This window comes from Zalophus californianus, chromosome 3 (assembly GCF_009762305.2).
Source record: "Zalophus californianus isolate mZalCal1 chromosome 3, mZalCal1.pri.v2, whole genome shotgun sequence".
Lineage (NCBI taxonomy): Eukaryota > Metazoa > Chordata > Mammalia > Carnivora > Otariidae > Zalophus > Zalophus californianus.
The window spans coordinates 167649697-167721785 of NC_045597.1; the positions used below are offsets into that span (position 1 = coordinate 167649697).

Sequence of the window (72089 nt, forward strand, 5' to 3'; positions counted from 1 at the left end):
CACATACAACATGTACCTTATGTATTTATTATGTTTTACTTTGCAATGCACACACGCACACTCATCAGGAGTGTACTTGTATACTATTGTGCAGTCAGTGATCATTCAGAAGAGAATATTTGGAGAATAATTTTTCTTTGGACGGTCCTTCAGCCCACATTTTCAATGTACTTCAAATCAAAGACCAATTTCAAGGGTTTATAAAGAAGAAATTTAGTTGTTCCTTAGCTTGTTCAAGGGTGGAGGGAATACTAAATCAAGTCAATAACCAGTTGTTTGATGGGTGAAATGTTCTTTTCATTCAAAAGTAATATGTGGCTAAATCTGAATCATTTTCTTTTGCAAATATGTTTACTTTGTGAAAAAAAAAAATCTCTTCAAGAAATGAACACAAAACCCAAGAGGAAATCAATAGAGTCTGATTAGGAATTATTTCCTAATGTGTAAGCATGTATACATCCTTTCTGGGGAAGGGGGGGAAGACTTGCCTATTTTTCTGACATCATTATTAAAATATATTACTAATAAGAAAATACTGTTTGAAAACCACTGAAAATTATTCCAGCTCATGAAAAAAGATCATATTGGAATTTCATATTCCTATAGGGTCTAACTATTTTCCTAAAACTGATCTTCCCATGCTCTTTGTAGAAATAAACCCCAAATAATAAGTTAATTTTAATTTACTCATTTGACTAGTACAAAACTATTTTAGGAAGACTCTTGAAGGCAATCTTTATGAGTGATCTGAAGAGTTCTCTTAAAATTCTTTGTATCACAAAATAAAAATTGATATTTTAAGTTTTTTTTTTTTTAAAGATTTTATTTATTTATTTGACAGAGAGAGACACAGCGAGAGAGGGAACACAAGCAGGGGGAGTGGGAGAGGGAGAAGCAGGCTTCCCCCTGAGCAGGGAGCCTGATGTGGGGCTCAATCCCAGGACCCTGGGATCACGACCCGAGCCGAAGGCAGACACTTAACAACTGAGCCACCCAGGTGCCCCATTTTAATAGTTTTCTTATTTGTTAACCATGAAATATAAGTTACAGCCTTGCTGATGTTCTACAAATTTAATTAATGGAATTAAGGGAGGTAACAAAAATTAATATAATAAAATTACAAAATAAGAAGAGGTTAATTGGAAAGTCATGACAGAACATAATTAAGAAGGAGGAAGGAAGCTGGGGTTGAGATTAAAAGTTAAGTCTCCAATTTGGTGGTAAGCTTTCCAGAAGCCAGTGAAATGGAGAAATTGAATTCTAATATTGATGTGAGCAGGCTGGGTCCCAAGGACCCAGACACAGCGGTCCCATAGGACCAGCCAAGAGAGTCCTTGGCTTCGTGCAGGGTAGAAATCAAACAGGAACCAGAGGAGGTGAAAGCAGAGTTTATTGAATGGGGTGAGTGACAGAGAATAACAGATGGAGTGTCTGTGAGACTTGGAAAGGAAAAGAGAATAAGTTTCGTTGTTGCTTGGAGTTAGGGGTTTATATTGGAAGGGGATCTAGAGTACATGTTCCTAATCCAAGGTAGGGGTCCGATCAAAGGTGAGTGTCAGGTGAACCATTGGTGTTATTTCATAAATCTGCAAAGGTAGGGGTTATAGATGCCAGCATCAGCTGAGGTTTGTTTGAAGTTAACATCCTGGAACATGTTTGGAATCTGGCTCTTCTTAAATGTTATCAGGTGTTTGGGGCCTAGGACAAAACTCAGAGAATGAGTACCTTTTTTGCTTTCCCCTTGAAGTAAGAACATAGCTTCTTTGGCTTATTCAGAAATGAGATCTAGCAGAAAAACTGCAAAGATGGAATCTTTCCAAAATGGAGTCCCTTCAGCTTCCCTATATTAACATGTACACAGAGAAAATCTTCACCCTCTAGATCCTTATAGAGAGCCACAGTATGATTCATCCATTCATTCATTTCAAAAATGTTTTTAAGTGACAACTATCTGTCATGCACTGTTTTTAGATGTTGGGGTTATGACAGAGAACAAAAGCAGGAAATTCCTGCTCTCATGAAGTTCATATTCACATTCTCTTGCAAGGCAAAAGATGATAAATAAGTTTTTTAAGGCATATATATCTTATGGTGAGAAGTGCTATGAAGAAAAAATGAAGGCAGATACATGGGAGAGGAGAGAATGGGTGGATGGGAAATTAGTGGTCAGTGAAGACTTCTGTGATGATGCAACAGGTTTTGAAGCCATAGTTGAAAACATGAGGGACTGAGCCATGTGGTTATTTGGACAAATGCTTTCCAGGCCAAAGGGGAAGCAAATACAAAGGCCATGAGGTGGGAGCATGCTTGATGGGTTCTATGAATAGCAAAAAGTCCAGTGCAGTTGGAAGGAAGGAGAGTGAAAGATTTTATTCTTAGTGAGATGGAAAGCAATTTGGAAGGTTTAGGTAAGTAAATGACATTATTTAACTTACGTTTTAAAAGGATTACCTTTTTCCATCCACATCAATGTAAATGGTAAGTATTCATCCTTTCTGATGGCTGAGTAATATTCCATTGTATAATATATACCACATCTTCTTTATGGAACTGGAGGGTATTATGCTGAGTGAAATAAGTTAATCAGAGAAAGACAATTACCATATGGTTTCACTCATATGTGGAATATAACAAAAGGCAGAGGACCATTGGGGAAGGGAGGGAAAACAGAATGGGAAGTCATCGGATAGGAAGAAAAACCATGAGAGACTCTTAATTATAGGAAACAAATTGAGGGTTGCTGGAGGGGAGGTAGGTGGGGAGATTGGGTAATTGGACGATGGGAATTAAGGAGGGCATGTGATGTGATGAGCCCTGGGTGTTATACAAAACTGATAAATTGAACACTATGTCTGAAACTAATGATGTACTATAAGTTGGCTAATTGAATAAAATTTAAAAAGTACAAAAGAAAATAAAAGGATTACCTTGGCTACGGTGTTAAGATTAGACTGTAGAAAATGCATGGAAGCACGGAGATCAATTAGGTTTTATCAAGATAATTCTGACCAGAAGGGATGGTGGTGTAGATTAAGGAGGTAGTAGCAGTAAATGTTGAGAAGAGTGGTTGGATTCTGAATATACTTTGAAAAGAGAGGCAATTAGTGGCAATTGTGGAGTACTAGAGAAAGGGAAGCATCCAGGAGGGATTTTGGTTTGGGATGATAAGTATGAAATGCTGATTAGACATGTGAGTGGACATACAAAGGAGATATATGACTATCCAAGTTTGAAGGTTGGGAGAGAGATCAAAGTAAGAGATATAAATTTGGGAATCATCAATATGTGCATTCTACTTAAGGTATGGGACCAAATGATTAAGTGGTATGAATAATGAGAAGGAAGAGTCCTAAGATTGAGGGCCTATGGCAATTTAACATTTGGAGGAAGTGATCAATTGTTGAACAAGTTGAGAACTAAGAACCGAAGAACCGATCGTTGTATTTGTTAAGTAGAGGTCCTAGTCATTGGTGACATTGACGAGAACACTTGCATTGGAATTGTGTGGATACAGTCCTGATTGGGGTGAGTTCAAGACAGAACAGAGGGAGAGGAAATAGGGATGGCAAGTAGAGAAAATTTGCTTAAGGATTTTTGCTTCAAAAAGAGTGGAGAAATAAGGCAGTGTTTGGCAAGAGGGGGTGGACAAAAGAGAGTTTTCTTTTGAGACAAGAGATGTTACAGCATGTTGTATACTGAAAGGAATAATCCAGTAGAAGGAAAAAAATAATGGAAGAGCCAAAGAGAAGGTCAGACAATGCTCAGAAGAGCTTGCACTGGTGTGCTGCATGAACCTAAGTGGAGGGGAGGTTGGCTTGATTCTCCATGAATGTGCCTGTTCTCTACAGTACCCACAGAAGTGAGCAGAACTGATGGGTGAAACCTTCCTTTTCTGGAGAATGGAAAAGGAGCCTCCTTCCCTCCCTGGTGCTTCAGAGAGGTCTGGCAGCCTGCCAGCTGGCCTACAACTGACCCACAACACTCACAGTCAAGCCTTATTCTCTATCTTTTCCATATTCTGCATCATAAAAGCTGAAGCCAGAGGAGAACATAGGATTGTCCTTATAGGATGAGGCATTGTAAGAAATGGAACAAAGGCAAAATTCTCACAGTCGTCACTGCTTCGCACAGATAATTGCCCTTGTCTCTGTCAAGCGTAATGTAGAACCTTACCTTAGAATAAGCATTATACATCAGTGTCAAGAATGAAATAGTAACTCCACAGTGTGGCTCTGGTGAAAGGGAAGTTTGAGGAGTCTTTTTCCCTGGCATCTCACAGAGATTTTAGACCTCAGGCTATTATTAGTCTGGTAGGAAGAGCACTTGGCAGCTCCTAATAATATGAATGAGTAAGCAGCACTGCCCAAAGAGGCCTTTGCTCTTCAACAAAAGAACACTGAAGTGCTTTCAAGTCTTGTTTACTAGGTTCTGAGTCTTTTGTTGGCTCCTCTCTTGGCAGTGCCCTGGAGTGCCTTGTAAAATCCCATGTGGCGGCAGAGAGCTCCAGGCATGCAGACAACTGTCCCCAGGTGCATTATGATTCACACCTTAATTGGATCCTACTTGCTAGATAAATGCTATAATCAAAAGCTAAATGGAATAAATTAGCTATAAACTCTTGGTGCCTTCTGATTTCTGGGCTACCCCCTGTAGTTTTATGATCACAGGGAGTTTTGTATTTATCCCAAAGTACTAATTTTCCACACCCATGATTTCAGGTTGTAAAGATCAGACTTGATTGTGGCATTATTTCTCCCTTGTTCCTCAAATTCTTTTCCTTTTAGCAATGCAACTCTTTTCAAAAGAAAGATTACTAATATAAAACTAATATAAAACAGGTAAGAGCAAATGAACACGACTTCACAGTTTAATTAATCCTAATTTGGATGGAAATGTATCACTGTTTAAAGAACTTTAGGAGAGAAGAAGCATATCCTGAAACCTCTGTTCTTCATATATGTATGCATGTCTATAATATTTTTATGATTTGAATTCTCTTTTCTACATATTTTTGCACAGTTCTTACATTTGTGCAACAAATAAGAAAGACACACAAGGATTTTCATTTTGAGTCATAGTAGATATGTAGTCAAAAGACCTGGGGTCAAAGTCCCAGGTCTGCCACTTATGGGTTTTGTGACTTTGGTGATTCACCTGATGACTCGAGACCAGGCTCTCTTTAACCACCACCCTAGAAGGTGATGACTTTTGCTCTTGCCCCACTTCTTGATTTTTTTTCTCATGGAGAGAAAAGAGAAGAGATAAAAGAAGTAAGAAAGATAGTAAATGATGATTAAAAGAGAACTAAGTTACACTGTTTGAAAAAAAATATGCAGTGGGAGTGTCGCCTCTCATCTTTCTTCTTCTTCTTCTTCTTTTTTTTTTTTAGAGGGGGAGAGAGTGAGGGGGGGAGGGGCAGAGAGAGACAGAGAGAATCTTAAGCAGGCTCCATGCCCATTCGGAGCCTGACATGGGCCAATGAAGGGCTTCATCTCACCACCCTGAGATCATGACCTGAGCCAAAATCAAGAGTCAGATTCTTAACCGGGTCACTCAGACGTCCTATCATCTTTCTTATTTTTAGGCAGCAGTTCCTCTTTCTTTCCCCGAACCACTCCCTCATCATAGAATAGAAATAAAGTTCTTCGAAGTCATATGTACTGCTGTCAAGTGAATACAAATCTAAAAAGGAAAAAAATGGAGTTTTTAAAGAGGCTTCCCCCCTTACTTTTTCTTAGAGCTTATTTGCCTTAGAAAACTTTTATTTTTGCATTCCTTCTTTGTTCTTTTGATATGCATGTAAATCTTTCTAAAAGCTGAAAAGCCTTTTGCCAGTTTTTCCATCCAAGAATGTCTTTTTCAAGAACCTGGGCACCATCTCTTTGAATGTAAATCTCAAGGAAGAGAAAACCTCAATTTCCCATCTTTATGTGTATTTAACATAGAAGGCTGGCTCTAAATTCTAACTGCCTATCATAGAGATATGAGAACTTTTATTACTCTTTTGGATAAAGGAAATTAGTGACCACTCCAATTAGCATGTGAATTTAAGATGAGTTATGTGTAACAGGGGCTGCTGTCAAGGAAAACTTTAAACTTCAAAGAAAAGTGAGATTGAAAATAAAAAACACTTTACTATTCTGTGTTGCATATGTGTAATAATATGTGTGTGTATTGGTTAATACCAGTAATTCTTCAGTTACAATGCTTTTGTGACTTTCTTGTTTATAGAATGAAGTGTTTTAAAATAATATGAAAGCATTTCTAGAAAATGCTCCTTGATAAGAACTTGATATGCTTATATACATCACAGCACAAATCAATCCCTCTCAATCCAGACCTGGTCATTGAATATTCTCTGTCTCTGAAACCATTAAGTTTTCTGGTGGGGGAATGAGTTGTTATAAATTTAACCTTTGACTTCGAGAGTTTAAAGAAACCACACAAACATCACTGAAACAAATAGAAGCCAATTGGATTGTGCTGACCACACATTACTCAGAACTTAATTAATTAGAGCTAGAGATTGGGAGGATCCCAGGAATCTAACAGGATTCATGGGAAGCTCTCACTGTTTTGGTCAATTTACCTGCTGTTCCTTATCTTCTTGCTCTTTCCGCATTTCTATCACCACAGTGAAAGGAAATAGATTTCCATTTCCATCCTATCAGAGACACATCATCCTTGTATACCTGTTTTCCTTTACATTGCCTCCTCACTGCCTCACCTCCAATTAGAAATATTCTATTCTATTTTTTTTTTTTTTAAGTAGGCTCCACACTGTTTTTTTTTTTTTTAAGTAGGCTCCACACCACACTGGGTGTGGAGCTTGACATGGGGCTTAAACTCACAACCCTGAGATCAAGACCCGAGCTCAAATCAAGAGTTGGTTGCTTAACTGACTGAGATACCCAGGCACCCAGAAATACTCTATTTTAAATAATTAAAGCTTTAACTGCAAATGATACACAGGGCACATGTTTAAAGGAAGCTCATCACTGTTTGGTCAGTTTATCTGCTGTTCCTTATCTTCTCGCTCTTTCCACATTTCCATCACCACAGTGAAAGGAAATAGATTTCCATTTCCGTCCTAAGTATCAGAGACCCATCATCCTATTATACACGTTTTCCTTTACGTCATGGGCATTGCCTCTCTGAGAGGCAGCTGTGAGTCATTGCTGGGCTATTCTGCTTATGACAAATGCTTCCAAGCCTGTGAACATAGGGTAAAAGCAGATACTCCTCCTTTTGGATAGAATTTTAATGTACTCACTCCACATCATTTTTGCTTATGATAATGTGTTGTTTGGAGACTGAATTGTAGCATAATGCTTGAGTTGGCATAGTAAAACTCAGCTAATTTTCTAACCTTGTGCCTCATCCTTGACCGCTGCTTTCTACCAGTTGAGATACGTCACTATAGTTTTCAGTGGGCCAATGACCCATTATGAAAAATAACCTTTTCTCTAGTTATTCTGGATGTAGACAAGCTTAGTTCTGCTATTTTTGAAATTTTTTATTTTTAAAATTCAGTCTACTTAATCATTACTGCAGACTTTTATGTAATTTGCAAAAAAAAAATTAAAACTATTCAGAACACAGATTCTTGTTTTATTTCCAAAGTGAAAATTAGGACAGCAACATCTAGAGAAAAAATTCAAAAATTTTACCTTTTGAACTATGCATCTTAAAAAAAAATCCTTTTCTTTTTCTGAAACTTATCAATTTCTTTATTGTCTCATTAGCAGTGATTGAGACTAGTTTTTTACTCACATTGAATCTTCATGAAACTACATTTCTCCAGATAATATTTTGTAAATATTATTTATGAATCTTATAAGTGAACTATTTATATTGTCTGTGTAAATATTGCATTGCAAGATGTAAATATATGCAGTCTAGCCATAAAAACTTTTAATTTTTAACACTTTTTTTCTAGACTTGTATTCTCAACAGTCATAAGTAAAAGCAGCTTTTGTTGTTGGATACATTATCTTTATTAGGAAATATAAATACAACCTCTTTCCGAATTTTAGAAGACTGATATGTTTTACATACATAAACTCTAGTCATTAATTATATTCCTCTTGAGGAAGAGGAGCACCTCCACCTTCAACATGCCAGAAACTGTGTGACCTCCCACTGCCCAGCTGCAACTCCCTGAAGGAGCAGGAACTTCTCATCTGAGTCAGGCCGCTCCTTACTCTTGGTTTACAGCAAGCTGGGTCACTGTGTTTCTCTGGACCTTCCTGCTTGTCACGTTCCTAGGCAGTCCTGATTCCTCAGGGAAGCATGCCCATTCTGTTGTGCTATGTCTTCCACTTATTACAGCAGAATCGTCTACACAAATCAGCCCCAAATATCTTGGAGGCTGGGATATCTTTCTCTGTCTGCATGAGAACTCCTCCATGGGAATACCATGTGCACTTCAGAATTTTCCACTCCCATAATTTATAGTTTGAGACAAACAGGGGGATTTAAAAGTGTAAATTATAACCTATTTGGCCCTGCTTCAGGAGATTGACTTCTACAAATGATGTCACTCGGGCTTCTGGTCGGATTCAGCCAATGGGAGGCACTGATAGGAGATTGGGAGGGTGGGAGCCAAGAGAGTTTGAGGTAACTTTCCCTCTTCCCCCACCTTGGAGAAAGTTGGTGCATTGGTACATTTCTGCCGATGGTAGCCCCTGTTAGCTTTGTTTCTAAGGTTCTAATTCTCACTGGGTTCTGGTTTTTCCCCTTGACCTGTCAGGCCTGGAATGGTAAAAGATTCCTGCTGTTGCTAGTCCCTGGATACCTCATCTTCCCTTGTTTCCTTAATCCTGTCCATCCTTCTCTAAATAGTCTCTTCATCAGATTCTCTTTTGTTCAACCCTTTGCGTGTATACTGGTTTCCTGCCAGAACCATGGCTGATAATGCATAAGTTGATTTTATTACTTTGAGTATAAGCTCAGGTATTCCAATGTAATTTTAACTGAGAGTTCATCTCCGTAGCACTTGTACTTATGTTAGTAATTGATACTTCGATTTCCCAGGAAAAGAGGGTTGATTGGCAGGGCTGGATTCTGGCATTCCTGGGTCCCTGGCCAAAGTCACATCCTAGTACTGACCAAACATCACCCTTGACTTCCTATGTTTGTTGTTTCTGAACTTTGCACATTTCCTGGTAGGTACCAGTCATTGAGTAAATGTTAAGTAAATTAATGTTTGCATATAGTTTTACATTGTCATGTTCATATTGCATTTGTATTTTTTCATTTGGCATTAGAGCACAATAATATCTTGTTATTAAAGAAAATTTGATAAATATTTAATAGAAATATAACAGTTCCATATACATATTCAGATGGCACAATAGATCAGCCCTCTACATTCTTTTGCCAAAGGGATAAACGCTTGTCTTATCACTCTTGAGGGAAAGAAACTTCCAATTTTCTTTGATAGTTGATTAATTCAGAGACCGAATGGTTCATATACAAATCATGCCATTTCAATTCTATTTTCCAAAATCGATATGCCAGCCTTCCCCATTAAATAGCCAATGCAGGAAGCCACATTGCTAGTATCAAACAAAAAACAAAATAGCCAGTTATTTTAATAGCAAAAAAAATGAGTTTATTTAGGAATAGTAGAGGATTGCAATTCAGGACACGCAAGCAATGGCGAAACCCTAGGCAAGTATGAAGAGACAAAGGGAAGGTGAGCTTTTATTAGGTTTTAGGAGGAAAGTGGGAAGGGTTGTTTTGAACAGAAATTCATTAGAGGAGAAAAAGAGTTCAGGGTTGTGGTGGTTTCTCATTGGTTGCAAGTGGTACTTAGTATGCTGTTGCTGGGGAGAGATCTTCCTTCTTTTTCATGGAATGTGGAAGTTCAGAGTCAGTTTGATAGGAGAGGGAAGGAAGTCAGAGGAAGGATCTAGTCTTGAAGTGGGAAGAGGCCTAATGAAGTGGTGAAGAGTAGGCTTTCAAGGAAGCAAATGCCTCAGTTTATTTTATTTACTTCACAGAGAAAGCAGCCGAAAGAGAAGTACTTGACTTTTATAGTGAATTTAAAATTGTCCTTTTCTTGGCAAGAAATGAAAAATGAGATAGGGAGGGTCAATAGGTCCCAGAAGGGAAGATGTTAATTGACACGTGTGTATCCATCTAGCATCCAGCACTGTGACGTCCATCCTTCCAAGGGAGGGAGGTTTGTGTGTCACCCCATCCTTTCCAGGCTCTCCAGACCCAGCCCAGCCAAGTTGTCTCAAAGCTGCTTTTCCTCCCCAAGCTGTTTCTGAAATGCCATGAGGTCTTGGGAGTGCAGGAACCCATTCCTCAATGCTGTAGGGCCTACATCAATGCAAAATATTATGTGAACAGAGATCACTGTAGTAAGATTTATAGAAAACCCACTCCTTTTTCTGCCTTGGGTGGTAGAGTGTGCCCTTCTTATAAGGTATATATCTATCTCATAATAAGAGTGCCATATTATTAACAAATATAATAGTAATAATTACAATTTTCATAATCATCATTACTATAATCAGGGGTGGCTGATAGCCTCCTGAGATCTATTGAGCACTGCTTCTCAGTCATTAATGCTCACAAAAGTTACCTGGATCTAGTTACAGTGCAGATTCTAATTTAGTACATCTGGATTGTGATCCAAATTGGTGCCAATAATGTTGAGTCCCTGGATCACATTGTAACAAAGATATGAAGAATGAGAACTACGCCACGTTCTTTTCCCAGTAGAAAAAAATAGAGTGTCAATCTCATTAGTTCTTACAACTACCAAGAACCTATTATTTCTGTTCATCAGTTTCTCCGGCAAAAGAAATTTATAGTGAGTATTATGGGATGTGCAGGCTAATTTGTACCAATTTTGCATGGCAACTAAAGAATAAATGGACACGTCAAGCCTGTTTTAGATTCAAAATCAGAAATCACTCATGATTAGTGGTGGAATAATTAAGCTTCTACCATAAATTATGAAAGCTTAAGTTCTAAAGACAACTTTTATCCTGTAGAACTCTTGCAGAAGCAGTCTTCTCTTCAGAGCAGTGGAACAGTAATGAAAAGGTCATTGCAGCCCGTGTGTACTGGAAAGCATCAAGACCATGATACTTTCTAAATGTTTGGGAAATTAGGTCAGTACTTTCAATTTAATTCAACAAGCCCTGCCCTACCAGAGGTCCTGATTGCCAATTAAGATCTAATGCTGATGCTTACTAGCTACTGAGAGTTAGTGATGAAGCTGAAGGTGCACGTAGTGTCATGATATAGATGAAGGACTTCTAAAAACTGAGTGGTTAACACTGTTCTTGCATGCTGATGGGATAGTATCCAATTGCCTTTTAGCGGCTGTGACAAATTTTTCTCCTTCTGATTTTACCTAAGACTTCATTTATGATGCAAATCAGATGATTGTAGAGTTACACAAATAGAATAAATATCAATTAATTTCCTTTTTACTGTTTCATACTTAACTCATGATTACAATACATATATTTGCTGGACAGATGAGTAAATATTGACCTTATTTTAAAGTATCACGGATGACTTCTGCTATAGACTAAATGAATTGTGCCCAGGAAAAACTTCTGCATTATGGAAACAAAAAATAGAGCTGGGATTGGGGGGACAAGGCAGTATTTTTCTGGGTGGCGTGGCCTTGCCCTGGGGATGAACATGTACCGTAAAAGCACCGTTTAGATTATGAATCTTAGGCCAAGTATTAGTGAAACTGAGCTGGTATTAAAAGTAGAGATAGTAAGCTTGGAATGTAGGGGGTAAGGTGTGTATAAAAGTGGTCCCGATGTCTACCAGCAGAATCAAACCTTCTTGGAGGAAAGTTTTTGTAACCCATGTGAAGTAATTAAACAAAAATAAATGATCATTAAGCAAGGAAGAAGGTAACCCATCAAGTGTGGGTGTCAGTAGAAACAACAGACTACAAGACCTATTTATCTACCTATTTATTATGTTATTTATTTATAATAAACTAATAGATAATAAAAGCACATTGTGAATAGTTTTGTGCTAATAAATTTAAACTTAGACAAAACAGATAAACAACTACACAAGTATTTGCAGTTAGCTAACTCAACTGACTCAGAAGTAAAGAGTGAGACAGTATCTTAGAACATTTTCAAAACTCCAAGAGTGAAAAATTTTCCTACAATGAGTTTCCAGCCCCAGCTGGTTTTTAGAGGCCTATTCTAACACACTTTTAAGAAATAGATCTGTAATCTTAAACAAATCCTTCCAGAGAATTGACAAAGAATTCACTAGTTCATTCTGTTATTTGTATCACATTGGTTCCAAAGTAGAAAAGCACAGAACAAAAGAAATTTAAAAAGAAAACAAGCCAATCTTAATCCAGTGAGGTATGAGGAAGATAATATTTCACAGTCAATTTGTATTTATTCTAGAAACGCAAGGGTACTTTAATGTTAACAAAATCTATAAATATTATTCAACACATAAACTAGTTAAAGGAGAAAAATACAATCATCACTTTAGAGCATAAAGGTATATGATAAAAATCAAACACAATTATAATAAAATGATAATAATAACAAACTAGGAATAGTAAAAAATATCCTCAAACTGATAAATGATATTTACCACCAATGAATGAAAGAGCATCATTCTTAAAGGGAAAACACTGAAAGCTTTACTATAGAATCAAAAATACAAGGATGCCTCTACTTACTGCTTCTATTATCATTAAACTGGATGTTTTAGACAGTGTCATATAACATAAAAAGGAACTTAAAATATAAGGATTGAAAAGAAAGAAAATGTATTTTAAAGAGAAGATTATCTACTAAAGAAATCCCCAAATAATCTAAGACATTGTTGGAAATAAGAGAGTATATTATAAAAGAATATACCAAGAATATGCATATAGTAAGATGGCAAGCCTTAAGATCAATACAAACTTTATAAAGAGTACTGTCTAATAATGACAATTTCAGTCATATGGATGGTCCATAGGACATAGCTTCATTTTTTAGGGAGAGCAGTCTCCCTAAGCCAGTTGGAAAGATCATCTTTAAAATCCCAGATTTCTGTAATTTTTTTCCTTCTAACCTCTCATCTTCAGACCAGTGGTGAGGTTCTGGATACCAATGTTTCTTTTGGTTTTCTAGTCTTTACCCACTAATGGGTTCCATCTTTTTTTCCACCTATTGGAACACTTAGAAGAGGGCTCTCTCTTCTAACAAGAGTTGATTTTCATGATGTTATTTTCATAGGAGGCATGTTTTCCCTTCTCAAAATCCCCTTCTTGTGACTGGGAGATCAGTGTTTCCCAACTTTGTGAATTTGTTTCAAAGAAAGTTCACAGATCAGTGACACCTCAGCAGAATATGAGGGCGAACATGTTGAACTGGAAGTCAGGACCAGGGCTAAGTGTGTCACCACTCTTCATCCAATGTGCTAGGGCTCAAAAGACCTGAGTTCTAGATTTGTGGAAAGTCAATTCATCCCATTAATCCTCTGTTTCTTCACCTGTAGAAAAGGTTTGCTTGTCTCATGGAGGTTAGACACAAATAAATTATGTTATAAATGTGATTAAATTTTGTGTACTAAAATTCTGAATGAAATGGAAGTTTTATGGCTTTATGCATGTGCTGTTTGTTGAGTTATTCCTTTAAACTCTTTTCTGTGCAGTGCCATCCACTAGTGAGATAGACATAATCATAGAGAATAAATGTAGCCTGCCTTCACCTACCATGTGATGGAATTAAAAGACTAATTGTCTATAATCCTGAGACACAGATATGCATCATTAAACTCACTTAGAATCTTTTATTTATTAATTTTATTTAAATTCAATTAATTAACATATAGTTTCAGAGGTAGAGTTCAGTGATTCATCAGTCTTATATAACACCCAGTGCTCATTACATCACGTGCCCTCCTTAATGTCAATTACCCAGCTACTCCATCCCCCTGCCCCCTCCCCTCCAGCATCCCTTAGTTTGTTTCCTATAATTAAGAGTCTCTTATGGTTTGTCTCCCTCTCTGAGTTCATCTTCTTTTATTTTTCCCTCCCTTCCCCTATGATCCTCTGTTTTGTTTCTTAAATTCTACATATGAGTGAGATCATGTGACAATTGTCTTTCTCTGATTGACTTATTTCACTTAGCATAATACTCTCTAGTTCCATTCATATTGTTGCAAATAACAAGATTTCATTTTTTTGATGGCCGAGTAGTATTCCGTTTTGTGTGTGTGTGTGTGTGTGTGTGTGCGTGTGTGTGTGTGTGTATGTATACATATATACCACATCTTCTTTATCCATTCATCTGTCAATGAACATCTGGGCTCTTCCATAGTTTGACTTTTGTGGGCATTGCTGCTATAAACATTGGGGTGCAGGTGTCCCTTTGGATCACGACATTTGTATCTTTGGGGTAAATACCTAGTAGTGCAATTGCTGGATTGTAGGGTAGCTCTATTCAACTTTTTGAGGAAACTGCATGCTGTTTTCCAGAGTGGTTGCACCAGCTTGCATTCCCACCAACAGCATAAGAGGGTTCCCTTTTCTCCACATCCTAGTCAACATTTGTCATTTCCTGACTTGTGAATTTTAGCCATTCTGACCAGTGTAAACTCAGAATCTTAATCTCAACTTTGCATCTCAAGGAAATTGTGTTAAGGTTGCCAATAAAATGCTTCTCCCTATTTTACAGATGTGGAAAAGAGTAAAATAATTTGCCTAGAGTTTTGGATATTGACTGTGTAGGAGATGTGTAATCCTGTTTTGGCAAAATTCCTCTTGAGCCTATTTTCTTCAGAGATAAATTGCCTCATTCCCAACTCGTTTTTAAAGCACAATTACTCCCAATAACTGCTTTGACTGCTCTAAAGGTGATCAAGCTAAATTATTCAGTGTTGTGTTTCACCAACAAAAAAAGCAACCAACCAAATAAACAGACAAAAATGCTTGGTTCTCTCTGTATAATGATGAATTTCTACCAGTTTCCATGGAAGGCTTAAAAATACTTTATCACTAACATAGCTATAACTGTCAGTTATTTGACTCTTTTCTTCTTGTGAAGCAGAAAATTTAAATTGCTGAGCAGAACTCTAGCTTTCCAATGTAGACTTTGTTGAACAATTCCTGTTCTCTGGGGAATATATGTAGATGTTTCATATCATTCAGAGTCCATTCCTTATTTGAATGTGAGACACTATGTTACCTTCATTATTAGCTTATGTTCTTATACTTTACTTCAGCTTATAAATTAGATACCATTTAAATATCTGAAATTGAAGAAAGACAATCTTACAAGAATGTCAACATGAACAACTGACTCCGGTTTGTTACAATTGTTTTTTCTTGTTTCTTAACTGAATATTTTTGGTTCATTGTGGTAGTGAAACTGACTGAACTCATGAACAGTGTTTCTCAAAATACCTGGGAGTTTGGAAAGAAGAGTGTCAGTTTTACACAAGACAGAATAAAAGAAAATACTTATAAAATAAAATTATACTTTTATCTTTTAAGATTTTACAAGAGTGTAATTTTATTTTTATACTTATTTTGTAATTATAAAATTGTATTTAAATTTTTTAAATTGTATCATTGTAAGTTTTAAATGATAAAATTATACCTTTACTTTTATAATTATTACTCTTAAAATTATAATTTAAATGTTTAGTTAGTGGCAAAACCATACAGAGTAATTATTTCAAGTCACTTCAAGCATGCAATTTAATTGTTCATCTCAGTAATGTATATCCCAGGGACAAAAAATCCTATAAAGATACCATAAACTGTTTTCTATAATTATAATGTTTAGGATAGTTTTAGTTTTGTTATTTTGAGTCTATTGCATGTAGATTACAGGATAAACCAAATGAATAATTATGAGAACCAGAATTTTCAGTGTGGGTGAAAGGCTGCACAGTGGATGGCTCAGTCGGTTGAGCTTCTCATTCTTGATTGCAGCTCAGGTCATGATCTCAGGGTCCTGTCATCAAGCCCCACATCAGGCTCTGCACTCAGCAGGCAGTCTGCTTGAGATTTGTTCTTGCTCTCTGCCCCTTCCCACTGTGTGCACTCTCTCTAAAATAAATAAATAAATCTTAAAAAAAAATGAAACCAAACAAAAACTTAAAAAAAAAAAAACCCAAACCCTTTTTATTTCTATCCAATGAAAAGCTTTGAAAACAATGGCCAACACAGTAGCAATGATCATCCCCACTGCATGAGTTGTGGTATCTAAATACCGTCACTCATTAAAGAAATTAGGAGTCCTTTGGAGAAAGGACTGGACCCAAGTTTGGAGAAAAAATATAAAAGATGAGCTTTGAATGTCTTGTCAAACCAGAAAGTGAGAAATCCATCAAAGGACCCAGAAGCCATCATTAAGAGACTTCCATTGGCAAAATCTGGAACACTTTGAACACCACTGAGACAAATACCATGAATTCATTATTATAGTAAAAATCACTGGTTACATTTGGAGGATTTAGGGAGTAAATCACTATTCTGAAAAATAATAATTAAAGAGAAAGAATTGAATATTTATCTTGCTTTTTCTTTATGGATTGATACACCAGGGAGAAAGGTTCTCTGTATAGAGGTTTCCAGTTAACAAGTGAAAAAGGAACAATAAATTCAGAGAATTAGCATTTTGGAAAACTTAATGAAATAATGACTGCTATCAAGAATTTTCAATAGCTGCTAATATACAAAACAAGAGATGACTAGGTATTTTCTGCCTTCTGATGGATGTACCCAACACAACTTAGGAAGTATTCTTGCCAAAATTCAACTCTGAATCTGATCATTCATCCAGATCTAACTACTAATTTATGGGAAGCACAGGAGATAAACATTAAACAATGTGGGTGAAATCACTAAAATCCACACTCTGGGAAATTGTAGGAAAAACAACTCAGTTTTGTTTTTTTTAAACAAATTAATTGTAAGTGAAAAAAAAGGAAAGGTAAATTATGGATTAAAAGAGATTTATGAAAAAAGTCAGCTGGATTTGAAATGTGTATCTTCTCTGGATCCTGATTTACAAACAAACTGTAACCTATTTGCCTGTGTGTTGTTTTACTGGGAAACCTTAGCAGATAGTCCTTCCTAACTCACATTTGTATAAGAGGGGAGTATTATTTATGTCATTTGTTGTTATAAATGACTCATTCTATATCATCTGATAGATGGTCATTTTCACCATGAAGGTGAACTTTTTTGGGTCCAGATTCCTGCACATGACTCAAGGTTCTCCAAGGGAATATAATCACAGTCTGGTGCCAGCTACTGGTGTCAGGCTGAAGCTTTTAGTGATCAAATTCACTGTCTGTGGCAACACAGATATAGAAACCCTCCTACAGGTTCATGATTAGGGACCAGGCCAGTTTTCGTCTGGATCCCTCAGTATGTTAAGACAGATAACACACTGAAATGCAGTAATTGAGGAGGTTTTATAGACTGTGAAAAAAGTTATGGTCAGGGTTTAGAAAAACCAACAAGGGATAGTGTTGGATGTGGAAGCAAGGAATAGTGAGGAAGTTGCCATAATTCACTCTGGCCTTACTGACGGCCTCCAGTAGAAGGCAAAGGATAAATCCATCAGTAATCACTATAAGATGATTTCTTTCAATGTGGAGAAGTAGAACCACTCAGAAAGAGTTCCTGGGAAGGAAAATTACTTCTCAGTCATTAAGAATGTTGTATGAGATACTTTTCCTGTACCCTCCGAGTTGACTCTCTGGCTTTCTTTTGTCTCATTCCAGAGATGTCCAACCAAGATGTAAAGTGGCTACTCTGACAATTATTGCACATTTTGCAAATTAGAGCATGATTTTGAAATATTTGATTTGAAAAACTCTGGATTTTAAGTCCATTTTTGTGATCACAATAATTCTCAACATTACAGTTGTCAATGGATGAAAAGAACAATTGCATTTAAGTCCAATTGTAACTGTTAATATTGAATTGCAGTTTAAAATGGTGTTATTTTTTGGTCACTGTCTTAGAAAACAACATTTTTTATTTATAGAGGGTATCCAGAAGATGAAGAGAATATAATGAACAAAGACTGTGTAAAGCCACTTCAAACCTCAAACATGTATTTGCAGAATCAAACTCAAAGCTTTTAAGGTTTTTAAAATATTTATTTGGAAGTTTTATACACATTTAATATCAAGCATCTTCCCTAATAGTCTTTCTTCTTATAATTGTATAATATAAAGAAATAGAAAGTGAACACTTAAGATTTACTCCCTGCAAATTTCAAGTACTCAGTATTATTAACTATAATCAACATGCTGCACATGAGATCCCCAGAACTTATTCTTCTTATAACAGAAAATGTCTACTGTCTAACCAACATCTTCTCATTTCCCCCACCCCCAGCTCCTGGCAACCACCATTCTATTCTTTGGTAACTATGTGAGGTGATGAATATGTTAATTAACTTGAGATAATCATTTCACAATGTGTATGTATATCAAATCATCATGTTATACACCTTAAAACATCACATTGTATGACCTAAATATATATAATTTTTGTCAATTATACCTCAATAAGGCCAAAAAAACCCCCTGGTTTTTGGGGGCAGAGGGGTGGAGGGAGAAAGAGAGAGAGAATCTTAAGCAGGCTCCACACCCAGCATGGAGCCTGATGTGGGGCTTGATCTCATGACCCTGAGATCATGACCTGAGCTGAAACCAAGAGTCAGACGCTTAACCGACTGACTTAATCCAACATGACTGATGTCTTTTTTAAAAAATTATTTATTTATTTAATTTAAATTTTAGGTAGTTAATGTACAGTGCAATATTGGTTTCTAGAGTAGAATTCAGTGATTCATCACTTACATACAACACCCAGTGCTCATCACAAGTGCCTCTTTAATACTCATCACCCATCTAGCCCATCCACCACCCCCATCCCTCTATCTACCCTCAGTTTGTTCTCTACTGTTAAGAGTCTCATATGGCTTGTCCTTTTTCTTTCCCCCTTCCCGTATGTACATCTGTTTTCTTTTTTAAATTCTACATCTGAGTGAGATCATATGGTATTTGTCTTTCTCTGATTGACTTATTTCACTTAGCATAATACACTCTAGCTCGATCTATGTTGTTGCGAATGGCAAGATTTCATTCTTTTTGATGGCTGGGTAATAGTCCATTGTGTATCTCTCTCTCTATATATATATATACCACATCTTCTCTATCCATTCATCAGTCAATGGACACTTGGGCTCTTTCCATAATTTTGCTATTATTAATAATACTGCTATAAACATTGGGGTGCATGTATCCCTTTAATCAATATTTTTGTATCCTTTGGGTAAATACCTAGTAGTGTAACTATTGGGTTGTAGGGCAGTTCTATTTTTAACATTTTGAAGAATCTCCATACTGTTCTCCAGAATGGCTGCACCAGTTTTGATTCCCACCAACAGTGTAAGAGGTTTCCCCTTTCTCTGAATCCTCACCAACTCCTGCTGGTGTTGTTAATTTTAGCCATCCTGACATGTGTGAGGTGGTATCTCATCATGGTTTTGATTTATATTTTCCTGATGATTAATAATGTTAAACATCTTTTCATGTGTCTTTTAGCCATTTGGATGTCTTTTTTGGAAAGTGTCTATTCATGTCTTCTGCCTATTTCTTAACTGGGTTATTTGTTTCTTGGGTGTTGAATTTGATATGTTCTTTGTAGATTTTGGATACTAACCCTATATCAGATATGTTGTTTGTAAATATCTTCTCCCATTCCATAGGCTGCCTTTTAGTTTTGTTGGTTGTTTCCTTTGCCATGCAGAAGCTTTTTATCTTAATGAAATCCCAATAGTTCATTTTTGCTTTTGTTTCCCCTGCCTGTGATTATGTGTCTAGTAAGAAGTTGCTATGGCTGAGGTCAAAGAGGTTTCTGGCTGTGTTTTCCTCTAGGATTTTGATGGTTTCCTGTCTCACATTAAGGTCTTTCATCCATTTTGAATTTATTTTTGTGGGTGGTGTAAGAAAGTGGTCCAGTTTTATTCTTCTGCATGTTGCTGTCCAGTTTTCCCAGCACAATTTGTTGAAGAGATTATTTTTTTCCCGTTGGATATTCTTTCTTGCTTTGTTGAAGATTAGTTGACCTATACTTTTTTAATTTTAATTTTTTTTTGAGAGAGAATGTGAGAGGGAGGGGCAGGGGGAGCGGGAGAGAGAGAATCTTAAGCAAGCTCCATGCCCAGCATGGAGCCTGACACTGGGCTCAATATCATGACCCTGAGATCACAACTTGAGCTGAAATCAAGAGTCGGGTGCTTAACTGGCTGAGCCACCCAGGCACCCCTACTGGCATCTATAAAACAGAGAAAGTTGGATGCAGATATACAGAGATAACATGTGAAGATGAAGGCAGGGATCAGGGTGATGCTTCTAAATGCCAAAGAATGGCAAAAATTCCCAGCAAATCATCATAAACTAGGGAGAGGCATGGGACAGTTTCTTCTTCATGGTCTCCAGAAGGAACCAACCTGGTTGACACATCTCTTTGACTGTTAGCTTTCAGAACTCTGAGATAATCAATTTCTGTTGTCAAAAACACTCAATTTGCTGTACTTTGTCATAGCAGCTACAGCACGCTAGTACACAACCTTAACTGAGTGATCATATTTAACATTACCAGTAAGGGAATAAATAGACATTACGTTTTCCTGATAGAATGTGCCAAAAAGACACACTTTATTTCTGTCGGATTTTGCCAAAAATGCATAACCTGAATGTCATAACAATGACATGGCAGATAAATCCACATTGAGGGACATTCTATAAAATAACTGGCCAGTATCCTTCATAAGCGTACTGGTCACGAATGACAAAGACTAAGGAATTACTCCAGATTAAAGAAGACAGAAAGGTGACACATAAATGCAATGCTGGTTCTAGATTGGATACTAGACCAGAAATAAGTCATTTAGTGGAGCTATTGGAAAACTTTGAATGAAGTCTCTAGATCAGCTGATATTATTATATCAATATTAATTTCCTCATTTTGATAATTGTACTATAGTTATATAAGATATTAATATTTAGAGAATCTTGAAGGAGGGTATATAGAAATTCTTGTGCTATTTCACAACTTTTTTGACTCTAATTCTTTTTCAAAGTGAAAGTTAAGAACATTAAAACAAAAACAAAAAATCATGCTTTAGATGCAAACCAGCAGAGAAAGGTTTTTTTTCCTTATCAATCTGCAAATGAAAGCCTTACAGTCCTGGAGTGGATTAGAAGCAATTCTGGAAAATTGTGTGTTACCCCCAAGGCCTTAAGCAGTATTTTTTTCATGTGACATTTTTATACAAGTAGCACATTAATTCATTCTCTTTGTAGAGACAAACTATATAAATACATACAGTCAAAATGAAAATGCCTAGATTAGTCAAGATTTTCAGTTCCAAGTGAAATATGTCAAATCAAATTAAGAAAAGTAAATTTATGGTTCATTTAACTGGGGGATACAGAGATGGGCTGACTTTAATGCATGACCAGTCAATAGACAACTAGATGCAAAGACCGAAATGATTGGCCTCTCTCCCTCCTCCCCTCTCCTCTCCTCTCTTCTTTCAGTTCCTCCTAGTCCAAGTAGGCAGGGATTGGTAGCAAGCCTTCAGACAGCTGGAGATTAGTCATACTCGTATTGGTAGTGGCCCTAGAAAAAAGAGAGTGCTTTCTTTTCCCAGCATCCATACATAAAATCTCAGGGAAGGACCCTGATTGGACCTTTTTAAGTCATATGAACATCCTTATCAATTCCTGTGGAAGAGAATGTGTATTGTGTTTGGCATCCACATAAGAACCTTAAAGAAGAGGGGAAGAATATTTCCCTAAAGGAAAGTGGAGGAAATGATTACTAATCAGGTACTATCTATAGATGTCCCTCCCTCTAACCCCACTTTCTCTAAAGGGGTCAACACTGTAAAAGTTAGTGTTTGTTTTTTTCAAGCCTATGTCCACACATTTCTAATGTGCACACATATATACATTTATACATATATCTGTGCATACACATGTGTATATTTATGTGCATATGCATATATGTACATGTGCACACACATATACATCCATCTATGTATATGTGTGTAAGTGTATAGCTTCCCTTTTAAAAAACATAAATTGGATTATATTGTATATATTATATTGTAATTTTCTTAAGCAGTATTATATCCAAGCCATCATAGCCCAGTAATTTGGCAATAAGATTCAAATATTCCTTCTTTTATGTCATTTCAAAATTCTTCCTCCAAGACTTCTTCTCTGATTTTTAAATTATTTTAAACTACTTCAAAGATAAAAATCAACTCTCTGATTGCATTTAAACATGGCAAAATTGAAGGCACATCTCATTATCTTGGGAAGGACTTCACTACACCGCCTTGATAGTCACAGAAATGTTTATTGGCCTTTCAGATAATTCAGAAACACTGCTGATAGACAGAATAGTCTTTTGATGAAACCACATGATTTCTTAACACAGATGGTCTCTTCAGCATTCCTGATGAAGAGAGCTTATATCTCTTTTCAGAGATTAGTAACACATTTGGATAGAAAGGTTGATGGTATATATAATGTGCGTATGAGATAAAATCAGAATATTCATCCTTTTAAAAATGACAAGTTTCAGTCTTCTATATATGCTGGATTTCTCAAGCCTTAGCTTTGGTTTTGTTTGCTTTTTTTTTGTGGGGCCCAAGGGATGTGTAGTAGTTTGGGAAATGTCTCAAACCATAAATGAAGCATATCTAATATCGAGAAAATATCTCACAGTGTGGTTGGTTATTTGGTGTTGTTACAACGGTAGCAATGGTAGTCCCTACCATTTGGCACAATTAACTTACAGTTGAGCTTCTGAGTTGATGTCTGCAATTTAGAGCAAGAGAGAGGTTGTACACACTGAGACATTCAGGTAGATAAAATATTAGAGGAAATATGACTTGGGTTGTAGTCTCTAAAAGGGAAAATAATGACCATATCTGTGGTCCAATGACCATTCAGGTTGGGATGTCATTAATTTTCCATAGGACTATGATACACATCTATAGGTTATAGATGAGTGTATCTATTGCTTCGTGGGACAGCCACATCCCAACGCGACCCCCAGTGAGTCACACCTTTGTATAATATCCTCCACTTGAGTGGGGGTGGGTCCTGTGACTTGCTTCTAACCAACAGAATATGACAAAGGGTGTCACTCCCTAGGTTAGGTTACCTTATATGAGACCTCCTCTTAGCAGATTGAACAGACTACTGTTGCTGGCTTTGAATAAGTAAGTTGCCATATGCTGAGGGCCTGTGGAAAGGGTTGAGAGTGGCTTTGGTGAATAGCCAGCAGTGGGATAGGAACCTCAGTCCTATAGATACAAAGAAATGAATTCTTCCAACCACTTGAGGAGGGCTGGAAGTGGTTCTTTTCCAGTAGAGCCCCAGATGAGAATACAGCCCCAGCTAACACCTTGATTTCAAGTAGTGAGATCCTGAAATGGAGGACCCAGCTAAGCACACCCAGATTCCTGACCCAAGGAAACCCAAGAGATACTAAATGGGTGTTGCAAGCCATTAAATTTGTGGTAATTTATTGCACACCAATGACAAACACATTCTCTCTTTGCCCAAATCCTTGTAATACTTGACCTTACTTCATAGATGACCACTTATTTGTCATTCATAAGTGGCATGGAGTGGTTCCCAGTTGTTTTTTTGTTTTGTCTTATTTTTGCTAACAGATAGGAATGGTAGATGTTATTGTAAATTTAAACATAATCAATTATACACAAACAATGGCACATTCTCCAGCACTAAAAATCATATATTTAAGGAGTATTCACTGACATGAGAAAATGTCTGTGGCAAAAAATTATGCTGCTTTCCAAATACCCCGTATGTTTTCCACATTTCTCAATCCCCTCTCAGGGGCCCTATGGCTATTCGACGCCATTTATAATCAGCAGAACTAAGTTTGCTTCCAGATTGAGGTAGTGAAAAACCTTTGTATGATGTTAATTCTTCCCCAGTGATGACAACTGCTGTGGCCACATGTTCCAGATGGCTCAGCTAAAGATGACGAAGCTTCCTTCAGCCTGTGTCCTGGAGACTCTTTTGGAGAGGAGTCTGCTGTCCTATATGGTGAGTGTTACATGATGGAGAAATACAGATTTGTTGTCATAAATCACTGGGATTTGGGGGTTGCTTCCACAGCATAATCTAGCTTATCCTTATTTATTAAATGCTATTATAGTAAGTTTAACATACATGATAAAACATTGTTTTTTATAGAAAAAATAACAAAGAAAAAGAGATAGAATGGGATGTTTACTAAAAGGTCAATAGTGGCTATTTCTAGTTGGTAAGCTGAATGGTGAGATTATAAGCAATTGTGAATTTCTTTGTCATATGACAAGTTTTCCAAAATATTTGTAGCAAACACACATATACATGCATGTGTTCATGTACAAGCACACACACACACGTAATATCTAAGAAATAAAGGCCCCTTTTAACTGGAATTACCAATGAGATACCATAATATTTGTTTACTTACAGTTTTCTTATATCTAAGTCTCCCGAAGTGCTAAATTCTACCCACCACCAAGATAACAGGTTATCCCACAACCAAGATAAAAAGAAACAGTTTGATATTACTATTAATATGAAACTGTATATTTTCAAGGCTTTCAGAAATAAAAGATCTAGGTTTCATTGGAAAGAAGTAAAAAGGGAAAAGTGGGGTATGATAAAATTGTCTTACTTACCAGAGCAAAACTGTAAGCCATTACTTTCTTTTTCTTGTGCAGGACTCCAAAACACCAAAGGCTAATGAAATCTAAAAAAATAATGTAGCAACTACTTAGAAGTATAATTTCTGACAATTTTCAAAATTCTGGTCTTCAATTTCGCCACAAATTGATAATGTCTAAAAGGCACCTTTTAAAGTATTGGAAACAGCTAAATTTGGTTCATTCTAGATAGAGTTAATATTTCCCATCTAAATTCTCTGCAATTAAAAGAACTTGATCACAGACAGAGGGAACAAAAGACAGAGAGCAATAGATTCTGACCTTGAGCACCATCTCATCTATCAAGCAGTCACTTCTAACTAGTAGATTTTTTTTGCCATTTCATGAAAGTAATCCCTATTCTAAGCTTAAAATTGGATAAATCCTAGGCAATACATATAAAACTTTTATAAAAAATAGATTATTTAATAGAACACTGTACCTGGCCAAACTATTTCTCAACCCCAGACAAGGCAGCAGATGAGTCTGGGTCTTTTCTGAGGACTTCTCAACTGAATAAATCAAATGAGTTTTATCTTGAAACTGTGTTTTGGGGCCTGTCTTCCTTTCTGAATGCAACCACACACACACACACACACACACACACACACACACACACACACACACACACACACACTCACACACACTTAGTCACTCAGTCACTCATTCACTCACTCATACATTTTATGGATAAGAATACCCAGAATTTGAGAGAAGCAGAAATGTGTTCTTGACCTTCATTACTCTGTAAGAAGTTAACCGGAAACTGGATTTATAGCCAATTGAGCTTGATTGAATCATATAATGAATGATTCAGATTATTTGGAAGTTCTTGCTAGTGTTTTCATTCTCTGCTTCAAACCTAGTTAACATTCCAGTTTTAGAAAGATGACTTCTACTTTTGCCTCAACTAAATTCTGATTTATGAAACAATCCATAAAGTGTCACATATCACAGTATATTCTTTGCTTCCACTGGCATAAATAGCAAGGGATCAAATGCCAACCTGGCATTACCTCATAAGGAAAAAATATTTCCATACCATTTTTCATGGAGTGAAGGAATCAAGCACTCTTGTATTCTTCCATTGCTAAGGCCCTTCAAACAACACTAATGCAAAGGAAAAATTCTGGCTCTCTAAATTAGTTGATGACTACCACAGCACCTGGGGTTTTTCCTGGGAGTGATGTGATGTGTAATTTCATCACTATCTGGTTGAGGGCTAGCTCTAATATAAACTCACCTGTATAAAAGACACAGTTTACCCGGCCTCCTTTTTTCTCCAACCTAGAACTCTGACTTTATAATCTATGCTTTTTGTATGACTGCTGAAAGAACCAAGTCATTTTCCTAATTGTTCAGTTTTTACTAGCAAATATCCAGTCTTGAACAGAATGTCTATGTTGCAAAAATGAATGAAAATAGGTGTTCATCAGAACTCAAGTGAATTGCTCACTTATATCCTATATAAGCTTTTTGGTTAACAAGACCTACTGGCAGCTGGGAAGACAATTGATAGGAATGCGGGCACAATAGATCACTCTCCTCCATTCAATATTCAATAGTTGATGTGGAATGGACAATGTGGTACAGGCAATTTTTTTCACTAATTGGGGCTACTGCTTTTATATTGTGTTTCAAATAGAAACAATATAGAGACACCATTCCATTACATTTTAGTTAAAATAAATTCTTAAAGCTTGATTCCAGCAGAGGTGGACAAACAAGGCATTTAAAGAGGTAGATAAATATTCTTACCTACAGAGCCAGAAAAATATTTTAAGTGGTTTTGGTTCTTCTGTGAGAAAATGAATTTCTGTGTTTTCCCCCAAAGACCCCATTCCTCTCTTTTTTATCTGCATTGATTACATTTACCTTGTTAACTTACAAATAGATTTGTGGGCTCAAGAGATTCTGTCAATATCAATGTTCCATAACCTGGAGAGTGAGAGGAAGAGAGTGGGGGGAGAGGACAGGAGGGGGTTGGAGAGGGTGAGCGCAATGAATTACTCTAACGCTATGAGGGTTCTGTGGGAAGTTGGGTTTACTGTGTTCATGATATACTAATACCATAGTGTGTAGAACACAGATTTATTCTCTGATTGGCATAGCCTGCCTAACAAGTAAGCAGCAAAATAGTGCCTTATAAATGAGATACTTCTTTCAGTGGCTGCCCTCTCTTCGGGGTTTATGAGCTCTGAGGTTTACACATCCCTTTCACTGAAATCTCTGTTGCACATGGTGAAAGACGGCAGGATGGTTTTGGTAGCTACCTAAGTCAGAGATTCTTCACCTTCACTTGCACCTTCACTCCCACCTGGGACCTGTGCATATTAACCCAGAACCTCAGGGCACATGCCAAACGTTGACATTTTTCCCATGTGTTTCAAGTATTTCTAACGTCAGGACGGATTGAGAACCTTTGCACTGAAAAATGGTCATGAAAGGAGAACAACTAGGCAGAGAACCCAAGGAACTTGGGGTAACATGGCCTGACTCCAGTGCTCAGCTGTGCCTGGGCAGAGGAGTTCTGTAGACATTGGAGGCAATAGAGGCACACAGCTTTCCAGGTTCCACAGCAGAGAGGCAGTACTGGGAAGAGTAGGCACCAGCATGACTTCAGCGATGTTGGAGGACAGTGCCCTTATATGACCACCTGGGTTCTGGACTTCACAAGTACCAGGAGCAGTGGCCACAGTGAGATAGATGGCTCACATAGTATCCCAGACACAGAATTCTCTGTTACAGACATGGCTGGGGAGATCCCATCAGGGGAGGAACGAAAGGGAAAATGTCACATCTGTGAACACATGCAAGACATGCCCTGGAGGTACCAAACAATGACTTCAGGAAGAGCTACAGGGCTTGAAATAATGAATGGGAACAAGAAATATAAATGTTGTTTATTATGGCTGATAGGATCATATTTTCCCGGGGGCTGAAGAGGCTTATTGATATAAGGGTAATAAACTCATTACAAGTTTTAAAGTAGTAAACAAACTTCGATCAGTGACTGATTAGGCAGATAATGAAAGTTCTCCAGTACAACATGGTTTGGCATGGGCAATACACTTGTGCTAATCTTGTTTGCTCTCTTGAAAAAAAAAATGTGTTATGGAGGCTTAAGAAGCTACATACTGTAGTGGTTAAAAGTGTGTGGACTGAAATTATTCTGAGTTCTGGCTCTTCAGGTAATTAGCTATGTAACCTCAGGGTTTTAGCTTTTTCTTCATTGGATTGTGGAAATTAAATGAGATGATACATTTTGGTATTGAGTTAGTACCTGGTACATAGTAAATTTTCAATAAATGATTAGATTTTTTTCCCATGCTTTAATTTTAATTCCCATGCTTATTCAGTGAATAAGACTGATTTAGAATCTTGATTAATATTTGGATTTGGCTTGTTCTGCTTGGGTTTCATCCTATTTCCCAAACATGCATTATGAAATATAGATGATAAATTTTGAGCGATTTGTTTCATAGTTACGATCATAAAATGTGCATCTTTAACTTATCATGATGTATTTTTAACAATATCAGTCTTTACAAATAATGTCAGAACTTTATACCAGAATGATTTCATTTCCTCCTCTTCCCGCCCTTTGTGTTCTTGCTGTCATGTATTTTACTTTCAAATGTAATAAATGTCACAACACACTATTATTATGTATGTTTTAAATCAGAATATAGTCTTTTAAAAAATATGAATGTAAATTCTGAATATATAGAGCAAATACATATTAAAATAGATGTATATGTATTCTGAGAATATATATTGAATATATATTAAAATTATAGATCTAGATATAGACATATTTTGCTTTGGTTTTGTTGATTTTCTAGGATTTGTTGATTGATATCTTTCATAAATCTTGGAAAATTCTTGGCTATTCTCTCTTTTGATACTGTCCCAAAGATCTTGATACTTCCATTTTCTAATCCTTTTTTGGGGGGGAGGGGTAATTAGTTTCTGTAATTTCTGTTGACCTCTTTCCAAGGTCACTGAGGTTTTTTTTTTACCTGCCATATCCAATCTTCTGATGTTTCTTCAAATGAGTTAACTTTTCAGGGTGAAAATTGTAACTTCTTATCTAGCCTTTGCATTTGTTTGTTTTTCATAGTTTTCTCTGCTGACATTCTTGGTCTATTCTATAATATAACATGCAGTATAGAGAACATTTTTATCTCCCTAAAAACATCACTGTGTCCTATTGTCGGCGATCCTGTTTGTACATTAGCATTGGACCTCAGGCATCTGTTGATTTGCTTTCTTTCACATAGCTTGTCTCTTCTATTTATCTTTCCACTTATTTAAGTCAATTACTTTTTAAAATACTTTGTAGTTTTTAAGGTACTCATCTTCATATCTTTTAAAAAATATATTCCTAAAAAGTTTTGATGCTATTGTACCAACAGGCAAAAAGGTACTCAACATCACTGACTAATGGTCAGAGAAATGAAAATCAAAACCACAATAAGATATTACCTCACTTGTTAGGATGACTATTCTCAAAAAAAAAAAAATAGAAGATAAGAAGAAGTATTGGTGGGATGCAGAGACACTGGAAACCTTGTACACTGCTGATGGAGGTGTAAAGTGGTACAGTAGCTATGGAAAACAATATTGAGTTTCCTCAAAAAATTAAAAATAGAACCACCATATGATCCAGCACTTTCACTTCTGAGTATATACTCAAAGGAATTGACATCAGAATCTTGAAGAGATATCTGCGTTTCTATGTTCATTGCAACAATGACCAAGTTACAAAATAACCCAAATGTCCATCTACAGATGAATGAATAAAGAACATGCAATAGAATATTATCCAGCTTTCAAAAAGAAGGAAATCTTGCAATTTGGGACGACATAAATGAACCTGGAGAACATTATGCTAAGTAAAATAAGGTAGTCACAGAAAAATAAAAAAATATTGCATGATTTTTCTTATTTGAGGCACTAAAACAGTTAAACTCATTAAACAGAATAGAATGGTGGTTGCCAGGGATTGGAGGGACTGAGAATTGGGGAATTTTTCAACAGGTATAAAGTTTCAGTTATGAAAACTGAGTTAGTTTTAGAGATCTGCTGAATAGCATTGTGACTATAGTCAGCGATTTTGTATTGTTCACTTAAAAATTTGATGACGATAGGTCTCATGTTAAGTGTTCTTGCCACAAAAGAAAGGAAATAAGCAAGCAAATAAAAAAGGGGACACAAGGAAACCTTTGGAAGTGATGGATATATCTATTATCTTGATTGTGGTGATGGTTTTCAAGATTGTATACATATGTCTAATCTCATCAAAGATGTATAATTTTTGTATATCAATAATACTTCAATAAGACTATTTAAAAATTTCATTTTCTTTTTCATTGCAAGTATATAAATTACAATTAATTTTAAAAAATATTTACCTTGCATCTTGTGTCCCTGATAAACTTATTATTGCAATTTACTTATAGACTTGTTAAGATTTTCTATATAAATAATCATGAAATCTATTTGACAGTTTTATTTTCCTTTCCAATCTTTGTGACTTTTTTCTTTTTCTTACGTTATTACACTAGCAAGGACCTCCTGTGCCATAATAAATTAAAATAATGAGATGAATAGCCTTGTCTTGTTCCTAATCTTAGGTAAAAAGCTGGAATATTTCAATATTGAGTATCATGTTACCTGTAGGTTTTATTCTGTAGATATTCTTAACCAATTGAGGAAATCCCATGCTATTCCTAATTTGCTGACAACTTTTACCATGAATGAACAGAATTTATCAAATGCTTTTATGACATCTATTAGATGGATTATATGGTTTTTCTTCTGTTTTAAAAAGACTACTTTTTTTAGAGCATTTTAAAATTGAGAGGAAGGTATAGAGATTTCCCAAATACTCCCTACCTACCCTGCTCCACATGTATAGCATTCCCTATTATCAACATCCCCCCACACAGTGGTATATTTGTTGCAATTGATGAACCTATATCATAATCATCATAGATAATGGTATTATCATTTAAACAATATATATCAAGTCATGGAATATATGATTTCTAAAATAAACTAAAAACCTTACATAAATCTAGATTAAATTCAAGAAGAAAATCACCATTATTTACAAAATATTACTGACACATCTTTGTTCATTGAGAAAACATTTTTTTTTTTAACCAGGAATGTTAGACAGAATTAAAGGTTTAAGTAAGAATCCATTTAAAGGATAGCATTTTTGGATGTTATGGATTGAAATTTAGTTTATTTTTTTAATGAAACTAACTTAGTGTATGACTGTAATGACTTAGTGTCATTACAGTTATAATCATTTCAGATAGAAAGAATAGGTTTATCATTTTATTTGTTGTTGTAGTTTAAAACTTTAAAATAACATATAAGTCCTTAACTAAATCTGAATAAAGTGCCTCTTTTCAGAATGTTAATCCTTTATTCCATAGAAAAAGATATGTTGTTGTTTTTGTCTTTTCTAGTATAGTGTGTGTGTGTGTGTGTGTGTGTGTTTGTGTATTTAAATTTTCTTCAGCTGTCAACCTCTAAATCAGTATGATAAAGCATTCTGAGGGGAAATCATATTTTTGATAACTTATCGGGTCATAGGTATTCCAAGGAGCATTATCTTATTTTCCCAAAAGTCAATGTTAGCAAAAGACAAATATTTATGTATTTTAAACTTCAGCTTTATTTTGTTTGTCTCTAAAAGTGCAAGCAAGAAGAAAGAAATGATTATTTCAGTCATGCAGGAGAGCATCTATAAAAATAATAAATATAAATTGGAATGTAACATCAAGTCTTGGCATCACACAAATATATACAGAAATACCAAGACAGCCTGACTTACAGTTTTGCTGAGTCTAAATGGTTATTGACAATAATCATTGAGGAAAAGTTTTCACTTCTTCTATATGAGCTGTAGAGTTTTAGCTTTGAATTCATCTAGGTCAGCTACCTCATTTAACAGATAAAATTATTGAAACACAAAGATTAAGCAACTTACCCATGATTACATAATTGTTTAGAAATAGCTGGTCATGGGCTTTTGACCTCCAATTTCGTTAAGCTGATCGTGTCTTAACTCTTTGATTCCAGTATATTTAATTTTGTTCTTCCTAAGTAAGTACTCTGTTAACTATATTTGGTGCTTTTGGATTTCTCTCATTTAAGAATCATATTATAATTTTCCAAGGAGCAAACCCTCTGTTTCCTTAGTGTCCACCGATACTTCAGAGTATGGACTTTGCAGTGAAACAAACCTGAGTTAGAATCAAGGCCCCATCACTATACTATTTTTGTGATTTAGGGAAGTTATTTAACCTTTATAAACTTAGTTTACCCAAAGATGATAAGGCCAAACTATTGTTTTTCTTTTTAGAGTAAAATAAAAAAAATCATGTGAGCTATTATTATATCACTCAGTCTGTGTATTATAAACCTTTGATAAATATGAAGATGATTTTCAGATATTTTGGTGAAAAGACCAGAAAATCAAATAACTTACTTTTAGATAATGCTGTTCAGTACCATTTTTTTTGCAAATATGAATGGTTGCTTTAATAAAATTAAAAACCAAAGTAACATTTACACCTTCTTTGAGGCGTGTATTACTTACTGAAAACATCTAATGAAGATAGAAGATAGGGGTACGGAGTTGGGATTTAAGAGTAGGAAAACAAGACATTTAAGAAGTATTAATTTGGATAAGGTTCATGGAGGATGTAAGCTGAAAGAAGAAGAGTACACAGTTTGCCAACATAAAGGGAGAAGGACATTCCAAGTAGTAATAACAGCAGGTGAACTAGCCCAAAGCTTTGAGTAGGGAAACCAGATGTATAGTTTCTGACTATAGGATACTTTACTCAAAATAAGTTTTTAAATTCATTTATTTCTTATTCCACTGTTTTAAGATAGTAATGCCATAGAACATAGATATTATAAAGCAACATAAAAACAGAATAAAGTGATATAAGAGTTGTAGGGAGAGGCACTTGACCATATTTACTGCCAAGAGAAGCTTTTTTTAAACAAATATTGCTGTGATGAGAAGCTTTGTTGTTTCCTCTTGAGAGGGTCTGGATCTTTCTCCAGACCAATTATTATATACTTGTTCTTAACTTCCTTCTCCTCCATTGTTATTCCACTGCCACATAAATGTTGATTGAGAAATAGTTTGTCATCCATAACAACATGGTGCTTGAACACAGGAAGAATACTAAACTAACGTAATCAAAATCAGATTGAGGTTTAAGATTATTATATTGCTTATTTGATAATTTATTTTAAAATACTCCATTTGAATTGTGTGATGCAAGTGGTTGAGTATTTTACCTTTACTATATAACCTTGTATACATTGTAGTATATACACTATAGTAGGATAGTAGCATTTGGAAGACCTTAGCTAGAATATCTTACTCCAATTTTGTTTTCATATATTCTTTAAATATTACAGCAATCTACTCCAAAGGATTCACTAATTAGTATAAAAAATGTTAAAAATAAATTTTCATTGGTGAAATGAATGAAGTTGAAGACACATGATTAGTTAAAACAGTGGTATAGGCACCATCATTTTCCAAGATCCAAATACAAGAGACTATTAAGCCTTGCTGCCTAGCACTAATGTGGTGTAGTGTTGCAGACCTTAGAGATTCATTTGGTAGCATGTATCCAGCATTTTGCCTATTGCTTGTCCCAAAAAACATTGGATGACCTGTTGGGATATTTTTGTATATGTCTTAGAATGAGGATCTCTTATGGTGGGCTTGTTGGAGTGCATTTGCATGGAGATTTCTTAGTGGCTGAGCATAAAATAAGATTGTGTGTATCTTCTTGCTAATAAATGTTCATAAGTTTGTTATTTGTTTTTACTATAATGCAACAGACAGATTATTAGGCAAGAAGATGCATAGATTTCTCTTTCTTCTAATCACCAGAGGTCACAGATATTTACCCTGAAGAACTTGGTATTACTAACTGCCAAATGGGCTGAGATAAGTGCACAGCAACATGTCAAAAAAGTCTTTGAAAAAAATATAAGAATACGTTCCACATTTTCCCCTAAAACCTGAGTGTCTAGCTGCCCTATTGATGACCTGAGTTTTTCTGCCTTCTCCCAGGATCACTCACAACATGTGAGGTCAACTATAAAAAAACTGTATCATATACTTCTTTTTAAGCATATTTTAATAGAAATGAGCTATGGACCTGAAATAGAATTGTACAATTTTTTTAGTACAGATGTAGTAAGATCTATTAGGAGAAATGAAAGACATCAAGCTGTTGGACTTGGAAATTTTTGAGATTTTATTGGTCAGCAGGATGAGAGTAGGAAAAGACAGAAAGAAGTCATGATACAAAAGAACAAAGATCATTGTCTTGAACAGCTGAGTGTTTTTGAGTCCCTGCTGTATAGAGAACACTGGCAGAGAGGTAGAAGATCTAAAATAGAACTCCATGCCTTTAAGGGGTGATAACAACAGAAATGTAAGTAGAAGACAATGAGGAAGTCTCAGATGAGAAATCACTGTGTGTTAAATCTTACATGAAGACTAAACAGAGCATTTTTCTTTCATTTTCTTTGTTTAATCAAGGAGAGTTTCATCTCCTCTTCAGAAAAGAGATGGCATTAAGAAACTTATTTGGAATTGAGGTATTAAGAAGTACAAGGACTGATTGAAATGACTGTAAATGGCACAAGGATCTCTCCAGAAAGATCCCTTCTACCTTGAGTTCCTATTGTCTGTTTTGAGGGCACTCTAGCTTTTGGTCCTTTTATTTCTGACCACTACTTCTTGGATCCAAAGTGTACTCAACAACCAAATATAATTTTAATATAAATGAGTGGAAGCCAGAGAAAAACTGGCTGGCACCCAACTGCTTTATCTACTTCCAAGAAATCATTCTTTCAGGAAAGAGCAAGCAAGACAGTTTTAAATTAAAAACTGGGGTGGAGAATTATTCTTTTCACTTTTGGTTGAATGAGCTCTGAACTTTATAGTGTATTATCCTAAGATCTGGGATTTTAATTCACATATTGTTATTCTTAATAGCGCATCCCTCTGGTTATATTTCTTAGCTTTTTAATGAAGGCTAACAGTACCCTTCTTTCTTCCCCTTGTTCCATATGCAAAGACATGTTTTTTAGTTGCTGAAGACCTGAAATTGTATGAGACAGACATTTCCCAATTTAAACTTTGTCTAAGGCAATTAGGACTTAAAAAATATATATCAAATGAGATGAAATTAAGGCAAGAATCTAAAAGAGAGGGGATCTGTAATGTGAATCCTAGATTAGTTCAGGATACCTTATGGGACAAATTTAAAGTAGCTTCTGATATCGCTGGTACTTCTCATGCCTAAATCAACAATAGGATAATTATTACCTGAATATTAATCATGTGCCCCTTTCTTTTCTATATAATTTAATAATAGGAAATCAAGTGATAAGAAATAGTCTGTGCATCCTCAGCCACTTCTGAGTGTATTCTCTTGCATTGCTCATATATAGAGACCTTGTATACATAGTCCAATAGTCCCTGAGTCTTCTAGTATTCTGGGGTCTCTCTTTGCTTTAATGTCCAAATGAAAAAGCTCACACTTTGGGTCATGTAAAAATGGAAAGCATAACCCTTTGTTTTATTTTTCAAGATTCTGAAGAGAGTACTTACCTTTTCTTGATGGTTTTCCATCACTTGCTTTGAATTTCTCTTCCTAACTCAGTTATTGATTCCTATCTGTCAAGATAACTTCCTAGGCTGCTGTCACAGTTTATTTTGTTCTTCAAGTGGCCTCTTCACCTTCATTACTTATAGTACCACTAACACAAGGCTCTGGTGTAACAATCTTTTGCTGAAGGTTTATAGATAATGGAAAGACTGAAGCAAAGAAAAGAAACAAATGAAAACAATATCAAATATTTTGAATTTTACAATTCAGTTGCTTTCCAGAAAATTGTTTTTTGTCCCCCCTCCCCACCGCCCCCTGGCTGCTATGCCATTACTAGACTCCTTTACTGAATCTCTCTCTCTTTCTCTCTCTTTTCTTACTGTCAATTTTTCTTACACATTTCCCTCTTCAATCCCAAAGCAACTAAGACTTCTGTCTTGAGTACCCCATAAATCATATAACAAGTCTGTTTTATCCAAATATGCGATAATTATAATACTTCTGCTGGAAAATGTACATAGGCATTCTATATTTATTCCCAGCCCCTTTTAGTGCCTGTTGTGTAGGGGCTAAAAGTCCCAAAACAACATTTTCCCAACTCCTTTGTTAGAAGGGTTGTGTCAATTGGATGCATTACACAAGATTTGGAAGATGGAAGGGAGGTAGCAGTCATTTTCATCCAACCACAGTGGGCTTTAGCAGACAGATTTTATGTAGCAACAAAACTCATTTCCCAGATGCCTGGGTGGCTCAGTCAGTTAAGCATCTGCCTTTGGCTCAGGGTCCTGGGATCAAGTCCTGCATCGGGTTCCCTGCTCGTTGGGGAGTCTGCTTCTCCCTCTACCCCTCTCCCCTGCTTGTGTTCTCTCTCTCTCTCTCAAATAAATAAATAAAAATCTTAAAAAAAAACTCCTCCTCATTTCCCTACTATTACTATTTTGAGGGATTATAAAGAAGTGGTTTCTTGAAGTTTTCTGAATCTGGATTTAGTGATTTTCTAGCTCTTCCAACAAGTTTGTATTTAATTTCCACATTTAGATCAGTACCAGTTAGCTATTTCTTTACAAATATTGCTTACTAATCCACTCCAAAAATTCAGTGGTTTAAAACAACAACCTATTCTCATGTATCTGCAGTTTGTCTGGGATTGGCTGACCTAAGCCGTGTGTGACTAAGCAGTGTGGTTCTGCTTTAAGCTATCTATCCAGCTGGTCTTGGCTTGGCCAACTCTATTCCATATATGCTCAGTCCTGGGTCTCTGTGGAAGAGGCAGCAGCTAACTAGCTGGAATGGGAAGTCTTCTAATGGCAGTGGCAGAAGTACAAGGGAACAAACAGAAACCTGCAAGGGCTCTCAAATCCTGTTTCAAAACTGGTACCTTGTTACTTTCGTCTACATACCACTGGCCAATGCAACTTACATGGCCAAGCTCAAAGCCAAGAGCTGGTGGAGCATACTTTGTGCAGAAATTATGTCATATGCATGAAGTACCTTGATTTCAAAGAAGCCACAGTCTTATCTGAGGAAGAAAGGTCTTTTATACCTCCTTGGTCATATAGCTAAAACCAAGCTGTGTGATCAAGCTCAATGACAGAAATTCAGATAACATAACCAAAACCGGGTGTAAACCACCAATACATGCATTTCCTATGAAAAATGCTGACAAGTTCATTACAGGCTTTCCTTTGGTATGTTCTGAACTCGAACACAGGACGACACTAATCATTTGTTTGTGTATTCTATTCAGGTCTGTTTAAGGGTCAATACCATGATTCCAGGAGTTTCTGGAGAAAAGCACAAGGTTGCAGTTCACACACTCTGCTAATGATGAGGTCATGGCAAAGAAGCAGAGAATTGAAGCCAATCATTCTGTCTCTTACAAGACTGGTTATACTTGGAAACATAGAAGGTTTTCTATTTTTTGCAATGAAACCCGATGGACACAAGCCAATGTTTAAATATAGACCTTGAAGATTAAATTAACCCAGTCAGTAAACTATGCAATCAAAATTTGGAACAAGGTCTTCTGATTGCAAAAACAGCGTTCTTTTCACTTTACCCAGTTTTTGAACCAATATGCGACTACAATGCGGTATGATCAAGAATCAGAGCAAATTGCTAAGTAAAACTCTGAAATGGGTACTTTGGCATTGGCAGTCAGCTGACTTTCCTTCTGGTAGCTTTGTAGCCACATTTCCATCTGTCTCTCTCTGTCTCTTTTACACACACACACACACACACACACACACACACACACATGCATGCACGCATGCGCGCACGTGAGTCTTGGAGCCCTTTTGGTATATTGTGGATACTAAAATACCTAGTCAGCTATCCCATAAGATCTGTGTTTTTTAAACTTAATATACATATGAATTACCTGGGTATCAGGTTAAAATACAGATTTTGGATTTTGATTTAGGAGGTCAAAGGTGGGTCTGAGCTTCTGCATTTCAAATATATTCCCAGGTATTGTGATGCTTCTACTCTGACGGACTACTCTTTGAGGATCAATGCACTAGAATAACATTTCTCTACATCCCTAATCTCTTTCCTCTACTTCAAAACTTTCTTTTTCTGTATTACATTCCTCCAGGTTCTTTTAGAAGTAACAATAAAAAAAATACCACAAGTGTTTCTCTTATGATAAATGAAAAAATGTTTTTCTTAGATAAAGCTTTATTTATAACCCTTAAATTTTCTTCAAACATTCTAAGGAAGACTATATTTAAGACTTGATAGACTCTAAATATCCCTTGTTGTTGCATCTCTGAATTAGGTTAGGCCAAAATGCAGACAAGACTAGACTGGACACTTCTGCCTCACTCTCTGCTCTTCATCTATAGCCACTAAACAACTTTCTCCTCTAACATTTTGGACTAGTTTTTCTTTTACTTAATATGGAAGATAAAAAAAAAAAAAGGCCACAGGTTCTTCTCTCCTGCTTGCATGACTTCACAATGCAACTTTGCATCTCCTTCCATCAAGTGAGTTTTGTCTATTTCTTAACCCCATGAATTTGAATTAGTCTTCTGACTTGCTTTAAACACTAACAGGTAGAAACACAATTTGTATGATTTCTGAGCCTGGTTGTCCAAGAGACTCTTTATGCTTTTTCTTGCTCTCTTGGGACCCTGAACAAGTCTAGGCTAGCTTTCTGGATGGTGAGAGGCTTCTGGTTCAACCAAAAACCAGCCAAGCCCCAGAAACAAAGCCATCGAGCTGACTGGCAACTGACACACACACGAGAGTGAGCCCAGTGAGATCAGTAGAACATACTCTACTGACCCACACAGAGTTGAATTAAATAAATGGTGGTTGTTTGGGATGGTTTGTTACTCAACAGAGACTCCTTGATACATTTAGGAAGAATTTACAAAATCCTGATTTGTAAAGTCAGCTTTGCTAGGAATACTGTCCTGGCCATGTGCCTTAGCTCTGGTGAATAAGTGCTATTTTTTTTCTGTGACCAATCACCTTCACCTGTCTTGTACTTCACTCAGGGTTAGTAACAGAACTAATTTCAAATTTTTTCTTCCTTTGAGCCTGAATTCTTGCCCCATTCTGACAGACTGGGATCTTCTTTTGTTCTCTGCATGTTTCTAAGCAGGAGTCTTGACTTCAAAGCTTGGTCCGAGGGCTGGGTAGTGCCAAACTATCAGACCCTGGGCCTCACCTGCTAGGTAGCCTGGTCTCTGTATGTTTCCTGAGTCTTCACTCCTGGTAATCATTGTCTTTCTGCCGGGGTAACCTCTCTTCTTTTTTTCCAGAATTCACAAACTTCAGTTGCTTGACCAGTCTCTCTCTATGGGCATCAGATTATATTCTCATGTGAGTACCCACTTCAGAATTCCTCATCGGTTCTCTGTTGTTCTAAGAACAAAATCCAAGCTCCTCACCTCCTACTAAAACCTTTATGACCTACCCTCTACATATCTCTCTAGCTCTATCCCTCATGGCAACCCCTTTATTCTACCATCTTGACATGATAAACCACCTATGTGAATTTCTAGGATTGCCTCAGTTGTGACTTGCTTGTCACAGGAGATAATTTGTTCACATTATCTCCTCCACCTGAAATGCTTATTTCCTTCAACTGCCCAGCCTCTGCTCACTATTTACGGTCATTTCCCATACAGTTTAGATGCCTCCAAAGCACCTTGTTTATAGTTCTTGCATAGGAACTATTATACCTCATAACAATGTTCTTGTCAGTATGTATGCTTGGAGACTGAACTATCTAAAGGCAATGATATGCTCTTTTATGTCCTAATTCCCAGTGCCTAGCACAGCAATTGATATTTATTTTTTCAGCAAAGAATTTATTGAGCAAATACTATGTACCTGCTGCTGGGCAAGGTCCATAAAATGCACAGTAAACAAGATACTCAATGAACTCCCAACAGGTGAGAGAGGCCATAAATAGATATTTAGGATGCCAGTTAAAAATTCAATGAGACCTGCTATAGGATTATAGAAGCAAAGATATAGGTTGCCCCCTGTAGCTCTAAGGATAATCAGAAGGACTCTGGCAGGCATATGAAGGGAGGGCTTAAGTTAATACTGTATTTGTGGGTTGAGTGAACAACTGAATGAATTACCTGGATGAATAAATGGATGAAAATGCAGCTTTATCTTTTTGAATGATTTTTTGCCCCCATGAACCAGTGAAGATGATAGGCTTCAAAAATTAGAAGTTCTATTCATAGGACTCTGAAAGCCATTTTATTTTTAGTGGCTTTCCAACAGAGATAATGTTGGCTCATAATGAAAAGATTTGAGAGCTTGCCTCTTCTAGGTTAATCTGAATTACTATGATTTAATAAGGGTATCTGGTTATTTCTTTATATTAATGAAGGTTCCTGTAGATAGGTAGGTATCAGGACCAAAGGAAGGGATTCAAAGGCTACAAAATACCTTATTGAATACTTGTATGGAGGATATTAGAGAATGCTAGAAATGTGCTTCAGGCATTTCATTAGATAGGCATTCCATATACATATTAACATTTTTGCCAAATATTAAAATATAATACTTGGTAAAGTGAAAATCCTTTAGATCTGTAGGGTGAGAACTCTCATCTAATTAGCTAGTTTTCCTCTCTGAATTTCAAATTCTCTATTAATTATTTGTGTTCCAACATGGAATATTTTTGTTGCCGTTGTTCTAAAATTTAATGTTTCTGATAGAGTGGGTGTATTAATTTACTATTGTTACATGATAGATTACTGCAAACAAGTAGTTTAAAGCAATGCAGTTTTGTTAACATTGCACAAAATATCTCAAGTTCTATAGGACAGCAGGCATGTGGGCTTCGCTGGGTTCTCTGCCTAGGGTTTTATAAGGCTGAAATTTAGATGCATTCTCATTTAGAGGATCCGAGGAAGAATTAACTTCTGAGCTCACTCAGGTTGTTGACAGAATTTAGTGTCTTGTGGCTTTAGAACTGAGGTTCCTGGGTTTTTTTTCTTTGTTTTTGTTTTTGTTTGTTTGTTTGTTTGTTTGTGGACTGTTGGCCCAGAAGTTTGCTCTCAGCATCTAGAGACCAATCTTAGGTCCTTTTAATGTAGCACCTTCCATCTGTAAAGCCAGAAAAGAGGTGCCACATTATTCTTGTGCTTCAAATCTTTGTCTTCTTCTGCAACCAGATAGAGAAAATTCTCTGCTTTTAAGGGGCTCACATGATTATGTTAGGCTTCCTTTGATAATCTCTTCCACCTTAAGGTCAACTGTGCCATATATCATAACCACATGTTCCACCTACACTCAAGGAGAGGAAGTAATTCAAAGGCAACGGTCATTTGGGGGTCATTTCAGAATTCTGCCTACCACAGTAGGGTGAAGAAAAGTCGTCAGGTAAATCTTGCTTCCACCTAGAGGAATGTTGCACCCAATCTGTGTTCTCTGAATTTCTCATCTTAAAAAGGGAAAACCCCAGTCTTTTCCTCCTGTTATAGGAGAAAACCTCAGTTCAGCCTATCTTTTGTGTGTTTCTTCCCTGTGAGTTTCCTTTACTTTTACATAAATACTTCACTTCTGACACTTCTGATCACCAAATATGTGGAGGTTTTTTCCCACCAACAAGCAGTTCTTGGACACCAGCAGATATCAACTCAATTCTGACACTATCTACCTGGTGATAGCATCAGATTTCACAGATCAAGGGCTCAATCCCACATGATTCCCCTCTGTTCCCCAACTTCAGATGTCAGTAGCAAGCCCAGGTAGTCACCCTGGCTTCTGATCAACCAGCTATAGATTGGAGGTTCCAAAGACTCCTCTTTAGGTATAATTAATTTACTAGAGAGGCTCACAGAACTCAGAGAAAATTAATTTACTTTTACCAGTTTTTTAATAAGAGGATATGATAAAGGATACAGTTGAACATCCAGATGGAAGAGAACGGTAGGGCAAGGAATGTGGGAAAGGATACGGAAATTCCATGGCCTCCTTGGGTGCATCACTCTCCCAGGACCATGTATTCACCAACATGGAAATTTTCCAAATCTTGTCCTTTTTTTATCTTTCTTCTTCTTTTTTTTAATAGTAGCTTTTTTACATAGTCACGATTGATTAAATCATTGGCCATTGGCAATTGATGCAACCTCTAGCCTCTCTTCTCTCCCTGGAAGTTGGTGGCGGGGGGGCGGGGGGGGGGGCGGTAATGGGACTGAAATTTCCAACTCTTTAATCATAGGATTGGTTCCCTGGCAAACAGCCCCCATTCTTAGGTCAGGTCCAAAAGCCACCTAATTCACATAACAAAAGACACTTTTTATTGCTCTCGTTGCTTAGAAAATTCCAAGGTTTTTAGGAGGTCTGTGCCAGGAACTGGTTGGCAGAGACCAATATGTATTTTCTATTATCTCACACATCTGAAAGGGCCATCTAGTGAATTTGCCAACTGAGAGATGCTAATTTCACTAAAAGGAATGTTTCTGAGGAGGTAATTCTGATTCTGATACAGGGCTTGATTCTCCCAAAGAAGAATGTTGCTAGTTACCAAGTCTTAAGATAGAAATCAGAAAATCTCAATTTGAATCTGATTCAAATTGAGTAAGATCTTGGGTAAGCCACATATATATTCAGCTCTCTATTTATTCAGGAAGTAGATTTTCTTGGCATTATCAAGGAGCTAAAGGATCAAATTTAAGAATCAATTTAAAGAGTAGGAAATGAAAGAGATTATGAAGAGTAAGTTTGTGTTGAATTACAAAGTGTGAAAACTTCAAACTCTTTTACCTTAGAAATGTAATAAAAATGCTCAGAAGTGTTCTTTGACTTTAATCAAGGTACTGTTTTGGAACTTTGAGTCACTGCACAGAATTTTATTTGACTAAGTAAGCATCCAACTAGTTTTCAGATTCTAGTCGGCATACTCCTTGCTAGTCATAGAAACTCCCTATCCTTCAGTTTGTAAACACAGGCCCCATGCTGAATTCCTGCTGGAGTTTCACCTTAAAAAAAAAGTCTGTCTCCAGAAATGACCAAATCTGCTTTTACTTGTTAGGAAGTGAAAGTTATACAATGAAATCAAACTCCTTGCTCAAATGCTTTAAATCTACTCGACTATATTTGCTTTATGTCAAATGGATTCAAGTCCATTTTACTCAGAAATATTTGTTTTTTTGAAAATCTTACAATATTCCAATCTTTAGGGAATCTCTTACTTTCAAAAAGAAGCTTCACATAAATTTTTGGAAAAATATATTGAAAAACCTGAGAAAAATGCTTATAGCTTCCTATCAGTTATAAGGAAAAATCATTCTTTGTCTCCCCTAGGCCCTAGAAAATGTGCAGTGTTCTCTGAGAATGAAGTCTGAACTACATATGTTATATAATACTTAAAAGATACACTTATCATCACCAATATAAAGAAGGCTTGTAATGGGAAGCCTCATGTTTCTGAATGCAAAAGGCAAAAAGTAGAGAGAACTTCTGAGTTAATGAAAATGAATTTCAATCAATTCTATATTTACAATTACTTGAAAGAAATCATTTCCCATTGCCCAGCCAGAGCACTAAAAATCTATTCTTTTCCTATATACCATAGAAGTGGCTTATGTGAAACTTCAAATTTAGTGTATTTTTTTTCCCAGGGAGATTATCCCTTCCCCCCCCCTTTTTTTAAGATTTTTATTTATTTATTCATGAGAGACAGAGGGAGAGAGAGAGAGAGAGAGAGAGAGAGAGAAGCAGAGGGAGAAGCAGGGTCCCAAGGAGCAGGGAGCCTGATGCAGGACTCGATCCCAGGACCCTGGGATCATGACCTGAGCCGAAGGCAGATGCTTAACCATCTGAGCCACCCAGGCGTCCTCTCCCCTCCCCTTTCAACAACTCCTTCTTTCATACTATCCCTCCCACCACCTACTTCATCATGGTATTTTAAATAAAGTGTTAAAATTCAGTAGATTTATCCTCTTCATAACCCACTTGTATGCAGATGCATCTTCATAGGAAATTATTAAAGACCAAAAAGCTTTCAAAATCCAAAGAAATCATCTCCCATGTCAGGCTGTCATTCTGATAGGAAGTGGGGAAAATTTAATTACCGATTTGTTTCAGTCTTAAAAAAACTTTCTCAAGAATGAGAGGCAAATCTTCATAATCTCATTTTACTTTTTAACTAAAAATGGTGTTTTCAACATAACATCGTATTCAAAAGTCTTGGAAAATGCTGAATAAATTTAGGTTATTTCTATACACTGATTCCAAATCAAATAGGAAATTTGTTTTTATGGACAGTAGTCAAAAGAATGTGTCAAAGACTATAATCACATTTCCAAAAGAAAGTAATCCCAAAAGTCCTTCTGAAAAATGGTAGCCTTATTGGAAACATTATTTAACTACCCAGCAGAGCTACTTTGAAAAACTAGTACACATGTTTTTAATTAACTTAATTAAATATTGAGGCATATACTATATATATTAAATATTCAGTGATGTGAATGAACTTCTGTCATTTTTCTAATGTAGAGTATGAACTCTTGGTGCCTGTCCCCATAATACATGAAAAACACACCATGAATTTCTTAGGTTCTAAAGTTTGACTCATGGCCTTTGGAAAATTCAGTGGGGGAGTTCCATACCTGTCTCTAACCAGCCCCCTCCTCTATAACTACAAGTTGTATAAGAAAAGTACTCCAGGCTGTTCTTAACAGTGACTCAAATTGTTATTTATTTTATTTTTTAAAAAGATTATTTATTTATTTAGAGCAAGAGCGAGGAGGGGAGCAGAGGAAGAGGGAAAGAGAGAATCCCAAGCAGACTCCCTGCTGAGCACCGAGCTGGATGCAGAGACCAGTCTCATGACCCCAAGATCATGACCTGAACTGAAACCAAGAATCAGATGCTTAACTGATTGAGCCAACCAGGTGCCCCTCTGACTTAAATTTTTAAAAGGAAGACGAAATTTTTTCCATTTTCTTGCATTATTTAAAGTAAAGCCACTTGTGTTTTTCTGTGTAAATTTTTCTCTTAAAACTGTGATTGTTTCTGATCTTTTAAGACTTATAAACACTTAATTCAAGACCTAGTTGGGATCATGTTAATCATACCCACAATGAAAACTCACATGGAAATATACTAGAGTTAGTGTGTTTTGAGACTAATTGTATCATTTAGGAGGTTGTCATTTGCAAGTTACAGAAAACTCAATCTAAATTAGTTTAAGGGAAAAAACAAAAGTGGATTTTACTGGCTTATGTAACTCAACAGTCCAAGACTAGGTATGTCTTTAGTCAAGTCTTTATCAAGGATTTAATCAATATAACTAGTTCCAATTTCTTTCTTTTTTCATTTTAATTTTTTTAGAGAGGGAGAGGGAGAGAGTGAAAGAGAGAGGCGGGGCAGAAGGAGATGGAGAGAGAGACTCTTAAGGAGGCTCCACGCCCCGTGTGGAGCCCAACATGGGTCTCGATCTCACAACCCTGAGATCATGCCTGAGCTGAAATCAAGAATCAGATGCTTAACCAACTGAGCCACGCAGGTGCCCCATCCAGTTTCTTTCTTTATTTTAATGTCTTTGATTTTCCTAGATTTTCTTAGAAACTAATTCTGAGATATTATTAAATGTGCAAGGATATTATTAGGGGAAGTTACTATGTGAATGGAAATGGGGAAACGGAAATGGAAGCTGGGAGTGTCTAGAGAGCCATCAGACCTCAATGCAGCAAACAACAAAGAGAGAGACAGAGATAGAGACACAGAGAGAAAATGGGTAGAATTGTCCTAGACATCTGTGCAGTGTAGGAAGTCTCAGTAAAATTTTCTGGGAGTCCCTGAGCTAAAGGAAATGAACACAAATATTCTGTGTTTCTAGGAGCTCATTTCCAATAGGGAGCAGCCCTTGGTAGGCAAGACCTTGTTACAAGTCCAGTAAAGAACTTCAAAGTGCAGCACCTGAGGCTCCCTGTCACTCATGTTCCTATAGTAAGAGATCTGTAGACGTATTCTGTTGGCTGCCATGGGCAAATTGTCTCATCACAATCCCAATATAGCTGCTAGTAGAATCTAGGGCAATAATTATTCTTATTTATATCCACTGGGGAAATAAAAGAAAGTCAATGTCCCCAAAAGTTCAAAGTTCAGATTCAAACCTCTTTAATCATGGCCAATCATGATTGGCCAGACCTGGTGATGTGCTCAATCCTGACCTACTCACTGTGGCTGGGGTGTGGATACAATTATTGACTTAAGCCCTAGAGGGCCTCCATGGAACTAAAAGAGATATTAGTCCTTCCCTATATCTGTTACTTAGCAACCCTATATAGGTTGTTTTTGAGCACAAGTGAGAGGAACTGCAACTCAAATTAGCTTAAAAATGAAGACAGTTATGATCTCATGTAAGAGAAAGAGAGAGAATGTGGGCTCCAGGAATGGTTCAAATAAAATATCGGCTCCATCTCTACAATTCTCTAAGGGGTTAACTTTGTGATCAGGCTGATTTCTCATGAGGTTTCAAGATGTCCATCTGCAGCAACTGAGGTAAAATGCCCTCTTTGTTCATATCAAGCTTAAAAACCAGCCATGGGATGAAAGACAATCACCTCAGCCTAGATGGGCCACATGCTCATTATATAACTATTCTTGAAAAATAGGGGGTGACAGGGGAATTCCATATCATGTTTGGCTTACACCTGGCTTCGAAGGCAACCATCGGAAAAGAGGATGGGATAACAATGAAAGAGTTACAATAATCAGAATCTAACCTGGAGCTGGTGATGAGATCAGTTTCCTTGAGCTATATGGACAGTGTGATGGTTGATTTTATGTGTGGACTTAGCTAGGCTGTGGTGCCCCGTTAAACAATGGATCTTCACATCAGTCTTGTGAAGATAGCTTTTATGTGTGATTAAACATTTAATCAGTTGACTTTGAGTAAAGCAAATTACCCTCTGTAATATGAATGGGACTCATTCAATCAGTTAAAGGCTTTAAGAGCAAAGACAGGTTTCTCAAAGAAAGAATTCTGCCTCAAGATTGCAGCATAGAAATCCTGCCTGAGTTTCCAGCCTGCTGCTCTTTCAGATTTCATACTCAAGACTACATCAGCTCTAATCTGAATTTCCAGCCTGCCTGCCTGCTCTATGGTTTTGACTTCCCAACCCTCATAATGGCACAAGTCAATTCCTTAAAATAAATCTCATTTTCTCTTTCTCTCTCTATATCTTATTGGTTCTGTTTCTCTGGAGAACCCTGACTAACAAAGGCCACATAGGGGATGATTGAATACTAGAACAGAATTTTTAGTTCTATGAGAAGCAAAATGGAGCAAATGGTTGTAAGGTTATCAACAACAACATTTATTACACTGCTACTAACTCCGGTCAGAAAATTTAGAAAGGAAAGTAGAATGGCTAATGGGAACACTGACAACAAATGGTCCTACAACAAAATAGGTTTTTCATATCAAATTCGGTTGATAATATCAATAACATTTTTACTTTAGTATTTAATGATTTAGTATTTAACAGTTTCATATTTAACAATTTAGTAAATTTTGATAACTTAGGACTAATCATGCCTGAAAAAAAAAAAGCTATAGATTTCAATTTCAGATAGGTTATAAAGGAAACCACCAGCTCACCCAGTTTTGATTCGAGTCTTGGGACATGCAAAGATAATCTGACCTACCATTAGTGAGGGAAAGAAGCAGGAAAATGTAAGTAGGACTTGAACAAATAAATAAATGACTCATAATAAACTGTGTAGGTTATAGCTCTAAAATAATTGTACTTATTGTCATTATTATCTGATTTTATGATGGCTAAACCATTTTCTCACAATTGATATTCTTTTTAATCTTGGCTCCTTTGATGGAGGGAGCACAAACATATCAGATCAAAAGCATGCTTCTTGCATGGAAGGAGCACTTCTCCACTGTTCTCCAACTTGCCAGGTGTTCCTCTTGACCTTGGAAATTCCTAAGTGGGGTCATTGGAACAGAATTTGACAGTCCCTGATGAAATGAAATTTTTTTTTTTTTTTTTAGAATAAACCAACTCCTCTGTGTTCAGTCATACCTTTTGTCCTGCAAGTGGCCACTTTTTGCTGAATGCGCAGTCATTTCCTCAGTGTTGATTCCTTGATTCCTGAAAGGAAGATTTCCATTTTGCTCCAGTACATGTTCCGTGTTGCATCATACTGACTGGCAATAGTGGCTGTGGCTAAAAGACAAAATAAGCCAGAATTCTGTTTCTCAGATCAGACCAGCTTTCAGTTCAAATGCTCACTGGCCCTTTCCCTGCAGAATCCTTTGGGTTTATTTCCTTTCCTTTCTTCCCCTGATTAGCTCATCATGTTTCTGGTTTAAAAAAAAAGAAAAGAAAAAGCACAGAGCTACCATAATTGAAATTTTAAAAGTGGATGCTAAACCTTAAAGTTATTGTACTATAAGAGCATTTCCTTGACTGTGAAATAATTTACCTGTGAATTTAAGGCAGAAATGCACTGGGTGAAATCCTATCAATATGTCATGAAGCATTACCAGAATTCAGAGAACCAAGAATTTCTGCTCTAAGCTATTTTTATCTTACTTTATGTCAGTGATGCCAGTTCAGGGAAAACCAGCTAGAGTAGGTTAATTTTTAGTTTTCAAGTATCCTATCAAACTAATATAGTCATTTATAAATTTCAAGTACACTAACTCTAAAGAAAACAAATGAACCCAACATTTATTGGACACTTACTCTGTGCCAGGCACTATGCCAGGTGCCTTTATGTCTCTCAATATCCCCATTTTACTAATGAGGTAACAGAGCCCTAACAGAGATAAGCAACCTACCCATATTCAAACCTGTGTCATTCGGTCTTCTACAGCCTGCTGAGCAGAATTTTCCAATGCCTTTAAATGTATTTCATCATGAATTAGACGGAGCAATCATTTTTGGGGAGATGGGAAAGTCACCCACAGATACTGAACACCCAGTTTTCACCAGGTGCATGCTGGGCAGCTTCATATATGGCATCTTACATTTCCCACTTTTCTAGATGAGGAAACTAATAGTTTGAGAAGGTAGGTAGTAAGCCCAAGATCATGCTGGTGTCAGTACGGGAGCAAGGAATTAGAACCAAGTACTTTTTTTTTTTTTTTAAAGATTTTATTTATTTATTTGAGAGAGAATGAGAGATAGAGAGCACGAGAGGGAAGAGGGTCAGAGGGAGAAGCAGACTCCGTGCTGAGCAGGGAGCCCGATGTGGGACTCGATCCCGGGACTCCAGGATCATGACCTGAGCCGAAGGCAGTCGCTTAACCAACTGAGCCACCCAGGCGCCCTAGAACCAAGTACTTTTGACCTTACTTCCTTCAAGTGGGCAAAAGCGGCATCACTTGTGTTAAAGTATATGAGATTTCAATGTAGCATTGCTATTGAGACTAAGTTATTAGTAACCTTGAATATCATTTTGTAAGGTATGTAAGAGCAATTGATGACAAAGACAAAGAACAGACATATATAAAGTCAGAGACCGAGAAACACACTATGTCCTCTCCCCACATAGGAATGGGCTGAGAAAAGTGGGTCCTGAGAAAGCAGTTTGGAAAATGCTCCACACCCTTGTGTTCATAAATCCAACATAGATAAGTAAAATATTAATCTTGTTGGAAGAATCCATTTTCCTCCTTGCATGCTCTTTCTCCTTCTCTTATGTGATGTCAATATCAGGGATTTTCATTGTGAAATAGCAGTTATAAAAGAATTAATCATAGTCTTCCTTACAATGTACTAGGCCATCCTGTCTTCCTTAGCATTACTATGGATATGACATGTATATAAGAAAGTCTTTAAGGGGCACCTGGGTGGCTCAGTCGGTTAAGCATCTGCCTTTGACTCAGGTCATGATCCCAGGGTCCTGGGATTGAGTCCTGGACCCGGCTCCTTGCTCAGCGGGGAGCCTGCTTCTCCCTCTTCCCGCTGCTCCCCCTGCTTGTGCTCTCTCTCTCTAAATAAATAAAATAAAAAAATAAATAAAAAAAAAGAAAGTCTTTAAAACCCATAAGTATGTTTGAGTTGGGAGAGTTGATTTATAGCAAGATCTAAATATGTCCTATTAAAGTGGATAATTTTAATTATGCTAACAATTACCTTTTAGTTTCTTCCACCTTAACAAATATTTTTGGATATCTGTCATGTTTCAGGTACTGGACTAATGGCTAAACATGTTTAGATGAGCAAAGCAGCACCTGTCCAGCTGCCCTTAAGGCGACAGATAGATAAACAGATGGTTTCCACATGCTATGATAAAAGATAAGATGAAGATGTAAGCGGATACAGAAAGGTATAATGTACAGGTGATAGACTTCCCTGGAGCAGATGACCCAGATTCTCAGCTCATTGAGAATTCATTGGTTTATTCATTGTCTAATCATCCTGAAGCTATTAGCTTTTAGTAAGAGGACATGAGCATGGTAAGTTCTGTTACCTTGCATACATACTGTCATGCTTGTGTCTTAGATAACTTGGTAAGTTAACTTAGAAGAGGGAAGAATGTGGCTTTTAAAAAAATTATTTTTAGAATTTATAAATGATTAGTTATATCAGGAAAATATTTAATACAATCAGAAAGTGACCTGAATTTTGAACTCTTTTTTGATAGTCTATAAAGTGTTTGTATTTTTCTTTTTTTCCTTTTTTTTAAATTGAAGTATAATTGACACACAATGTTACATTAGTTTCAAGTGTACAACATAGTGAAGAATATGGTTTTTAATGTGGGTTACTCTGACCATTAGAGTAAGATGTATTTCTAACTTTACCTTGGGGTGAACATAACTGTTAAGTGCACACCATATGTGTGATATGATTTCTATATTACATTTGAGCTGAAGGTTTGTAATTTGGTCCTATGAAGCTGTATTTCAGGGTACTACTTGTGGAGAATCAACCATTACAGTTTATCTCATTCCTATTGTCAATATATAGGCTATTCAGGTCTTAAATTAGGGCAAAGTGTTTTCACAAAACCAATAGTGTCCATTAGCTGTCACAAAAGCAATTCATTAGGAGAGTGAGGATATAAAGAATTTAATTAATACGTCAAAATTTAGGGAAGCTTACCTTAAGTGAGGATTTAAGGTATCTCGATTTCTTTGTTGGGTGTGTATAATAAACATGGTAATGGTGGACAGGAAAGCAAAGTTTTTGATAAAGTCACAAACAGGGGGATACCTAACCATCAGAAAAGGTACTCAACCTCATTCACAATAAGAGAGATGCCAAATAAAACAACACTGATACATTGTTTTTTGCCTTTTAGATAGGAAAAATTGAGAATTGCAACAACACATTCTATGGCAGTGAAGAAATAGATGTTGGTGTTGGGATTACAAAATGGTAAAATACCAGTGGAGGAGAATCTGGCAGTTATGTTGTGGATAAGTTGATTATTTCTGGGTAAGAAACTATACTGAAACTTAGCTTCAAACAACAGGCATTTATTGTTTCCAGTTCTGTGGGCTGGAAATTTAGGCTGCCCTCAGCTGGGTAGTTCCTCTAATCATGGCTTTGCTCTCATACATCTGTCATCATGACTGAGCTATCTACCGTATCTGAGGCACTGGCTGAGAAAAGCAAGTTGACATGGCTCTGACCTAGGTGGTCTTTAATCCTTCAATAAGATTGACTGAGCTTGTTCACCTAGTGGAGTCAATGATCCCAAGAAAGTGAGCAGAAGTGTTGCAAAGCCTTTTGAGGACTGGAGTCAAAATTGCACATAATCACTGTCACCACATTATATTGGCCAAAACAAGGCACAAGACCAGCTCTGATTCAATCACTAGGGAGATAGACTCTATTTGTTGATGGGAGGCGTTGAAAAATCTTAAGGCAAGGGCGTGTAAATACGATACATAGGAGAATAGTTGAAGTCATATTTGCAAATAATGTACCCCATCTAGTAAAATGACAATTGCCTTTACCCTTTGACAAAGAAATACCAAGTCTAGGCATTTACTTCACAGAAAACATGAAAAAGTCACATGCATAAAGCTATTCACTGGAGCACTGTTTATTGTCTTCTAGCAAAAGACAGAAAACAACCCAGCAGTCCATCAACAGTCAAATGGTTCGATAAAATATGGTACATCTATACAATGGCATATTGAGCAGGGGGACAGGTGAAACAAGTGCTGGGAGTTGAACATTGTTGAGCTGGGTCTTAGTTCATTAGTTTTTCTCTCTACTTTCATATGTGTATCAGTTTTTTCATAATATGAAGGAAAAAACAGACCAGATTCCTTTTTTCAAGAACAACTATACACAAAATTAAAAAAATAAAAGAAATAGAAAATTAACTCTATTACCTAGTTTTTGTCAGAGGCTAATGCCCTGTCTCCAAGAGGTAAGGTATTTACATTTCAGGTGCTGTAAAAATTTAGCAGCATTCAAAAAATATTCATCAAAGTTCAAGTTTTCTTGGCTAAGGGAAAGTTTCCTCAATCAGAAAGCCTGACAGTATCTCCCTAGGGGTACACATGTTACAGGGAGAAAATAATTGTGTGTTCAGAATAAACATTCTCAACTCTTCTACAGGCTGCATCTTGTTAAATAAACTACTTGAAGTGAGTTTTAGAAACCAGCAGCTGATGTAAAAAAAACAACAACAACAACAGTCTTTTCCTTTTTGACATGCCTTTTTCCTTTGCCTTTGCTATATCAGCAGTTTGTTTAAAACATAAACTGCTACTGTTTATCAAGACACCACACATCCAAAAGTTTAGTTCTTATCCTGGACATGTTAATAAATTTCCCATAGATTTCCCAAAATAACCCTATTCTCATATCTCAAGTTTCAAAAAGAGCTGCTCTCATCCAACTATTTGACAAATATTTCCAACCACACAAGTGGCCGGAAAATATCAGAAGTGTCATATCATTAAGGGGGAAAAAAATCTCTCCCTTCAAATTCCTCTTGGGGTTGAGGAGCAGGATTCTGTTGTCATCATTTCTTTGGAATGGGCATTTATTCTGAAGACAGACTGAGCAAAGGCCTATAGATGTGTTGACCAATCAATAAAACAGAAAGCATTTTGTGTCCCAGTTTGTCAGTTTATCCTTCTAGACTCACAACACTGAATACTACAATTCCAAAGAGTCATTAATTGGGCTTTACATTATCTGACTTGTTTTGGTAGGTGAATGAGAGCAGTGAGCAGATAGTAGGAGGCTGCATTTTAAAGTGACTGAATTTTCTTAATCATTTGCAATCTCTTTCTTCACTCACTATGCTATTGAAACTTAATGATTACCAGATTGTATGGCTTCTCCTCCATGCTTATTTTCTACCGATCGCTATTTAATTTCTTTTCATCAATTTATTTTCATTAGCTCACCAGGAGCCTCCCACCTCCATTGTTTGTCCCACTCTCCCCTTGAACATCTCTGACCTGTTTATGGGTTAGTCAGCAAACTGATCCTTGAGTTTATTTATAATCTATATCATAAGGCATATAGTATCCAAAAAATCTAGCATCGATATGAATGGATGCAATGCAGTTGGAGTGGTTGTATTGGGCTGCCTTTTTACACGGAATGTTTCCCAGATTACCTCTCATTTTAACAGAAGAATTGACTCATCACTCTGATGAAGATCCCAATAGCAGAAAAGTATTGTTCCTTAGAAAAATGTTTCAAAAGCCTTGTATCGTTTTAATGGATCTCAAAATAACTAATCTACCTACTCCATCAAGGAAATGAAGTAACTTCATGATTAATATTTTACTCTTTGTGAATATCTCCTTCCCCAGGTCCACCATAATTAATCTCTAATGTCCAAAATTCTTCTCAAATATTGCCTCAATCTATTCCTTAAGTAATTTCTACCTAAAAACATGTGATTCATTTATCTGTATTAGAGTTAAATCACCATGATTACAAGTTCTTTAATAGTGAACATCAAAAGACGAGTCAAATATTATCCTTGATTATTAAAATTCAGTAACAAGGATCATCTCCATAAGGAATCTGAAATGATAAAAAACAAAATTCTGTAATAGCTACTTAGTAATTTAGTCAACAAATCTATGATGCGTTTACCATGGACAGGGCCCTGACCTATGTACCTGAGACAAATATTCTTCCTGTGCTTAACAAGATTACTTTCTTGTTGAAAGAGATGGGCAATAAACAACAGAATAAATGTGTACACTATATAGTATGTTAAAGGTGATTAGTACTATAGAAAAAAGAAAGTACAAAGCAAGAGAGGGTGATCAGTAGTGTGGGGGGGGTGGCAGAGAGGAGAGAGTCTATTTCAGATTTCAGTGGGATGCTCAGGGAAGCCCACTTTGAGGAGACATCTGAGCAAACACTTCAGAGATCAAAGGATTAGTCACAAGGGCATATAGGAGGAGGAGCATTCCTGACGGAGTGAACAGTCCTTGCAAAGGCCCTAAATGAATGAGCCTGGTTTGTGAGAGGAATAGCAAAAAAGAACATTGGGGCTGGCAAGCAAGGCAAAAAATGGTAAGAGAAAGGATCACATAGACAATAGGGGAACAAGAGGCTTTGAAAGTCATTGTAAAGACCTTGGCTTTTGTTCTGACTGAAATGTGGAACCTCTAGAAAATACAAACAGAAAAGAGGTAAGATCTGACTTACATTTTAAAAGGATCATATCTTGGTTGGTTGTATTAATAATAGACTGAATGAAGAGGTAAGGGCAGAATTAAGGAGCCCAGTTAAGAAACAATTGCAGTAATCCAAAGACAAAACGATGGCTCAGACCAACATGGTAGCATAGAAATTGTGGGAGATAGATTTTGAACATGTTGTGAAAGTAGAACCAAAGGATGGTTGTATTTACTTCTGGGGAAGTCTGAGCTTATACCAAGTGTTCTGGTACCGAACTGAGTTCTGAAGATAGAGTTGAAATTCCAAGGGCTTGGGCCTCTTCTCCTTTTCTAACGAGAGTAGAAAGTCTAGGGGAGCCATGGTCTTAGTCCAGTGGAGGATCATTTTGGACCCCAATAGGGCTGGGATGAATTTACTCCATATGTGGGCTTTATCGTGCACCCTACTGATGGATGTTCTTTTACTGAAACAAGAAATGTGTGCTTCATGTTAATGTCAAATAAAAAACTTTAGTGAAGGGAGTCAGTTACAGTCCTTTAAACATAATTATTACAAAAGTTTTTTCACTAAAGCACTTAGAGGCAGTAGAGAGCAGAGGTTAATGGCATAACTTCTACCACCAGACTTGCCAGTTGCAAATCCCAGTGCTGATATTTTACTGACCTGTCTTACTTACCTTACTAACCCTATCCTACATAGTTGTGAGCAGTAAATGAATCTACATATGTAAATAACTTAAAACATTTTCTATATAATAACAAGTACTGCAAAGTATATGCGAATATTATTGTTTCCTTCTGATGCAGGGTATATGTAATATTATAGTGCTATCACTGTCATTGAACACTTCTCAGCAAGGCTTTTCCAAGCCCTTCATTAGATCCTCAGCTAATTCCTCACCTATGAAGACAGTTAATGCCAACTTTTGCTCTTCTTTGCATGTGTGTACACTAAAAAAAACCTGATTACTCTATGACTTCAACTGCTTCCTCCACAAGAATGACTTATAAATCGATGAGAGCCTATTCTATGTTATCTAATGGCTTCCAACTACCTATTGGTGTTCAAGTTAGAGGTCCTACCATTATCCAAAACATATTTGAAAATAAATTTAGAAGATTTTTGTTGTCAGCAATATGGCACACTAAGTCTTACGAAGAGTTCCTGCTACATAATCTCAAGAAATGCCCAATAAAAATATTTTTAAATTGCCATTTTAAATGAATTGATGAGCTTGTAAGAAATCTGCTGAGTGCTAGATAGAGACCACATACTTGGAATAATTTCACCCCATCCCTGATGTGTTGGGGTTAATGTAGAGCATGAAATCATCCATAATACCTGGCTTGCTAAAATGTAACACGGAGGCCGCTGGGGGCGGAGGGAAGGTTTCGGAGAAGGGTGTAGGCCTTTGGAATGCTGAGGCAGGTGTGACCACTCTGCTGTAGGAATGCTGCGGGGAGTTGCCTTCCCCAAACCCCCTGCGGGGGTTGCCCAAACAACCGCCCTGCGATCTCAGAGATGTATGCATTGTCCCCTAGGCTATGTTTAGCAGAACTCATAGAACTCACAGATTAGCATAGCCTATCTTTCCCATAAACAGATCCTCCTAGTTCCAGTAAGACCCCCTGTCACACATCGTGTGCTTGAGATACAGTGATAAAGATTTATGATTATCCTGACGGACCAATAAAGGTGGAAGCAAAGAAGAGCAAAGGGTCTTCGTCTCTGAGTGTTGACCCCCTTGCCTTCTCCTCTCTTTCACAGCAAATTTGCTGCATGTGATATATTTCTACAAAGCAGCTATGAAGTTTTAGAAAATACAGTTTTTCAAAAAGGTAACATTTAAAATGGTACCAAGAATAAATATAAGGACGGACGTTCAAGGTCAATAATATACAGGATGAAATCAATACAAAGTGATAATAAAAAGACAAACTATCAGAAAAATAGTCAGTCTTGAGCAAATCCTTCACAAAAGAAGAAATCCAAATCACTAATAAACATGGAAAAATGGCGCTTTAGTAGTGATTAGAGAAATGCAAAGAAAAAAAAACACCCAACAGTTACACAAAAATATAAAATTCTGACACCACCATGTGTTGATGAAGATATGCAGCAAAGAGACCTCTCACACAGTGCTGGTACTCAAGTACGTGGGACAACCACATTGTAGAAGAGTTCACTTTCTCTAGAAAAGTTGAAAATATGCATAATTTATGGCTCAGTAATTCCAATCCTAGAGAAGATTTTGTACATGTGCACCAAGATAAAACATAAAAATGTTTGTAATAGTCCCAAGCTGAAAACAACCCATTTATCTATCGATGGTAACTAGATAATCGTTTATGCTACATTCGTACAGCAGAACACCATATAGCACTAGAAATAAAACTATAGCTGCTCACTAACTTAGATTAATCTCACAAACAAAATGGAGGCTAAAAGTAGCAATTTACAAAGGGAAACGTAATCAAGATTCTTTCATTAACAAATTTCAAAATCAGACAAAATTAAATTGTATTGCTTAGTAATGCACACAGTGGTGGTAAACTATCAAGAAAAGCAAGGGCTTTATTATACTAAAAGTCAGAATAGTGGTTACCTCTATAGGATGGAAAATGGAATGTGATCTAGGAAAGGTGGGAAGTGGGGGTGATTAGTGATGTGTTTCTTAACATAGGTAATGATAACAGGGGATTCCATCAATGATTATTTCATCTATCTACCTAGCAGGCTGGGTAGCTAGCTATCTATAATCTATTCATCCATCCATCCACCCATCTATTCGTCCATCTTTTATCTTCCTATCATCTATCTATCTATCTATCTATCTATCTATCTATCTATCTATCATCTATCTATCATCTATCTATCTATCTATCTAATCTAACGATCATCTATCTATCTATCTGTCTATCTCCTGGATATATTTCACAATTGAAGAAGGTTTTAAAAAAATTCTGATAACTAAAATGTCTATGTGTTGATTAGGAAAACTATGTGCTAATTAGGAAAACTCCTTTAGAATGTCAGCTTATGTGCCAGCTTTTCCTGAGGTATTCTGTATTAATACACTCCCTGGATGACTAAATCATTCTAAAGAAAAGGTTTCTTTAAAGAGATGTAATATAGTATTTGAAAAAACCTTCAAAGATGAGGTTATGCAAAATGCTAATTATTATTTTGCTTTAGCCTGTCATTACTCTTTTCTCACATAAAATAAAGGCAAATTGGAAAATATATATTTATAATTTAAAAGAATTAATTTTTATTAATAAGCATTCATATGTCTGTATTACTTTTCACAGATATTTAAACCTAAAGTATTATTTTTCTTTATTCTGCTAGCTACTGTTAGGATTTAATTAAATGAATGCCAACAGTAAACAAACCATCTCTAAAATTTGTCATGAAGCTCCCCTAATCATAGGAAAATCTTGGAGACACTTGATTTGAATTCTCTCAAGTACAAAAATAATAAATTCAGTCTCACACACTTACAGTGAATAAGTCATTTTTTTAAGAAAAAGTTGAAAGCCCTATTTTCAGAAAAATTCCAAGTGACAGAATTTCAATTAATCCATGGAGAATACTTCTTTATCCTAAGCATCTCTCTTAAGCTGGCCAACACAGACACTTATTATTAGATCCCTCCTACAGCTTATGTAGAGATCTGCTCTAATGAAATGTAAAAAGTTAGCTTCCTTTAAATTACATTTAAGAGTCAATGGTATGGGTGTACCATTTCTTAGTGATAATCTCCAAAGACATGGGGACTCAACCCCTCAACTAGAAATTAAGTGAAATCCCATTCTCTATTTGTCGTGCAAAATTTATTTTTAAAACTCTTTATTTTTAAATATAAATTGTGAAGGACACTAGACAAATCTAAGGAAGGTTTGGTGTAGTTTTTTAAATGTGTACTTGTGATACATATTGAATGACCAGTTGTAGACCAGTAGACCCTAGGGCATTAGAAAAGAAATCTGAATGGAATTAAAAGTTGTATCCACCGCTTGCAAGTACCTCCCATTGGAAAGGAGAAGGCATAGACCTTGCAAACTATAAGATGGATATGGTGATGGGCACAGCACACCAAGGCAGCAGGAGTGATTCTAGAAGAATTAACCAAAGACCCACATAGAGGGCAATGTATGGCTTAACGCCACATAGGGCTTTCCACTGTCAGATGTGAGGGTTTGACAATGCACCTGGTTTTAGCATCTCACTGCTTATATTTTCCCAACATAAACAGCTCTTGAGTTATCAAGAAAATGACATTGTCTTTTTTCATTTGAGGCTCAGAACCTATATTTTTTGACTAAAAGCAACATTTTCATTTTAACTTTAAAGTTGTATTACCCGTTAAGTCAGCACATAGTGATGCAACAGAAAAGACAAGTTGGTTGGATATGAGTGTGTAAGAGAGATTTGGTAAGCAGAGAGTGGTTTCCATTAATGCAGCCACTATAATTAAATTTGTCATTACAAATACAAATGTCAAATATTAGAGAGAAAAATCAGTTTGTTGGGGAGAAGATAGTTATGAATTGGAAGCTTTCGTATCTACTGCTGATTGGGACCCGAAGAGTAATGCCAAAACCAAAGTGAGTCAGGATGTATCTTATGAGTTCTTTGCCTAAGGTTCTTAAAATAAAGGATAGGACATTTTTTAGACTCTGTGACTATTGTTAAAGCTATGACACAAGAATTATGGTTGAAATTACATATTTGCTCTCACTCACACTTCAGATTTATATTTTAGATAAACGTAATGAAATTAGAGATTCTGAGCCAGATCCAGCATAGAGAAAAGTATTCTTTTTTTTCCTTAATTTATTGACATTTAATTTATATACTATGGACTGCACACACACACAAAAACTGTAAGTATACTGTTTGATGGATTTCAGCAAACATATACCCTCATCTAAAACAATAACAATCAAGATAGGAAACATTTCCACCACCATAGAAAGTCCCTGTGCTCCTTTCCATTCAATATCCCTCCCTCTGCCCTTAGGAATCTTTCTGATTTCTAACACCATAGCTCAATTTTGCCTATTCTAAAACATCATATAAATGAAACCATAATTGTGCATTATTTTGTGTCTTGCCTCTTTTACTTAACATAATATTGAACAATTCACCCACATTGTGCATGTCAGTGATTCATTCTCTTTGGTTGCTGAGAAATATTCCAGCCATATATGTGGTATATATGAATATGCCACAATTTATTTATTTTTCTGTTGGACATTTTAGGTTGTTTCAGTTTTTAACCATTTTAGGTTGTGACTTTGTTAAATTAACATTTGTTAAGTAGAGCCCCAGGGTGTCAAATGGTGAGCCAAGTTCCACCAAAAAACTGCAAGGGGAAGTAAAATAGTGTTTATTACTCAAGGTAGGGACCGAGGTACACAGCAAGCCATGCGGGGAGATCAAGGCAGGGAACAGGGAGAGAGCAGGGTAGGACCTGGGCCACATGCCTTTATTAGGGTCTGAGGGTGAAATGCTTTGAGGTTCCCCTGCTAAGGCAGAATTTGACAATTTAAACCAGTAAGAGTGGGATTTTTGGGGGGAGCCCGGGTAGCTCAGTGAAACATCTGCCTTCAGCTCAGGGCATGATCTCAGCGTTCTGGGATTGAGTCCCATGTCAAACTCCCTGCTCAGTGGGGAGCCTGCTTCTCTTCCCTCCCCTGTCCACCCACCAGCTCCCGCACACTCTCTCTCAAAAAAAGAAAAAAAAAAGGAGTGGGATTTTGGTAAGCTTTGGGCAGGGTGGGGTGGGGTGAACGGTGTCTCTTCTAAGGCATGCACAAAGGGAAGGGCCTGGGTGTTGGAGGAGAGTGCTTAAGACAAGGGTCATTGAGGTAGTTTTATTAGGAACTTAAATTTACTTGTGACCCTGCAGGCTGTTCCCTAGGGGCTCGTGGTCAGTTCAAGGTCCCTGCAGGTTGCTTGGCCATAGGACATGGATGAAATGGATGCTGAGGCAGCAATATTGCGGAGTTCGGCTAAACTCTCAACAAGTGGCTATTAATATCCTTGGACAATTCATTGTAAGAATAGATATATCTTTAATTTTACAAGAAAATGCCAAACAATTTTCAAAAGTAGTTTGTCATTTTTACTCTTACAAATGATGTATGAGGTCTGTTTGCTCTATGAGCTCACCATTTGGTATTTCCAGTCTTTCTAATAACAGCAATTCTAGTGGGTGTGTATTAGTATCTCATCGTGGTTCTAATTTACATGTTATTGATGGCTAATTCTATTGAGCAACTATATATGTGTAAAATAGCCAATATGATTATCTTTTGTGAAATATCTCTTTAATACTTTTACCCGTTTTATAAATAGGGTTGTTAAAACTCTTAATTTTGATGACATCTACTCTATCAATTTTTCTTTTATGGATACTTTTCTTTTATGGATACTTTTTGTATATTAAGAAATTTTTGCCTACTTCAAGTTTACAAAGATATCCTCCTATGTTTCTTCTATGAGCTTTATAGATTTGACTTATGTTCAGTTCTATGATCCATCTCAAATTAATTTTTGTGTATCATGTGGGGTAGGATTGAGCTTTTTTTTTAGTTTTTAAAATAAGGATTTGAAGAGCACCATTTGTTGAAAAAGCGTTTTTTTCTTTACTCATTGAATTGAATGGTAACATTGTTGAAAATATATTGATCAAATATGAGTGTCTATTGGTTCCATTAATCTATTTGTCTATCTTTACACTAATACTTCATTGATTTAACTTTATGGTAAATGTGAAATTCTGATAATATAGGCATTCCAACTATGATCCCTCTTTTAAAGATTGTTTTGGCTGTTGTAGGTCATTTTAATTTCAGTATAAATCTTGCAATCAGTTTTTCACTACCAAGAAATCTGTTGAGATTTTCTTTGAGAAGACATTATGTATTATTATCTTAACAGTATTGAGTCTTGTCATCTATGAACATAGTATAGCTCTCCACTTAATTAGATCTGTAATTTCTCTCATCAATGTTTCATAATTTTCAGTATGGTAGTCTTTCATATTTTCTTTAAATTTATTCCTAGCTATCTTATATTTTTGCTTACTAACACAAATTAGTTTTTTGTTTTTATTTCATTTTATAATTGTTTCTAGTATACAAAAGACTTTTTGTGTTTTAATCCTTTGTCCTACAAATGTGTTAAGTCACTTTCAGTTTTAGTAGATTTTCTAGGATTTCCTGTTTATACAACCATGACATCTGCAAAGAGACTTTCACTTTTTCTTTTCCCAATTTTATGACTTTTTTCTATCTTCTTTGTGCCATATTTCACTGGCTAGTGAAATATTGCCTAGAGATGGACAGAAGAAATAATCTTGTGCCCTATTTTAGAGGGAAAGTATTCATTAATTCACTGTGTCACTAACCATACATTTTTATATATGACTCATATCAGAATGAGGAGGTTTTTCCTATCCTTAGATTGTTGAAAATTTTTTCATGATTAGGTTGAATTGTTTCAAATGCTTTTCCACATTTCTTGAGATAATCACATGATTCTCTTCACTAATAAAACTATCTGGGTTTGGAGTTCTCTTTGTGTGAAGGCTTTGGTTATGAATTCAACTTCCTAAAGATCAAGAGCCATTTAGATTTTTTGTTTCTTCTATTTAGTAACTTGTGATTATGAAAGACTTTGTCCATTTCTTCCAGTTGTTAAGTGTATTGTCATCAAGCTTTATAACATTCCTTTATTATCCTTTAAATATTTGCAGGATCTTTGTAGTGATGCTTCCTCCTCTTTTCTTATATTGGTTATTTTCTATAAGATTTGGTGTCAGGTCCTGCTGATGTGGTTGACCCTTAAAAGACAGCATTCCCCCTTGTGGCCTTTCCTTTGCAAAGCATCAGGAGGCCCTTTCAAGATCTGCCTCTACCTAGGTGAGCCAGATAAGGAGAGTTGCTATAAAATGAATGAACTGCAAGTATTAGCCAGCATGTAATAACATAAGCTAAAGAAGTACCTGGAGGACTGGACATTTTTGTTGATTAATTCAGGGGGCAAAAACTTGAAAAAGGGAGATATTATGGGCTTGAGAGCACTTTCTCAAGGTACAGTATTGAACACCTAGCAAACATCCCAGTAGATGGTTCTAACTTGCTGCTCAGGAGGCCCCTGGAGGCCTGGAGAAAGTGAGGGCTCATCCAGAGTGGTGTTGCAATGCTCAAATTGCTGTGGAAGAGAGTAATGAAGAGAATGAAAGGATCAGGGAAGTGAGCATGCTGAAGTGAATAAGTTAGGTGAGAACAAAGGATGTATTCAAGCATTACATTTTACAGGCCCAGAGGACATACATTTAGCAAGGCCATCAAGAACATACTGGTAAGACAGGCACCAGCATCTTCAGCTGTGGCTCTTTAGGCTAGCACTGATGGTCTGAGAGGATTCATGGAGTTTGATATGCTAATGGAAATGGGTATGAAAAGAGAGCCCAGTTAGTGGCTTTTAACCACCCCAGTGCAAGGTGTTTCAATCATTGCAATGACTAGCAAGGTTAGTCGTCTTGCCCTTCAGAGAAATGTGCAGATGGTGAATGGAACACAGCCTCCCTTGAAGAAATAGATGGACAGTCAACAAGAAAGAGTACTGCTTAATTTATATGATCAAAAGAAAAACAGAAGGGAGCTGTGAGGTTACTATTAATGGATAAAATAGAGCCAAAGGATATTAATCAATATCCTTACAATGTGTCCCTTTCATAAGATTACTAAGCACCTGTGAGTCCCTTCACATATTTCATTAGATATCTGTGCTTTTATTTATCCAGATTTTCTCCATTTCATCAGCCAGTTAGCTCTCCAGCATACTGAAACTTAATTAATAAACAATTTGCTTCAGTTTTTTCTGTGAAACTGTTTTCAATCTTTGATTCACAGAGCTCTGTTGCTTATTAATTTTTCATTGTACATGCAACCACAGGTTTTTAATTCTGCACTTGCATACCTGGAAGCAATTGGCTCTTGTTTCCTACTGGGAATAGAGTGGTAAAGGACATTTCCAAGTCAGCCTATGTTTTGATACATGGCTCTTACCACTCTCTGTCTCATTTCTTCATATTTATCATGAAGAAATTATAATATCCATGCCAAGATAGCAAGAATGATTCTCTCCAAACTAAGAATTTATTTTTATTTCACTTTACTCCGTTTTTCAAAACCTCTGGGATAGCCAGGACATAACAAGAATGGTTTTCTCCTTTTTTATCTTCTTGATCCTCCTTTATTTGCCTTTGTACTCGAGTACTTTTTGCTTTGTCAATTTAAGAGTTGAATATCTTTGGCTTCTGGCCCTGGATAAAGATTTTTACATATTGATTACTTAACTCATTGGATTTACTGTTGTTTAACAAGTTTCTATTTTATGGCTAACACTTAGCTGAATGCTCAAGGCAGAATTGTTGTTAATCCTCCTTTTAAGACCATTTCTAAAGACACAAGGGATTTCCTTTTTTTTCACATTTCAGTGTTAAAACATACTGAGATATTTATTTTAATATGTTTACTTTTCCCCAGCACAGAAAGTACTTGCATTTTGAAGTAGCCCATTAGTATGAGGCACTTTTTTATTGTTATGTTAATCACCATACATCACATCATTAGTTCTTGATGTAGTGTTCCATGATTCATTGTTTGTGCATAACACCCAGTGCTCCACGCAGAATGTGCCCTCTTTAATACCCATCACCAGGCTAACTCATCCCCCCACCCCCCTCCCCTCTAGAACCCTCAGTTTGTTTTTCAGAGTCCATCATCTCTCATGGTTCATCTCCCCCTCTGATTTACTCCCCTTCATTCTTCTCCTCCTGCTTTCTTCTTCTTTTTTTTTTCTTAACATATATTGCATTGTTTCAGAGGTACCGATCTGTGATTCAACAGTCTTGTACAATTCACAGCACTCACCATAGCACATACCCTCCCCAATGTCTATCACCCAGCCACCCCATCCCTCCCACCCCCCATCACTCCAGCAACACTCAGTTTGTTTCCTGAGATTAAGAATTCCTCATATCAGTGAGGTCATATGATACATGTCTTTCTCTGATTGACTTATTTCACTCAGCATAACACCTTCCAGTTCTATCCACATCATTGCAAATGGCAAGATCTCATTTCTTTTGATGGTTGCATAATATTCCATTGTGTATATACCACATCTTCTTTATCCATTCATCTGTCGATGGACATCTTGGCTCTTTCCACAGTTTGGCTATTGTGGACATTGCTGCTATAAACATTGGTGTACATGTACCCCTTCAGATCCCTACATTTGTATCTTTGGGGTAAATACCCAGTAGTGCAATTGCTGGATCGTATGGTAGCTCTATTTTCAACTTTTTGAGGAACCTCCATACTGTTTTCCAGAGTGGTTGCACCAGCTTGCTTTCCCACCAAGAGTGTAGGAGGGTTCCCCTTTCTCCACATCCCCGCCAACATCAAAACCTCAATGAGATACCGCCTCACACCAGTCAGAATGGCTAAAATTAACAAGTCAGGAAACAACAGTATGAGGCGCCTTTGAGGTTAAGGAAGCCATGACATTTACAACAGAATAATTCTACTTTGTGGAAACTGAATTCTCTTCTAATTTCATCTTCAACTTTCCAGATCTGTGTCTGTATATCCAACAGTATAAAATCATCTCTCCCCCAACCCTCCCACCCAACACCACCACCAAGTCAAAAATGTGAAGTAACAATATTGAACAAGTGGCCTGTCAGCTGAAGGCAGTCATTCTTGTTAACATTGAGTAGGATTCTTTCACAGAATTAATAACAAGCTCAATTTGCGATAGGGTACATATAGTAGATGGACAACATGAAGGAGAAGAAAACGACTATATTAAGCAAGAAAGCCATAATGTAAAACTAGTAATGACTTTTCCATTGAATTGGTAATTTCCGATTTATCACAGCCATATGGCTGAGCAAGACCATTACAGCTTTCTCTTCAGTCCAAATTTCTGGAAGGAGAAAATAATGGCTGATTCACAGCTACACTTTGGATTGTATTAATAATTCTCATTTGCAAGTGATCAAAACCTAATTTAAATCAACTTAAGCACAGAAAGGGATTTATTAACTCATACAAGTGGAAAGCCCAAAGGAGGCAGCTATTCAGGTGTGGCTGGATCTTAGGGTTCAAACAATGTCATCAAATTTCTGTGTCTTCATCTTTCAGCTCTGCTTCATCTGTATTGATGTTATTCTCAAACAGGTACTCCCATGGTGGCAAAGGAGACTGTCATAGCTCCAGGCTCTACATTAGCTGTTTAGTAACTTCAGGAGAGAAAGAGCTTCTACTCTGGTAGCTCTGATGGAAAAGGCAAAACAAGATTCTATTTGATCTGGATTGCGTCATGTACCCATCGTATGGTGGAAGAACAGGGTCAGACTACCGTGACTGCTTAAGATACCCTCATGAAAAAAAGAATATGTTACCAAAAGAATGGAAAAAGAATATTATTAGACTGGCAAAACTAATGGAGGTCTCTACAAATGCCCAGTTCTACCACCCTTGAACTATGCCTCTTCTCTAAGTAGGTGAAATGTTACTCTGTTGTCCCCAAACTGAGAATGCAGTCTCTATTTTGCATAACTGGTGCCACAGCAACCATTTCCGGTCTTAAGGAAAGGTAGAGAAAGAATTGCTGCATTTAGTGGAATGAACACTAGGCTAGAGCCTCCTTCCCACTCTCTGTGCATCTATAATAATCTCTGTATATATTTCTATCCCATTGTATTATAATTTTTGCTAACCCATATATCTTCTTCACTAGACCAAGAATTTTTTTCAAATTTTTTTATTATTTTAATCACCATACATTACATCATTAGTTTTTGATGTAGTGTTCCATGATTCATTGTTTGCGCATAACACCCAGTGCTCCATGCAGAACTTGCCCTCTTTAATACCCATCACCAGGCCAAACCATCTGGCTATTTATCTGTGTATCATGCATGTTTAGCCTAGTGTCTGACAGTGGGTTCTTATATGCCTGTTGAATAAATATATAAATGCCAAAATAATAATATTTTAAAAGGCAAAGTTTATTTTAATTACCATCAGTATCATAACCAAAATCAGAGAAAGAGGCCTTTTCAATCTTTTTCCAGAATTGATGAACCAAATATTTTAGTGTCAGAGATTTCATTTATCTTATTATTGTTGTAAATAACAATAAAAAGCCCTTAAATGTGTACAGTACTTCATCATTTTTCAAAGAACTTTTACTACCATTATCTCTTTTGGTCTGAAACAATAAGTTTCTTTATCTTTGATTTTCTATAGTTTGAAAATGATATGCCTAGGTATAGTGGGGTTTTTTTTGGTTTGTTTTTGTTTGTTTGTTTTGTATTTTTCCTGCTTGGTATTTTCTGAGTTTTCTGGATCTGTGATTTGGTGCCTGACATTAATTTGGGGAAATTCTCAGTCATTATTGTTTCAAATATTTCTTCTGTTCCTTTCTTTCTTCTCCTTTAGGTATTCCCATTACGTGTATATTATGCCTTTTGTAGTTGTCTCACAGTCCTTGGCTATTCTGGTTTTTTTTTTCAGTCTTTGATCTCTTTGCTTTTTGAATTTTCAAGAATTCTATTACTATATCCTATAGTTCAGAGATTCTTTCCTCAGCTGTGTCTTGTCTGCTAATAAGCCCATCAAAGGCATTTTTCATTTCTGTTAGTGTATTTTTATCTTTAGCATTTCTTTTTGGTTCTTAGGATTTCCATCTCTCTGCTTACATTGCCCTTCTGTTCCTACATGTTGTTTACTTTATCTATTAAAGCCCTTAGCATATTAATCAGTTGTTTTAAATTCCCAGTCTGATAATTCCGACATCCCTGCCATGTCTGGCTCTGATGCTTGTTCTGTCTCTTCAAAAAAATTTTTGTTTATGCCTTGTAATTTTTCTTAATAGCCAGGCATGATGTACTGGGTAAAAGGAACTGCTGTAAATAGATCTTTACTGATGTGGTGGTGAGGAGTAGGGGGAGGGGAAGTGTTCTATAGCACAATTAGGTCTCAGTCTTTTAGTGAGCCTAAGCTTCTGAACTGTGAACTTCACAAGTGTTGCTCAGGTTTTTTCTCCCTGCTTCAATGGGACTGGATGGCTACAGTGGGTTTAAGTTTGGTAATTCCCTTTCCCCTGGTCAGTTAGGCTCTGCTCTGATCATACCCCCTGCAGATTAGATTTTGGTTAACTAGTTTTGCCTGACAGCAGGCTCTGTTAAGAACAGAGTGCTTGCTCTGGCATATTTCAAAATTGTTCCTTTTTCCCTCTTTCTCCAGAAGACCTAAGGGATTTTTCTCCAATATTTACTGCGGGAACCTGGTTGAACCCCTGGAGGTAAATCTTCACCGTATTGTAGGGCCCTCCACCTATGACTGGGTCCCCCTGAAGTTTATAACTCTCAGTTGTCTGCACTCCTGTAATTTGCCAATTATGAGTCGGGTTTTCTTTCTTCCTCTAGCACTGGTTTCTGTGACAATTTCCACTGGTGAGTCTCTGCTCCAGTAAGCTGTGACTTGCAGTATTTGTCTGTCTCTCCAGTTTTGGGGGCAGTGGTTTGCCCTGCATCCTCCCTTTTCTTATAGATCTAAGAAGGGTTATTGAGTTTTCAGTCTGTTCAGCTTTTCACTTGTCCTTAGGACAGAATGGTGATTTCTAAGCTCCTTACATGTGGAATGAGAAACGAAAAATCCAATAATAAGTTTCTCAGAGCAGTTATAATTTTTATATTGAAGATGAAGTATCGTGAATTTAAGACAGATTACTACAGGTGCCTAGGTAATAAGTATTTAAGCTAGTACAAAAGTTAAATTGGGCTTAGGTTTATCCCATGGTTCTTCTCCATTATGGAAAAAGCATGAGATCCCAGGACATCTGCAAATGAAAAAATGTGTTGAAGAAAGTTGTGAAAAAGGGGACGGGTGAGGTCAACAAAGTTACAATGCCATTAATTCATGCTCTATATTAAGAAAAGAAACCCGCACACATTTCCTAGGCTGAAGACAACGTTTAATCAGTCAATCATAGAAAGATAGGCCAAGATTTTCCATGGGCAAGTACATTGAGAGCTTTTCACATTGCTGTGGTTTGAAAATCAAGTGGCCATAATCTAGAAAAGAGTACAAAGTGAAAGATAAATAGGATGCAAAAACCCTAACCATTCCATAGCATGTGCCAAGTAGAGTTGTTATTAACAATTTAAAAGCTCACTTTGGGTTTGAACAGCACTAAAATCAAGATTATTCAAACAGAATATCTCGATATGAACATTGTACTCATATTAAGAATAAAAATATAAAGGTCAAACCATGCATCTCAAGGTATAATCTTTGATGGTTACTGAAGATTTAAGTAATCACAGAAATGAATGCAAACTTCAATGGGCAAATTTAGGCATGAGAAATGAAAGCCTAGCTCAAGGGTAGCAGAGTTGAGCATTTTTAATGGTGCTGCCTGGAAAGCATTCCTCTTCTCTTTTTTAAAGATAGAATAAGTCTGTAAATATCTTGACAATAAAACCTTCTATAAATAGAATCTGACCAAGGTGTCCAGGATCTGTCCCAGCCCCATCTCACTTTGTAAAGCAGGACTCAGGACTCCTGATGTGTAATAGTCAATACAAATCTCTGTGGTGACAGATGGTGGCTTAACAGATTTCAATGAGCAAGATTCTTTAATCCTGAGTATGTGTATGGGTTTCAGGGGAGAAATGGATGCCCTAAATTGGATAAAAATGTTTGCATGAACTTGGAGGTATCGAAAGAGAGGAAATAGAGCTTTCTTACAATATCAAAGACATTTTTGGCAAAAAGGTTAAGAACCACTGAGGTAGAGTCTCACTGATGGTCCTCGTAACTTAACTCTTGCAATAAAATGTTTCTAATCTCACATACTTCAACTCTAACATTGTTACTATTAATCATCCCTATCTCCCATTTCTCCAATGCCATGCCTAATATTTCATACATTAATTGCAACATTAAATATTAGATTTCTAAAACTATTTTTTTCTATGTGAATGGAGTTTGCATTTATGTAATTGGACATAGATTCTAATATTTCCCGGACTATTTGAACAATAACTAGTTTTCATATAATTACTTTTTCTCTTTCTGCTAAAATTGCCTGTAACTCCCAAATGTACTCAGATTCCTATTTAAATTCCAGATATCCAGGAAAAAAGCTAAATGAAGACAATGACTTTAGTTTTCCTCCCTTTCAATGTTTTCTCACTTGGGATACATGCATTCTCAACATTGACAACCAGCTTCCATGCCTTGCATAACTGAGATAAGGGTTTTCTTTGATCACCCCCAGCCTGAAGCCCTTTCTCTCATGGGAACACTGAAACTCTTTTAAATCCCTGCCAGTTGGTAACTGATCACTTTCTGCTATTCCTTATGACATGTTTTTCATTATCATCTATTTCATTTTGTCTTATTTGCTGCATAACTTTTCACACATGTATATCTTTTTTTCTCCTCATAAGTTCCACGCTATTAAAATGAAAGAATCATAATTCATCTCACATTGTACATTTCCTAGTACTTAATATAATGGATACCAGGCACTTATTTTTATTTATCAAGTAAAATATATCAAGGTTCTCATGCCCTATAATCTTTGCATCCATTAAATTGATCACTTCTTCCTCAACTCTCCCTAAGAGAAGAATTAGCAAGGATTTGGTTAGAATTTTAGGATTAAATAGATAACTACTTGTAGATAACTACTACAAGCTATAAGTCAAAGCCTACAGTTTAGCAATTTCCCATTTCTTTCTCACTATTATTTTTTAAATAGTGAGTCTCAAATTCAAATGCCTATGGAGGCCAGGCAGATGACATCATGACTATATATTTATGATGAAGCTTTTAATAATTCCCAGGATACTCAATGCTATCATAAGGCAAAGGAGCTAGAAAAATGAACCTCCCTGATGCTGTCCTATGTATATGTAGGAATTGGATAAAATGTTCTTTCAAGAGAGAAGAATAGCTCATTAGTGGCCTCAATTAGGTCAGCCTATTAATCCTACAGAATGGCAGTTCCCCAGCGGAAGCCAAATGGAAGAACCTTCAGAGGCATTCATAGCAATCTGGGAGTCCAGAGGTCCTGTGTTATCATCAGATGCTTTCTGGTCCATTAAACAATCACTGTGACCTCAGGGGTGCATCAGGGGGAAAAGCAATAGCAGGAAGACAAAAGAATTGCCTAATTAGGTGTTCATTATGACAGTTGAAATCCTCTTTCAGCCACAAAACAGAAAAATGTGGTTTAATCAATCAGTAACAAAGGGAGAGAAAACAGAAGAGTAAATGTTCTACGCATAGGTAGGTTGTACACAAAAGAGGCTGGACTGGCATGAAAGAAATTAAAGGAAAATTTGAAAAGCCTTGCAAATCTTCATAGCTCTCTAGGAATATATTCTATTCTCTAAAAAGTCTCAAGATATTTTAAAATCAAAGGATGGTTCTAGCTGATGTTAAATACAGTATGAAAAATAAAACTGGTATTTTATTCTTTACACTTTTCTGTAAATTTTTTATGTAAGCATGTAAAAACACTGATTATATAAAACATTAGTTTCATGTTTTTATGTTGTTGTGTAACAAGCAAACATAGGAAAGGCTTTTTCACGGGGTTTGTAGGAGACAATTCTCCACAGGTCTCGCAGGTTTCTGTATAGTTGCTGAGCAGTTGCTCTGACTGCCCTTTTTTCTAGATTATCTTTCAAGGATGTTTGTATAGTCCACACATTGGATGATAGAGATAATTTCTTGGATGACAGAGATAGCTTACTGCCCATTTTGAATTCCCTAAGCTCTGGGTTCCTTTCCTGTAATGCAATCTATCATGTGTACAGATATCATCTGGCCCTCTTCATTTTGCTATGTGGGAATTAGGCTCAAGGAATTAATGCAACAAAATGCTGATAAGTTGACTTCCATTATTGCTTTGAGTAATAAGCAGTTTTTTGTCTCTAACCCAGGAGTCTCGTGTCTTCTATCAATGTCCATAAAATTGTATATCTAAACTGTTCACAGCTCTTGATAAAGTTTAATTACTCCTTAGGGTATATCTTAACACCATCATTTAATGAGTCAACAAAAAACACATACAGTATATAGCTCTGTACTCTTTGGCTATAGCACAGAGGTACCTTTTTCTTTTTTTTCTATTATTTTTAGGTCTGATATGCAATGAACCGTATCTTTGGTTCCTTTTCAGTGGTAGAGAATCATTTATCCAAGTCACCATTTTATCAAAAAGCAATAGTTTGGAATATTCGTATAGTTTAGTTGTGTTTCAACTATAACTATAGGTTCATAGTTACTTTCAAATTTAAGATTGAGTCTGAGACTACCACTTTTGTGTATGATTTATATGTCATCTGTTCCATTAAGAATTCATCTAATTGGGGTGCCTGGGTGGCTCAGTCGGTTAAGAATTTGCCTTCAGCTCAGGTCATGATTCCAGGGTCCTGGGAT

General features: G+C 36.5%; 2 long non-coding RNA genes across 2 annotated transcripts; one reads left to right on the forward strand and one right to left on the reverse strand.

Moving 5' to 3' along the window:
* Positions 1-2338: 2338 nt before the first annotated feature.
* LOC113919178 lies at positions 2339-39287 on the forward strand. Its single transcript, XR_003518875.1, has 3 exons — positions 2339-2408; positions 24030-24141; positions 39238-39287. It is a non-coding gene; the product is annotated as an uncharacterized LOC113919178 (long non-coding RNA).
* LOC113919177 lies at positions 24004-35603 on the reverse strand. The gene is made up of 3 exons (XR_003518874.1): positions 35470-35603; positions 24768-24838; positions 24004-24134 (listed from the first exon to the last, which is right to left on the reverse strand). It is a non-coding gene; the product is annotated as an uncharacterized LOC113919177 (long non-coding RNA).
* Positions 39288-72089: the final 32802 nt, after the last annotated feature.